The sequence below is a fragment of the Pinus tabuliformis genome, chromosome 7, assembly GCF_031772625.1.
Source record: "Pinus tabuliformis cultivar Carrire ecotype Pingquan chromosome 7, CPIR1, whole genome shotgun sequence".
Lineage (NCBI taxonomy): Eukaryota > Viridiplantae > Streptophyta > Pinopsida > Pinales > Pinaceae > Pinus > Pinus tabuliformis.
This window is the reverse complement of record NC_142293.1, coordinates 541,916,579-541,988,667: the sequence shown is the minus strand read 5'-3', so window position 1 is coordinate 541,988,667 and position 72,089 is coordinate 541,916,579. Positions and strand designations below refer to the sequence as shown.

The following is a 72,089-nucleotide window of genomic DNA, read 5'->3' as shown; positions in this document are numbered from 1 at the left end:
GTACCTACATAGAGTACAACACAACGAGTACACACGCCACAATACCAAGACTACATGATGCACATACGTAATACTCGATGCCCTTAACATAACATGTATGACATGCACACAATACCACACGTGCACGAGTACCATATGTACAACATGTACACAGTACCACTGGTACACTGTACCACCTGCACAATGTGTGCACAGAATCACATGTACACGGCGCCACCTGCACAACGTGTACACTACACCACTATACAATGTGTACACAATACCACATGTACACAGTACCACAGGCACGATGTGTACACGACACCATATGTACATATCATCACATGCACGACATGTACACAACACCGCATGCTCATAACACCCTATGTACAACATGTACATGGCGCCACATGCTCACAACACCACTGGTACAATCATGCACACAACACCATATGTACATAGCACCATATGTACAACATGCACGCAACACCACGTGTACATAGCACTGCATATCCAACATGCACATAACATCATCCGAAAATAGCATTGCATATCCGACATGCACAGAGCACCATATGCACACACACTGCATATACATCATGAAGACAATACAATATGTATACAACACCCCATATGCAATATTCGCACAACCCTATTTGTACCATCCTGTACATAACATTGCATAAATAACATGTACACATGCTATGTATACACAACACCACAAGTGCACACATCATAGATGCAACATGTACAACATATACAACGTATGCTCAACAATAGTACCACACATCCAAAACCACACTGTCCTTACCAAGAAACCTTGCTTCCGGTATCTCATCCATGCTTATCCTAGCATGTCGCAGACCACACTACTTTCACTTTGCTGATGTATCCTTCAACATTACCTGTCATAACATAAACATAGGCATAATACAAGTATACAATACCAAATCATATCCACATGATACTAACCTCGTATATTTGTTGTGACTACTCTTCCCAATTGATTCCTCGTAAGACCAGGAACCTCTTCATGTCGTTCTCCTACATAAGCAATCATTCCTCCACAAGAATGATCCCTGACAACCCTGTTAGATAGTAACATAGATACATGGATACATACATACATATATAAATGTTAGCATAAAACAATCATGATCCTGTCAGACAACGACATACATACATACATGTATACATATATAAACTTCAACATAATCATGATCATAAAATAATTACCAGATAACATAAGGTCTAGGTTAAGAGAACTTCCTTATTTATGCATAGGCATTGAGAGAAACAATTCCCAACATAGCCAAATCATGTGACATCTCTAATCCATTTACTTTGCCTTTTCTAGTTACATTTCTTGTGTTTGCACTGCTACTGTCCATTTACCACAATCGACCCAACCAATGCAACCAACTGTCATAATCTTACCTTTCGCTGCGCTTACTTATGCACAAAGGTTCATTTGGGTCTTATATCATCGGTTGGGTACCACACATCTCTCCCAGTTTCCATCAACTTTCCTCTTTTCCAACCCATTCCCAAGACTCAAAACATAAAAGGAAAGACAAGAAACAAACAAGAAGAAGACCTAAAAACCAATAACAACATGACTCTGCAAACAAAGTGGCATAGTTATGCACCAGACACAATCAAAATTCCAAATCAAGCGCAACAATCGCAAAAGACCAAAAGCATAAGGCTAACAACAAACACCATGACTCAATCCCCATGGTTCCTAGGGAAAGCTCAACCTCAGCCTTCTTTGAGATATCACGGCAATCTCTCTTGCCATGCAACTCCCTGCATTATATTGTCATTAACACATAACTATTAGTGCATAATTTAACATAACATTACACCATTTAGCTCATCTTTTTGTGCCAAGAACGTTGCTTGCAACTGAACACATCCACGCCATCCCTCAAGGGACTCCAATCCTTTAACAGATCCACCTGTAGCTAAAGACTAGCTAATATACCTATCAAGTAAATGTCATGAATATAGCACATATCCACATAATGTCAGACAAAATCAAGGTTACGAAGGATTTCTGTGTGCAAAGCACTCATTTGTTCGAAATTAGGGTTTCCAAACATAGTCAAAGGAATTTTTTTCCCAATTCCTTTCTTTTACCTTTTTACCTTGTTGGAATCGAGGCTTACTATGTGTTGGCACATCACTCAACTGTTAGTTATGTATAGGCACATCAACTATTACCTTGTCATGCTAATACCAAGCACGTTACCCTGCAACTACTCACACATGTCAACCACATGTTCCAAATATCAAGGCAATCATATCTATCAATTTGAAATCAACCTTTACCAAGACTAACCATCATGTCATAATCCATAGTCAACTCAGAGTCATCATTCATGATACTACAACTATCTCCTACTATACTCAAGTACATATCAACAATCTCAACACGTATATTTTAGTATAATCATCTTAAAACAAGATCATTTGAACACATACTCATATTATGCAATTCATCAAACATTCAACCAACTCGCAAACATACCATGTTAAATAAATCAATTAGACGAAATAATAGGCACCAAACACTCAAATACCAAATATACGACATAATCAACTATGAAACACCAAGTATAATACATAGGCAAACTCATACCTTAGTGTACCTCAGGGGAGGCTATCTTGTCTACACAATCAATCTAAGTTAACACGATACAAGTTCACAACATATCAATTTAAACATAAATCACGATATCCATATTAGTAACTAACTAACATGTTCACATCATAAGTTCATAAGCATTTGTCATTCATGCATAACAATCACATATGTACGATCAATCTAGATTAGTACGACACCATATCAAAAATATGTTGACCCATACCTGAATATCACAACCATAACCATCTGCATAGATCAAACCAAGTTAACACAATACATATAACATCAATATCTTCAATGCAATGAGCATAACCATCATGCATATGACCAATCCAAATTAAAACATCCAGATCTCAATGAAATAACCCTAATCATCAATTTAATAGCATATAACAACAATAAGCAATGCATATGGTCACATGTTACTATCATTCATGACTATCCGACACATGTGCATATAACTATACTAATCAACTATCATCTATCATGTATGTAACCATAACATCAAAAGACATGTACATAAACCTAATGTATATAACCCTAATGCATATAACAATCCATTAACTAATATACCTGGATGTCGAACATACAATACTTGTATGATGATCTGATCTTACCCAAAAGTCCAATGTTGCAACCTCATTATGATGATCTGCATCTCCTGCTCTATCTCAGCCAAAACATTAGCATCATAACAACCAATAGCATCATGATGACCTAAATTGCATACAATGACTTCACAAGGCATGTTTGACCTACTATACATGCATAATCATAACCAAGACCATACATGCATAACAACTACATATACACACATAAAAAATGAGTACCAAACCATATACACATCATTATAGCTAGAGTATAGTCATCAATGCATGACAATATCAACCACACAAGCCATGACCTCATGCATGACAACAACAACCACATCACGTGCACTTGATAACATGTGAACACTAACGTGCATAACAATGCATAATCAATCATACACACATGACAAAATACTCCACGACAACACCTTCAACCTTCACATGGCTACATCACTACAACCATGATCAAAACCATGCAAGGGAAACAAGCACATGGACTACAACACAAGAGACACACATGAAATTGACATGAATGCATGAGACGCAACCACACTCTGATACCACTCTGTAACGCCCTCCTCCCACATCTACCCAAGCAACCGGCCATCCAGGTAAACATGCGACAAGAGGCCACTATGATAAGATTCAACCTCCTTGGTGACTTTAAGGAAATGGAATCGACGGAACATCACATACAGTCATCCAACATCATCCAAATAACCTTCAGGAGACAAGCCAACCACTCATACTGCGTATCCCTGGGTCCCACTACTATTTGAGAGACTCAAGGGCAGGGAAACGTTCCCTAGACACTGCCCAGGTGAGTTAGTTTTAGGACTAACACTCCCCAAACACTACCCAGGTGCTTTATAACGCTTCCTAGACACTGCCCAGGCGAGTTAGTCTCAGCACTAATGCTAGCATTCTGGGATTTGAGCCACCTTTTTCGGCCCAAAGCCCGGGACACTGCCCAGAATGGAATGATCACTTAGAATTAGTAAGGATGCAAGGAAACAATGATGCAAAAGAAATAATATGAACAAGATCATCACCAGACCCCTACTAGCCATGACAGACATTTCATCAAACATATCATCAACATGTAACCTACAGGTGTAAATAACAAAATTAAGTGTAGGGATCTCATACTTATCTGAGAATCGCTATGAACCATTGTTCCCTCATGCCATTTGCTGTATTATCCTCCATTAACTCATAAACACATTATCCATTCATATACAAGTAAAAACATGTTGAGAGCCATACATAGCTGCTGTCATGAAATGTGCATATAACTAGCATAATAGGAACATAAATACAATAAACATATTAGCCATCAAATCCATAAATACATCAGTACCTTTACACATCAAAATCAAGGGAATAGATTTCTCATTAATGAATGCAATGAACCAACCGAAGATGGGACTACCACGTTCCACCCAACTGGAGAATGGCTGAGCCAAATCTCTCTTCAGCCATTCACCCCCTTGCCATATTCTAATCATGAATGTGGGATCTCATAGAACACATCAATCAAAACTCATCAAGGGCTTCCAAAGGCCATCCACCTCAACCCATCAAATAGTGATTCCACCTCACGGTTGGACATCACCAAAACCATCATCACATTGGTCTCCATCCAAGCCTTCTAGAGCTTCCATATCGTTTGTCCAACCAAGGATTCCAGAACTAGTAACTCAACCCACAGCTTATACAGGGCTTCCAGAGTGATTGTCCAACCAAGGCTTCTGAGACTAGTAACTCAACCCACCAAGGGCTTCCAGAGCGTTTGTCCAACCAGGGCTTCCAGGAGTAGTAACTTAACCCAAGCTGTTACAGGGCTTCCAGAGCGTTTGTTCAACCATGGCTTTCAGGACTAGTAACTCAACCCAAGCTATGGAAACATGAGAACCAACCAAAACAAAGCAATGAAAGTAAACCCACAATCACCATGGTTATCTAGGAAATGGCAAGGCTAGGCAATCCACTGTCAATCCCGGCCATCCTCCATGCCAATGACATATCATAACCAAGAAACCACATGCATGTGCCATGCATGCCAAAACTAGTGAATAAATCATACATGCAACTCGATACCTGCAAGAAAATATGATGTGGCTGCTGATGCCGATGCCTTCTTGCACTTTCCTGCTCTTCCTTTGCCTTCTTGCTCTAAGAATTTAAGTATGCCACACCCTCTAGGAGTGCTCCAACAAAACTCTAAGTATCCAATAGTATGAGAGAGAGAGATAATAATGAGAGAGCCCCAAAACTAAACTAATCAAGCCTTCACTAACCAAACTTGCCAACTGATCCTCAAAAGCCTTTTTATTAATGAGGCCTCTATTTTCTTCATTTTCCATTATTTTCCTTCAATTTCCTCCTCACATGCAACTTGTGACCTTTCACCTCGTTTTTCTCCTAATTTCCATTATTTTCATAAATAAATGTGCCAAAATGCATTTTAATGCCTTTGCCAATTTCCTTATCCATAAACAATCAAATGAACACCTCCTAGGATGTCTTGCCCAACATTCAGCTTGGAATACGTGTCCCATCATCTGTGATATTTATATATTTTTACATGGAATTTTCACCAAGGCTGTTATAGGAACATTCACCCATTCATACATGGCCCGTGACATGATGCAATGCTATAAAATATTAATATTTCCACCAATTTGTACAAGAAAGAAATAAATTTCATACTTGTATAATGAAAATCCCAACAACATTCATATGACAAAGTAAATAACAAGAATAAGCATGAAAAGAGCACTTACATGTGCAAAAGAGTATATCCAATCATCAAATTATCCCAATAATGAAGCTCCAAGACAAGAGAGAGAGGTCCAAACATCAAAATTCATCCATATCATCCAAACGCGTCTTCTAAAAGGGATAGAGAAAATCTCACAAGAGCTAATAACCCAATCCAAGTGATGATGATCAAAATGAATCATCTCACTTCTATTTGTATGATCACTAAGGAAATCCATTTGCCTATTTTGGTCTAATTGAGCCCTAAATAATAAAATAATGTGCAATAATAACATCCCTTGGTGACAAGCCCAACAAGATAGCTCAATAATACAATAATAAGCCTCTCAAGAGGGTCGAATGATTAATAAAGTGAGTTTTTGAGCCTTTGAAGAGGCCTAACTAGGTCCAAAGGGTGCCATGATGTGAAACTGGACTACCAACATAGTGGATATGGGGTTGGCCCCTTGTTTTCCAAGCAAGAACCTGTGGTGCTCCCAAGTGGGTGTGGGGGCACAGGGACATCCTGATGGGTCTCCAAGTGGATCGAAAAGTGCGTGTAGACCATCTATGAGGGCTAGGATGATGGTATAAGCCCTCCCTCTGCAGCGAGAGACATCCTTTGTATCCTGGAACATCTACCAAGTGTATGGTGCAAGTGTGGAGCCAACTGGGCATAATGAACCATATGCATCATCCTCATCCAAAAATATGGAACATGAGTAACCAATGGGTAGTGTTGGGGATCCATTTAGTAATCTCTGTTATGGTGGAGGCCCATGGCTCTCAACGCTCACCCTACAAGTTCCCATGTGGCCCTATGGAGGGCTAGGACCCCGTATAGGGAGACCAAGCCCCAAATAGAGAACCACCTGCAATCCTACATCAGAACCAATGTGTCTCCTTGCCCTTTAATACAACAAATCATTAGCATAATCAAGTAAAAGAGTTTACAAATCATGGAATCAATGGGGCATTTCATGGTTGATCCAGGAGGATCTTGTCAGTCCAGCATGAGCGGAGTCTTCAGTGGTTCAACATCAAAGTGATCGTCAAATGATCATTGGTCGATGAGGTCTTGAACTTTATCAGCTTCACCAGTGTTCATCGTCAGCATTCTGTGTCCGACGTCTTCAGCTTCGATAGTGATGTTTATGGTTCAGGTTGTCCGATGATGTCAATGGTTTTCATGGTGTTCAAAGGATAGGGTTTTGTAGATTAGTTGTTGACATGTGATTGTTGTTAGTTCCGTAGGGGTTTGGTTTTCAACTCATGTTTGTCGTCAGTTCCGCCGGGGTTTGCTTGTCAATTTTGGTCCATGGTTATCATCATGTGGGTTTGAATGTCACTTTGTGACAATTTGTTGTAAATGGGTTGTTAGAACAAAATGATGTAAATACTAAAACCTAAACCTAAGTTCTAGTCCTAAAAATCTAAGGAACAAACCTAATGTAAAACCTAATACACCTAAACCCTAACCTATTCCTAAAGCCATGCATTAAAATGCATTAACCCTAACATTAAACCCTCTCGGGCCATGTAAAACATTGCTAAACCACATAAAACATTACCATACAGTTAAACAGCAGGTCCCTAACTGTTGGTCATAACTGCAACAGGACTGTAGTGTGTGAACACCGAGCAGTCACAGTTGTGTAGACTGCGTGGAGATATCAACTATAACCGCGACTGTAACCGTTGTCATGTGAGCGGTGGAGATAGCCGCCACGATGTCGGAATTGCCAGGTTAAATGCAGCGCCGAAACAATCATCGAAACCTTAGCATGTGAACGCAGTGCAGCTGACCACGTAGTCAACAGAATCGACGGAGCCATAACCGTGGGTTATCAACCTGTTCATATGCCCTGTCAGTGCCTCCACCCGGTTAGCTAACCGTTAACGGATTCGGGCTAATCCAATGTGCAAAGTGGGTTTTATGTGTTATTTTGGGTATTCGAAATTACACCTAGGCCATGTGACATTAACTCATAACCAAAAACCCTAATTTAAACCCAAAAGTCAGCTTGTTCACTCCTAAACTTAGTATGAAGGAGTTTGAATGCATATAGGGGGTTATAAAGGTAGTTTTGCTCATTGAAGATTGGGAGAGAGTGGTTTTGAGTTTTATATGTAGATTTTGGAGGATATATGCTGTTTTGTTTTCAGTGTAACAGGAGCATCCAGAGTCAGAATTGGGAACCGTGATAGGCATTGGAAAGCTATTTCAGAGAGATTTCTTGTGACAGTGACTAGAAGTGCCTGCGTGCACATTCAGTTTGGTTAATTTTTTGTGTAATCGACCTCCTCAAATTCAATCCTAATAAAGCGATCGCCCATCTTGAAAGCGGACCCGGAGACGTAGTCCATCAAGGACGAACTCCATAATCAATATTATGGTCTGGTATCGTTGTGTTTTTGCTGATTTTCACTTCTATTTTACATATTTCTTATGTTTCTCATCTGTCGTAAAGTCTTTCTTCTCAAACAGTTCTCACAGTTAAAGCACTTAACATTCAGTTCACTGTTGGCATTAATAAATTCTACTTCAGTTTAACATATGATCATTTCATATCATATAATTTGGTATCAGAGCAGGTTGCATTTGTAGAATTTTGCCAGTGAATGTTAACCAGGTCAAAGTCACAACGTGGAGAAGGAATCCTCGAGGAGATTGATCCAGAGATTGGAAAGTGAAGAGTCGCTCATAAGTTGACCATGACAGGATCTGATGCAGGTGAAAATCCAGAAACTAAGATGAGTGAGGAACAGTTTCAGCAAGCATTCTTGAGTATGCAATAGATGTTGGGAGAAATTTACGAAGATAAGAAGGTGAGAGATGCAGCTTCTTCTTCAAAGGCATTGAAGAAGGACAAAGGTAAAGGAAAGGCTGATAAACCTCCTTCACCTCCATCATCTCCATCATCATCTTCTTCTTCTTCTTATTCTTCTAGTTCAGAACCTGAAACAGAAAAGAAACCTAAGAAAAAATCTCTTTTGAAACTTGATGTAAAATTTGAGTTACCTATTTATGATGGCGAAATGAATCCTGAAAAGCTAGATAACTGGATTAAGTAGTTAGAAGTGTATTGTCGTATTCAGAACATTTATGACGATAAAACGAAAATTTAGTTAGCTACACTTAGAATGGGGGGAACAACTTTAATCTGGTGGGAAAGTAAAACTCAGATAGATGTAAAGCGGAAAGGTAAAGTCATCTCTTCATGGTCTAAGTTTTTAAAAGCTCTTAGGAAACAATTCTATCCTTTAGGATACATACAACAAGTTGTTATTGATTGGCAGAATTTAAGGCAAGGTAAAGGGCGGAGTGTTCAAGAGTTTACTCAGGAGTTCATAAAGAAAGCATTGGCGCTTGGTATTTCATTGGATACACGTGAAACTTTATTAAAATACATCAACAGTTTACATTCATATTTGCAGCATACATTATTGATGTTTAATCCTGATGATTTTGATGAAGTGTGTGTTCAAGCCACACATATTGAATCAGGTGGCAGACCATTAAAGTTTTCATCGCAATCATCCAAAGAGTTGGAAATCAAGGATTTCAATGACAATAAAGGGAAGAACAATTCGAAGAGAAAGAAATTAGCGACAACTCAGAAGGAAATACCTACTTGTTCTCATTGCCAGAGAATCGATCATGATGAATCTAGGTGTTGGAAACTTCATCCCAAACTTAAGCCCAAAAAGTTCCTTAAAGAGAAGGATGAAAAGAAAGCAATTGCAACAATCCAACAAGATCTAGGTTCCGATTCAGGTGATGAAAGGAGGATAACTGCCATAGTTTCGACAGGTAAAACTTTTGACACTGGTTCAAGTTCGAATACTATTGCATCTTCATCAAACATAAATCCTTCAAATGAGGATAAAAGAGTTGAACTATTTAACATAAGGATAACTTCTAAGCACACAAAAATAGATACAATGTTTGACAGTGGATCATAGGCAAATTTAATATCTGAATATTTAGTTAAGAACTTGGGTTTGGAAACACGGAATCATCCAAGACCTTACCCATTAGGATGGCTAAATAAATCAACTCAGATAAAAGTCACAAAACAGTGTTGATTAAATTTTTCCATTACAGCTAATTACATTGATGAAGTGGAATTAGATGTGGTTCCAGTAGACATATGTGGAGTTGTCTTAGGAAGTCCTTATCTTTATGATCATGATGCAGTATTTTATAGAAGAGAGCATAAATATCACCTTAAGAAAGATGGGGTTGAATTTATTGTTAGGGCACATCAAAGTAAAAATCACTTGAATTTAGTTGTTGCTAATCAAATGAAGCAATTAATAAGTTCAAATAAGAGATTTGTACTCATGTGTGTAATGGAACAACATAAGAGTCGACATGATGTTTGTTCAAGTTATGAATCTCAGCTTAAAGATAGTTTGATTGAAGAGGTAGAAACTTTTCCAGTTCTATTTAAAGAAACCAAACATCTTACTCATAAGCAGGGAATACAACATGAGTTACAGTTGATGTCCAAATCTCCTCTTCCTAATGTCAGAATGAATCAATTCAGTCAAAGTTTGGAAGTTATCAGTGACAGGGATGCAGGTTAGTATTGGGGAAAGTCAATGTTAAATTTCTCTTGTATTGTGTCACCATTTCATGTTGCAAATAGTTTGGAAGCCTCTTTTCAAGTGGAGAGGAAGCCCATTTGTTTTCATATCAAAGCCTTTTCTAAAGCAGTGTCAAAGTATCCAATACATCTAAGGGCAACTTATGCATCAGGGGAAAGTGCTAATCAATGGAAACATCATTTAATGAATAACGAAACAATGATTCAAATAAATCATTCGATATTTCAATACTTTCAAAATCAAACTAAGTTGCAGCAGTTTTCACCTTACAGTTTGATGATTTTATTGCATCAAGTTCACTTAGTACTCAGGAATCAAGAAAGTATATCAAGTCAAGTAGCTGGTTTGATGTCAAAAATGTCTTTGATTGTCTTTGTCATTCCACAATATAGATTGTTAATACATGTCAATGGTATTGAACAATATCCTGTAGAGACTATTTTCAAAGATGTTTATGAACCACTAATTCATGATACTTCGTGGAAAGAAGTCAATTGCCATGTTCATAACAAGTTGTTTAGCCATCTTTGCAAGTTGTGCATACTTCAGATGGATGGAACAATTCACAGATTCAAAATGTGCCATGATTAGTATCATCAGGGTCATCACTTTCAGGTGGTTGATCGAATGTATTGGTACATCATCAGGGCAAGGTGGAAAGTGAGGGAGCTCTACCCTCATCTACTATTTGTCTAGTCAAACTTTTGTGGTCCAAAAGCTTTCAAGTGGAGAGGATTGATCCAGGAGGATCTTGTCAGTCCAACATGAGCGGAGTCTTCAGTGGTTCAACATCAAAGTGATTGTCAAATGATCATTGGTCGATGAGGTCTTGAACTGTATCAGCTTCGCCAGTATTCGTCGTCAGCATTCTGTGTCCAGTGTCTTCAGCTTCGACAAAGATGTTTATGGTTCAGGTTATCCGGTGATGTCAATGGTTTTCATGGTGTTCGAAGGATAGGGTTTTGTACACTGGTTATCGACATGTGATTGTCGTCAGTTCCGTCGGTGTTTGGTTGTCGACTCATGTTTGTCGTCAGTTCCGCCAGGGTTTGCTTGTCAATTTTGGTCCATGGTTATTGTCATGTGGGTTTAAATGTCACTTTGTGACAATTTGTTGTAAATGGGTTTTTAGAACAAAATGATGTAAATAATAAAACCTAAACCTAAGTTCTAGTCCTAAAAAGCTAAGGAACAAACCTAATACACCTAAACCCTAACCTATTCCTAAATCCATGCATTAAAATGCATTAACCCTAACACTAAACCCTCTCGGGCCATGTAAAACATTGCGAAACCACATAAAACATTACCATACAGTTAAACCGTGGGTCCCTAATCGCTGGTCATAACCGTAGCGGGACCGTAGTGTGTGAACACCGAGCAGTCACCGCCATGTGAATCGAGCAGAGATATCAACTGTAACCGCGACTGTAACCATTGTCATGTGAGCGGTGGAGATAGCCGCCACGTGTCGGAATCGTCGGGTTAAACACAATGCCGAAACAATCATCAGAACCTTGGCATGTGAACGTAGTGCAGCTGACAGCGCAGTCAGCGGAACCACCGGAGCCATAACCGTGGGTTATCAACCTGTTCACATGCGCTCTCAGCGCCTCCGCTCAGTTAGCTAACTGCTAATGGATTCAGGCTAATCCAAGGTGCAAAGTGGGTTTTTATGTGTTATTTTGGGTATTTGTAATTACACCTAGGCCATGTGACATTAACTCATAACCAAAAACCCTAATTTAACCCCAAAAGTCAGCTAGTTCACTCCTAAACTTAGTATGAAGGAGTTCGAATGCATCTAGGGGGTTATAAAGGCAGTTTTGCTCATTGAAGATTGGGAGAGAGTGGTTTTGAGTTTTGTGTGTGTAGATTTTGGAGGATATAGGCTGTTTTGCTTTAAGTATAACAGGAGCATCCGGAGTCAGAATTGGGAACCGTGACAGGCGTTGGAAAGCTATTTCAGAGAGATTTCTTATGACAGTGACCAAAGGTGCCTGCGTGCACATTCAGTTTGGTTAATTTGATGTGTAATCGACCTCCTCAAATTCAATCCTAATAAAGCAGACCCAGAGACATAGTCCTTCAGGGATGAACTCTGTAATCAATCTTGTTGTCTGGTATCGTTGTGTTTTTGTTGCTTTTCACTTCTATTTTACATCTTGCTTATGTTTCTCATCTGTCGTAAAGTCTTTCTTCTCAAACAGTTCTCACGGTTAAAGTACTTTAAGTTAACATTCAGTTCACTGTTGGCATTAATAAATTCTACTTTAGTTTAACATATGATCATTTCATATCAATGGTGGCATGCCCTTCCATAGTGAGAATTGACATGTAAAAGTGTCTCCATGCTCAATAAGGGGGTTAGCCATGGATCCTTTTAGGTGGTTTCATCTTTTAAAGGGAGTGACATGCCCATGGTACATCCTTCAAGCGGTAGGTCGCAAATGATAAAGTAATTGAACAAAGTGGGGATTAGGGGAATCATCCAGATCACATGTTATGGTACAAGGATAGCTATAATAAGGGAAGCCCACACCTAGGTATATGAGTGTAAGAGGGAGAAAATCATGGTACATGAGTTACCTCGACCTTTGTTTTTCCACCCTTATTGATATGCCTTTTGCCTTTGATTGATTTTTCTTCATAACTGCCCGAGGCTCTAGGGGATGAGAGCATGCTGTGTAACATATAGCGGTGGTTGCCCCCTTAAGGTGGGGCAGTTCATTGCCCACCAAGGGTTGGTACAATCATGGGTTCCTTAACGAAGGATGGGGCTCATCTAGGGCCCATAGGAACCAGGTTGATGGCCATGAAAAAGGGGTAGAGCTCATGTTTTGGACTTTGCCCATGTGCTAAATTTGTATGTCCCAACCATCTTTTGCATTTTGTGGTACATTTCTTATTGAAAGTGGCCAAACTATGCTTTTTCTTTTCTTTTTAGTTGCATCAACCTCCGGGCATTGTTCCAAGCTTGACCCAAGGTGTGGATAAGGGGAGAGGGAGGCTACCCTATGTGGACCCAATGGAAACATGTGGACTCGAATAGGAAAAATGATGAATGGGGTCAAAATGAAAGAAAGGGGGCGATGTATATGGTGTCGGGAAACGAGACCACGCAACCAATATCAAGATTTCCCATGTAATTCCAGCCCTAAAGCTAGTGGCCAGTAAAAGAGATCCCACAGGACTAGGATACAAGGCTAAACACTAAAATCTTGCATAAGAGACAAGAGCACATACCTAGCCCACTCTTTTTGCCAAACCCCCCCACAATCCATGCCCAAAAGTGTCCATGAAAATTAAAAAATTTTACTCAACTAAACCAATGAAAAGTCATACCTTTGGGGTTGGAAGGCCCACCTTCAAACATACTTTCATAACAGATGGGCGAGGGACCACATGGTTGGCTCAGGTGGCAGAGAAAATGGCACATCGAGCTATCTGGTCGCTGCAAGGGGTTGTTAGATTCCAATTGGGGACCATCTAGGAGAATTTTTTTCTCCTATATACACTACCCACAGGTGGTGGATAACATCTGGCTCCAACTGGGTCATGAGCTCTCGAAAGGGTATGCAAAGCCACTCGGATGGGAGGTCATGAGAACACCAACAATCTCTTGGTACCTTAAACTTGTTACCTGCACATATCAAAGATCAAGCACATGGGGCATCATGTTTTTGTGGTGTCTTATGATCACCCATGCTTAGTATTAGGCCATAAACAATTAACAAGAAAGAAAAATTATTTTTAGTGAAAGTTTAATCTAAATGCAACTAATCTATAATGATAATATCATATGATGTTACTTCTAATGAGAAAATAAACATGCAATGAATCCTACCCTAACATGCATATAGTACAATGTCAAGTGTCAAGGAAAGGGGTGATACGACTCAACTTGATTAGTTTCAACCAAAGTTTGTCATTGAGTTTGGAAATATAATAATAATCTTATCCAACCTTCCCATGAATCTTGACGGGTATTGGATTTTTATCTACCAAGACACATCCCCAATCTTGTATTCCTTTTTAGTCTTCCAATTTTTGCTTGCTTTGTGATTTGGTCACTTGAGAATACATACTTATTGTGAAGGGAGAATGGGATATGGGGTTGGTCCTGGCTTGACCACATGAGTAGGGTAGGAAGGTTCTCTATAAAGAATGAAGGGGGCTCCATCAGATTGCAGAATAGTGGCATATGACAAGTCCATTTGGAGATGACCTCCAACGGTGGCTCCCCACTTCCTAGATAAAAGCATTCCCCATATATCAGGGAAATGTATGACCACCACATCCATAGGTAGTGATACATAGGGGTTCATAGCCAAAAAAAGCTTTAGATGCTTAATGAGGCCTTCTACCTTCACAAGTTTTCCATTGAAACCACACACACTTTTGTACCTTTGAGTGATGCTAAGACCCAATTGGTCCATGAATTTTAGAGGCATGATGTTTGCAAAAGCCCCTCAGTATAACATGTAGTTATGTAATAGAAGGTCATTGATAATTAATGTGAGAAGAAACGGCTCATGCCCTGGGTTTTGGTCAGGAAGGTGAATATTTTGCAATGCTTTGGGCAATTCTTCTTCAACAAAACCCAGGGACTTTTTGACTTGCCATTCCTGTCGGGGAAGTTTCACAATCTCCTTTAATGGAACTTGTACGATCATCTTTCCTACAACAGTCTCGAGATCGATGTCAAGTTCAACCTCTTTACCCTTGTCTTTTGAGGATCCTTTTTGGGATTGGCTCTCTTCAGAGGACCCTTCTTGGGGGAATCTTTTGAGGGAGGCTCTTTGTGAGAGACCTGCTTAGGGATTGACTCATTCTTGTTGGTTTCCTTGGAGTTTGTGGGATTATCATTGTTGTTCTTTCGTGAATATTGGACCCCTTTGAATCTTCCACCATCATTGGAATTTAGGATAGGCTCGGTCTTTTCTTCCTTGAGGGCCACCTCACTAATGGGTATACGAATCCCCAAGGAAAATATTGAAGTGTCAGATTCTAAAAGATTAGCCTGCTTATTTACTTCTTCATCACCACTCTCATCTTCATCACTTTGTTCACCTTCGGAGGATGAATATTGCTCCATAACACTAGTTGGAGCCAAAGTGTTGGGGACTTGAGATGAGCTTGGTTTATCCTCCTCATTTTTTCTTCCTAGGGAAAGGCTTCCCTTTAGGGATATAACTTGTTTTTTGGGCCCTTTCCAAGGTAGTGAGTTTGTTCATGTAGAGCCTATCTCGTGAGTTCATTTCTTCGGAAAGCTTTTCCATTTTCTTAAGGATCACTAGAAGGGTTTCCTCGTGTTGGTCTTTCGATTTTCCCTTTTTGACTTCAACCTTAGCTTTAGGGTGTTCATCTACACCCATTTTTGAAATTCAGAGATTTTTCAACTTCCGTGAATATTTTTTTAGCCTTATCCAAGGTTTCAAGTTTCTTATCCCTCGATGTATAAGTAAAGTGACCACCCACAACCTTGATGAATTTTTCAAGTATGTTAGCATCAGGGGGCCTTAAATGCTCGAGAATATCCCTAACTACCCTATCAAATTTTTGGATGAACTCTTTGATGTCTTCCCTTCCCCTACTTATTTGGTAAAATTTATCAATGTTGAAGATTGCTTGTGCATCACATGACCATCTCCTCATGAACACATCCTCAAGTTGGTCAGAATCATCTATGCACCTTGGGGGAAGACTTAGGTACCATTCCCTAGCCTATCCTTTGAGGGATAATGCGAAGAGCATCATGATCCTATCTTCATCAAATATCATTCCAGGGGAAATGTTCCAATAGAATTATTCAACATGATCATAAGCACTTATGGTATCGTCACCCTTAAACTTGGGTAACCAGTTATTGTATTTCTCTGGTAATGGCTTGGGGTCATTACTCAAGTTTAAAGGGGCAAAGACACTAACCAAAAGCATTTCACTTCTTGTCATTTTAGGTTGGTCTTGGTTTTGGTTAGTGTCAGAGTTTGTTGCCATCTTGGGGGTAGGATCCCAGACCTTTTCAAATTTTGGGAGAAGAGTAGTTCTAATAGGTGATGGAGTTTGTTCTCCCCTTCTAGCAACAACCCTAGTTAAAGGAGGAATGTTGTCACCTTCAAGCAAACTAGGGGTTTGGACAATGAATGGAGTCGCTAAAGGAAATTTTAATTGTCGTTAATGAATTAGTTCCTCAATGATTCACTAGGGAGGTAGACTTACTTCATCCCTGAAAATGACGCCAAAATGTTACCGCTCAAACTAGCAAGGGTCCTAGGAAGGGATCCTAAAGGGAAACTACTAGGTCAAGGGAAATAATGGAGCGATAGCCCATTGTCACCTCAGCTAAGGCTCCCTACGCTTTATGGAATTTCACTTATGGGAGAAGACCTGGTATAAAGAGGAATCACTAGATGAATAAGAGGATGAGGAGTGATTCCCAGGGTCTATTCCCAAGAGAGGTTCGATTGTATGGCTTTCTTGCTTAGGAAGCAAGGTGATAGGATCTCTAGGAAGGTCTAGAAGGATTCTTAAGGCTAAGGTTTGGGAACATACCTTGAAAAGATGATTCCTAAGCCTAAAAACCCTTATGGAGGATTGGTCTTTGTGTGATGTTTGTGGAATTGGAGTTATAAAGTTGCGGGACTAACATGACCAAGTGGACCCAAAATTAAATCAAGGAAGTGGAATTGATCATTCAAAGAGGGGACTTGACCTAATTATGGAAGAGAAGAGGATCAATGGAAAAATCTTCTTAGAATAGAATGCAATGATCCAAATGAGGTCACTAGCCAAGGGAAACCTAGGGCAAGATACAATCCTTGGGCTAGGGCTTGCAATATCTCGAGATCCCACCATCGGAATTTCGTGAAATTTGGAGAGCCTCTAGAGAAAATCATAACACAATGGGGGACAATAGATCAAAGTCTTTTGATGGCTAGAACATGAGATAATTAATGCCCTATGTGACCTATGGAGGCTAGCCCTAGAAAGAGATGGGGAGGTGAGAGAAATAAGCTTTGAAAGTGACCACCTATGGAGTATTAGTGCATTGTCCTTTGGAAGAGATGGAGTTAAGGAGATTTTAATGTTCATAAACAAATCACCCTTTCAAGGGGCCATCAAGCAACTTCACATGGCATTATGGCATGAGAGAAACTACTTCAAGGACTTTATACTTTGATTTGCAATAATTGATGACTTATCGAGATGTAATTAACACAAATTATCTCTATGAACATTCACCCATTTATACATGGCCCATGATATGATGCAACACTATAAAAGATCAAAATTTCCACCAATTCGTACAAGAAAGCAATAAATTTCAGACTTGTATAGCAAAAATCCCAGCAACATTCATGTGACAAAGTAAATAACAAGAATAAGCATGAAAATAGCACTTACATGTACAAAAGAGTATATCCAATCATCAAATTATGCCAATAATGAAGCTCCAAGACAAGAGAGAGAGATCCAAACATCAAAATTCATCCATATCATCCAAACACGTCCTCCAAAAGGGATAGCGAAAATCTCACAAGAGTTAATAACCCAATCCAAGTGATGATGATCAAAATGAATCATCTCACTTCTATTTATACAATCACTAAGGAGTTTGATTTGCCTAATTTGGCCTAATTGAGCCCCAAATAATAAAATAATGTGCAATAATAACATCCCTTGGTGACAAGCCCACTAACATAGCTCAATAATACAATAATAAGCCTCTTAAGAGGGTCGAATGATCAATAAAGTGAGTCATTGAGCCTTTGAGGGGGCCTAATGAAGTCTAAAGGGTGTCATGATGTGAAACTCGATTCCTAACATAGTGGACAAGGGGGTGGTCCCTTGTTTTCCAAGCAAGAACATGTGGTGCTCCCAAGTGGGTGTGGGGGCACAAGGACATCATCATGGGTCTCCAAGTGGATCGAAAAATGCATGTAGACCGTCTATAAGGGCTAGGATGATGATATAAGCCTTCCCTCTACAGTGGGAGACATCATCTATATCCTGGAACATTTGCCAAGTGTATGGTGCAAGTGTGGAGCCGACTGGGCATAGTGAACCAGGTGCACCATCCTCATCCAAAGAGGTGGAACACGAGTAATCAAAGGGCAGTGTTGGGGATCCATTAAGTAATCTCTGCTATGGTGGAGGCCCATGGCTCTCAACGCTCACCCTACAAGTGCCCATGTGGCCCTATGGAGGGCTAGGACCCTGTATAGGGAGACCAAGCCCCAAATGGAGACCCACCTGCAATCCTGCATAAGATCCAATGTGTCCCCTTGCCCTTTAATACAACAAATAACATAATCAAGTAAAGAGTTTACAAATGATGGAATCAATGGGGCATTACATGGTGGCCTGCCCTTCCATAGTAGGCTTTGGCATGTACGAGTGTCTCCACGCTCAATAAGGGGGCTAACCAAGGATCCTTTTAGGTGGTTTCATCTTTGATAGGGGGTGACATGTCAATGGTACATCCTTCAAGTGGTACGTGGAAAATGATAAAGTAATGGAACAAAGTGGGGATTAGGGGAATCATCCAGATTACATGATATGGTACAAGGGTAACTATAATAAGGGAAACTCACACTTGGGTATATGAGAGTAGGAGGGAACAAATCGTGGTACATGTGTTACCCCGACCTTTGTTTTTCCACCCTTCTTCATATGCCTTTGATTATTTTTCGTCATAATTACCCGGGCCTCTAGGGGATGAGGGCATGTTGTGTAATATATAGCAGTGGATACCCCCTTAAGGTGGGGCAGTTCATTGCCCACTAGGGGTTGGGACAATCATGGGTTTCTTAATGATGGAGGGGGGATCATCTAAGGCCCATAGGAATCAGGGTGATGGTCATGGAAAAGGGGTAGAACGCATGTTTTGGCTTTTGCCCACGTGCTAAATTTGTATGTCTTGGTCATCTTTTGCATTTTGTGTTACATTTCTGGTTGAAAGTGGCCAAACTATGCTTTTTCTTTTCTTTTTAGCTGCATCAACCTCCAGACATCGTTCCAGGCCTGATCGAAGGTGTGGACAAGGGGAGGGGGAGGCTAACCCTATGTGGACCCAGATGGGGGAAATGATGAACGAGGTCAAAATGAGCGGAAGGGGATGATGTATATGGTGTCGGGAAATGGGACTACGCAACCAATATCGAGATTTCCCATGTAGTGCCAGCCCTAAAGCTAGTGGCTAGTAAAAGAGATCCCATGGGACTATGATACAAGGCTAAATACCAAAATTGGGTAGAGAAGACAAGAGCACAAACCTAACCCACTCTTTCTGCCAAACCCCCCCACCAATCCATGCCTAAAAGTGTCCATGAAAAGTAAACAAAATTACTCAACTAAACCAATGAAAAGTCATACCTTTGGGATTGGAAGGCCCACCTTCAAACATATATTCATAACAGATGGGCGAGGGACCACGTGGCTGGCACTGGTGGCAGAGAAAATGGCACATCAAGTTATCTGATGGTTGCAAGGAGGTGCTGGCTGTCGGCTCAGGACCATCTAGGAGAAAATTTTTCTCCTATATACATTACCCATAAGTGGTGGGTAATAGTTGCCAAGGTAGGCCGCATGACCAAGCCTAGGATGACATAGCTATCTTCCACTCCACCACCCGCCCTGAAATTCATGAGGAAATTTGTTAGCTTTAAGCTTTGACTACAAGTGACTAACAAACTTATTCTGATTCAGAAATCCAAGCAGAGGCAGTCAATTGGGTTCGTGTCCCTTGACACACTAGGGGAAGACGAGCCAATAGCTAAACTTCATCACTCTTCATTAGCAAATGAAGATTCTTCTGGGCATGGTTCTGAAGGAGAAACATGAAGACCACAATGATATAATATTTTCTCTGAATGAAATGAAGCAGGCACAACGTTATCAACACTTCTGTCTTGCTAGTTTGGAGGCTTGGCTTGCTTACCTTGAAAGCCATCTTCAGTGTGAACTTAAACCTCCTGCTCCAGCTGGAAAAAGTGCTCAAGACCTAGCCCGAGTCACTTCATCACACTCTTAATGTCATGCTTAGCCACTTGGTAGTTGTTTTTATTTTATATAGTTCAATTTATGGTAGATATTAGTAGCTTCTCAACCATAGTTGCTTTTAGTTTGAATTATCAAAATTCTGATCAATTGTCAACAAAGCTGGTTTCATAGATGTAAATTAAGACCAAACTTTACAGGAACAATGATATTTTTATTGGTGTATAATGGAATTTTAAGACAATATCACCTAAATTCACACAATTTTTTTTTCTCATTTATATAATTAATTCACTTTAAAAAAATTTATAAAAAATACCTATTAACTCAAAAATAATGAAATCTATGAACACCTTAAAATTTAAAAACACTTCCTTTTAATTTCACAAAGTCATATTTAATCTTTTTAATGGATATTATATTAACAACCGTTACCGTGAAGATGCATCTATATTAATTCAAATAACCACACAAAGACACAAAAAACCCAGTGAAGTATAAAATTGCCATGTCAACGCACTTGTTCGGGAGATGCGGGACGAGATGCCATCCCACAGGAACAAGAAAACAATGTTAACCACGGCGAGAAGCGAAGGATTTGTTCCTTGTTCTGAGATTACTTAGCAGTGCAGATATTCTCAAGAGTCGTACAATAAACAAGTAAATATCTACACATATAATTTGACGTGCCTGCATATGAGTTTCGGGTTGTATGAGGGGAGGCGGAATTTATTGAAGAAGCCAAGAAAACAGAGAGACAGGATGAGCAGAAGCCGAGGCAGAGGCCGTAACAGTGTTACGTTATCTCTTCTACTTTTGCATGTCGGTTCTCACTATTCTCAGCTGGACAGGAAGCCCCCGGTCACAGCGGGCTTAATTGCAGCCAACACTCTGGTCTATCTAAGGCCTGGGCCGCTGGATTCCATGCTTCCTTCTTTTTCCGAAGTCTCTCTCAGTCCATATATGGTAGTTCAGGTAAGCTGCAAAACCCCAATATTTTAAATTAGGGTTTATTTTAAGAGTTTTCTTAATTAATTTAAGGATTAGCGAGCATATAATATCTTGATTATTGCTTTCCTGTGGAAGAGTTTTAATATCTAAGCTAATTTCAATCCAACATCTCATAGATAATCTCACAAGTTAAAAAGACATCCCACAAGGCATGACACATAAATTTTGGGCAATGTTAAAACTTAATAGTATCCGAGTGAGGAATGATGCTGCTATATTGACTCACGAGTATTGCCACCGAAACTTTGGTAATGCTAGTATGCTGCTATATTGACTCACAAGTAATGCCGCCTAAACTTTGGTAATGCGTACTAGAGTTGGGGAGGGTGCTATCTTATCAACCCTCAAGGCATATCTCTTAAACTTTAGGCAATGCTAGTAACAGAGTGAGGGAGGACACTCTCATATCAATTGTAATGTCCCCATTTTCAGTTTCCTCTATAGTACACCGAGGATGGATTTTCATGGTACATGATGGCTAGGTCAGAGGAGCAGGATTATGTTGTTAGGAGTCCTAGATGGGTTTTGAGGGGTTTTTATAGGATCTAAAGGGCGTTCGCTTGGCATATTGATCATCATGAGTAGTTCTATACAACTTGTTTTTGGTTCCGTTGCTTTTTGATAATTCCCGTAAAACAGGGTTATGATTGAGCATAACTTGATTAATCACGTTTAAGGGGGCATTCCGGGAGGAATATTTAACGGAACACGTTAGTGTAATAGCTTGTTGGAAGTTTGGAACTAGAACGAGAAGATCTACAGGAGCAGATGCTGAGAAGTGATTTCCAATGGCCAAAGAGAGTATGGTGGGCGATTTACCATTTTCCCAAATTAAGGATGACTTTAATTAGTTACTTAATTAAAAAGGGAAAATAATAAAGATTAATTAAGGGGAAAGGCCAAATGTGACTTAAATAAATTAAAAAGTCACTTAAGATGAAGTCAAGGAAGAGCTTTTAGAATAATAATAGAATAATAAAATAAAATACTTCTAGAAGATTGGAGATCTATCTATCGGGCCTTTAAAAGGAGGAGGAGGAGATCATTTGGGGACATCTTGGATTGGAGCATTTGTCTTTGGTGTGGTTTGGATAACCTAGTTCTCTGCTTTTGTAGTCCCAAGACAAAAACCCTCGAGTGATTTAATGAGAGTGGGCGAGAGCCCATCTCTTCCTTTGGTGAATTCATTTATAATTCATAGGTTTTACTTATCAATTCTAGTTTATGGATTTGAGGAGCTATTGTCAGCGATTGCTTTTGTTGTAAGCAACTATTATATTAATATAATAAGGCTGAATCTAGTTGAGTTTGCGGTTATCTATCTTGTGTATTTTGTGATTGCAGTATTTTCGAGTTATTTTTGTGCTATTCTTGTTAAGAAAATTTTATAGCAAAGTTTTTCATGAAACTCCACCTAAAATAATCCGAGATATTACAAGTGGTATAAGAGCTGGTTTTCCTGCAGTGTGAGGGTTTCTTATATGCAGATCAATTTGGAGCTAAGTTCACGGGATTATTTTGGAAGTGACAAAGAGAGCTTAGTTTCGATGCTTCTCCATAATCACCCTAACTAGAATCTTGTCAATTTCGGTGGTTTTGTATAGCCACCCTAGTTGGCTTATAATTGTGAAGATTTTCCTCGGATAGAAGGAAGGATTATTCTTAGAGTTGTATTTAATTACAAAAGATCGATCTATTGTTTCTTTCGTATCCAAATTAATTTATCCCATCAATGGTTCGAATTGCTTATACAGGGATCAATTTATTGATCCAGTGATTGAGTCTACTGTGTATATTGGTGCCAAAACTCTCATGACCATGGACATTGTTAACAATGCAAAGAAGGTTGGTTTATCTCTTGGCCAGAAGGTCGATTTACCCTCTAGGGACAGTCTCATGCTCAAAATTTTTAGAAAGGCCAAAATACGTTTACTGTGAATTAATTTCATTGGTAGGTCGACTTTATATTTGTTAAATTTAGATAACAATGGTATGTTCTATGCTTAGCACAATTACTTCAATGTACTTTAAGCAACCCAATGACAACTTCCAAATTACTTTCCAATAACAATTACATCAACTATAATTCACATTGATAATACCTGTAGATAGTACATAAAATAAAATGCAGAAGACAAGCCAAGACAAGAGGACACCAGATTTTGGCAGATGCCAGGGAAAATCCCCAATGTGGGGAAAACCATTTGATCAATTCTTCTTATTATTATATCAAATGTTCAATAGAGAGAGAGTACAATAATACAAAGTCAAAGTCAAAATTGAGCTCCCAAATCACTGTCCAAAACAACCTTGAAAAATCTGCAATACTGCTCTCAGTCAACATCAGTGGAATTAGCCCTAACCAGGAAGTCAATGGTGGTCAATGTAACAACAAACAGTCCTCTTGGAGCTCGGTCAAACCCAATCAAATTCGGCCTTTCTTGCTGGTCAAATTCAACCCAAAACTGTCAACAAAACTACATTCAAACTTGGTCAACCTGAAGTCAACCTTGCAGTCAAACAAGCTTGTGGTCAACGCATGTCAAACAACCCAAAATTTCTCGATTTCTATGTCAATTAATGTGGCTTTGTCTAACAGAGCCAAACCCTCCAAAATTGCAGTCAAACTTGGTCAAACAACCCATGGTCAACGCTGGTCAAACCTCCGCAACAGTCCTGAAATTTGGTCCTGCAATCTGTTTAGAAAATTCATCCTCCTTGCCACGTGTGTGAGAGAAAGAGAATGCCCAATAGCTGTATGAACCAATGAGAGAAGGAGAGAGAAGAATGTGTGTGTGATGATGATGCCAAATGAGGTGAGAGGTCACTTGTATTTATACAAGTCGTTGAGGGTGAAGTGACACGTCCATTGGGTTTCATGAGCCTACATGATGATGTGGCCGACCTGAACAATTTGCACACGTGTGGGCATAAATTCAAAAACACACTTCCGCTTGTCCAAATTAGATGATCTTTATATCAATTTTGGTCCTCTCAAAAAGAGGAATTTAATGCAATCATCATCTCCATCAAATGAGCTGTCCCAAGGTGGAATTTGGCTCTAGTTGCCAATTTTAACACTCCCTCTCAACTAGGGAGAATTCCACCCGCCAATCCATCCATCATCATCGATCACCATGCCATTCCCTCGTCATGAACCATCTCTGTATCTCATCTCATCTTTGCTATGCTAAACACTGATATGAATAATGAAGAAGAATCGATTGAGAGTGAGTCACAAGACCTTACCACTCTCCACTGACAAAAGTCAGTCTAGAGGTAGAACCTCAATTAGACTTGATCCCAGATCAAGTTGTTGAACACCATGCATCCTAGACATAGGGAGTACGACAGTACACGATGCGTCCATCGGTAGTGCTATGGTCCCTATCCACTTTTCCCAACTCATTGGCTAGATGAGAGGTACTTCCCATGAGTCTTGGACTACATGGGTAGGATGTATGCTGGGGCATCAACAGGAGAAGGTGAACCACTCATCCTGCTCATATGCCATAGGAGAAGGTGAACCACTCATCCTATGCATATGTCAATCGTAGGGGAAGGTGAACCACTCACCCTACACACATGTCAACCATCATGGGGTATCACAGGGGAAGGTGAACCACTCACCTTGTACACAACGCACTAATAGGGGAAGGTGAACCACTCACCCTATGGTCGCTCATAGCTCCAAGAAGTACCCCAAGCCCCCAGGAGCTCCTAGAGCTCAATGTCCAACTCAAGCGGGACCCTCATGGGAGGGTCTTTCCACGACTCCAAGTCTCTCTCGGAAGGCTAAGAATTTGACCTTCCCTAAGGGCTTCATGAGGATGTCTGCGACCTGCTCATCAGTCTTGATGTGTTGGAGCCTTATTGCTCCCCATTGTACCATATCTCGGATAAAGTGGTACCTGATATCAATGTGCTTGGAGTGGTCGTGGAACACAGGATTCTCTGAAAGGCGAATCCCACTCTGGTTGTCGCAGAAGATCATAGTGGTATCTAGCACATGCTTAAATAGCTCACTGAAGAGCTTCTTCAACCAAACAACTTCACGACAAGCCATATTAGCTACAATGTATTCGACCTCGGCAGGGGAAGGTGAACCACTAACCCTACACACATGTCAACCATCATGGGGTATCACAGGGGAAGGTGAACCACTCACCCTGTACACAACACACCAATAGGGGAAGGTGAACCACTCACCCTATGGTTGCTCATAGCTCCAAGAAGTACCCCAAGCCCCCAGGAGCTCCTAGAGCTCAATGTCCAACTCAAGCGGGACCCTCATGGGAGGGTCTTTCCACGACTCCAAGTCTCTCTCGGAAGGCTAAGAATTTGACCTTCCCTAAGGGCTTCGTGAGGATGTCTACGACCTGCTCATCAGTCTTGATGTGTTGGAGCCTTATTTCTCCCCGTTGTACCATATCCTGGATAAAGTGGTATCTGATATCAATGTGCTTGGAGTGGTCGTGGAACATGGGATTCTCTAAAAGTTGAATCCCACTCTAGTTGTTGCAAAAGATCACAGTGGTATCCAACACGTGCTCAAATAGCTCACTGAAGAGCTTCTTCAACCAAACAGCTTCACAATAGGTCATATTAGCTGCAATATATTTGACCTCGGCAGTGCTCAAAGTAACCGATTTCTGCTTCCTGCTCATCCAAGAAATTGAAGCAAATCCTAATGAGAAGCAACATCCTGATGTGCTTTTTCTATCTACCACATTGCCAGGCCAGTTAGCATCAGCATATCCATGTAAGCTCAAATTCCCAACAGTATATCTCAGTTCATAGTTGATTGTGCCATGGATATATCTCCAGAGATTCTTAGCAGCAATCCAATGTATGTGATGAGGCTCGATCATAAATTGACTCAACGTATTAGAGCGAAGCATATGTTCGGACGAGAGTTTACCAAGAACATCAGGGCCCCCACAAGTTGTCGATACCCAGAAGGGTTTGCCAATTTGGGCCCAACAACACTACCACACAACTTCTTGAAGTTGAGTTCCATCAGAGTAGACACAAAATTACAATCCACCATCCCACATCTCTCGAGCAACTTCACAATGTATTTTCCTTGCGAAAGGAAAATCTCACCTGGCTTTTGCCAGACCTCCAGGCCGAGGAAGTAGTGCATCAGTCCTAGGTCCTTCATCTCGAACTCATAAGCCAACTCCCTCTTGCATTGATAAATGTGAGGGTTTGTACCTGTCGGAAAGAGATCATCTACATAAAGGACCAAAATGAGAGGCTTCTCCTTTTCAACCTTGAAGTATAGGTTAGGATCAACTTCGCTCCTTGTAAATCCCAGCTTCGCTCCTTGTAAATCCCAGCTTTGTAAGATAGCTATCAATCTTCTCATACCAAGCCCTAGGGGCTTGCTTCAACCCATAGAGGGCTTTCTTCAACCTGCATACGTGTCTTTTAATCTTGTACTTCGAACCCTTGAGGTTGTTCCAAGTAGACTTCCTCTTTAAGCGAGCCATGCAAGGAAGCAATCTTAACGTCTATTTGATGTAGGCTCCATCCTTTAGTGGCAACAAGAGCAATAATAGATCGGATAGTAGTATATCGGGCAATCGGTGAAAATATCTCGTCATAGTCCACTCCTTCTTTTTGAGAGAAGCCTCGAACAAGGAACCTGGCCTTGTATTTCTCAGCACTCCCATCTGCTCCATGTTTGATTTTGTATAGACATTTTGAAGTGACTATGGACTTGTCCTTTGGTCTAGGCACCACATCCGAGACATCATTTTTCATGATAGATTCATACTCTTCATTCATTGCATCCTTCCATACTTGGTGCTTTACAGCTTCTTCGAATGTACATGGTTCAATTTGAACAGTAGTACTCATAGAACCTAAGTACCCTTGATACCTGTTCAGCTTCTTACTTTCACGGAATGTCCCTCTTGGAGCAATATGTCTTTCAACATCTTCAAGAGTATCTTTGAGCCACAAAGGTCTTTTCCTTGAGGTAGAGGGATCACCAGGAGGTGGATCAATGGGATCCATTGGGCCTTCAACATCGGGCATAGGCTCATCTGTCGAAGGTTCATCCTGTTTTTCTACAGCATCATCATTGTCCTTCCTTGGAATGGGGAGATCTCTGGCTTTCCCAAGGGAAGTGTCTTCATCGAAGGTGACATCATGGCTTATTTCCACATCTCTTTGACCAGGCACATAAACTCTATATGCCTTTGAATTTTATTTGTAAGCCCACAAATATACCTTTCTTCTCAGATGCTTCCAACTTATTTCTTCTCTTTAGGCACATGAAAATACATGGGATAACCAAATATTCTAAAATGAGAAGCATTAGGTTTCTTACCAGTGAAAACTTCTTTGGGTGTCTTGAAATCCAGTGCTTGATGCAGGCTCCTATTTTGAATATACACGATAGTGTTGGCAACTTCGCCCCATAAGAACTTTGGTAGACCTTGATCATGGAGCATGGCATAGGTGGCTTCCATAATTGTTTGATTCTTCCTTTCAACAACTCCATTTTGCTCAGGAGTGTATGGAACAATTGTCTCCCTCTAAATGCCAACCTCTCTGCAAAAATAATTGAATTCATTTGATTCTTATTTGGTTCCATTGTCGGTCCTCAATATTTTGATCTTCTTCTCTGTTTGATTCTCCACCAAAGCTTTGAAAGAACGAAACCATTTGAGCACTTCATCCTTCTTCTTCAAGAAATAGATCCATGTTTTGCGAGAGAAGTCAGCATCAAAATTTGCATAGTATAAGTATCCTCCCAATGATGTTAAAGGCAACACACCAGATAGGTCAGAATGGACCAATTGAAGAATATCGGTAGTTTGACTTTCACTTGAAGGGAATGGTCCCCTTGTAAGTTTCCCAGCTGCACAACCCTGACAAACTCCTTCATGATTCATGTTGAAATCGGGCATACCTGTGACCATCTTCCTTACCCCAGGTAAGGCTTTGTAATGTAAGTGGGCGAACCTTCGGTGCCATAGCTCAGATTGAAGTGAAGCATCACAAGTCAAGGCTCCCAAAGGACTTCCTCCAACTTGATAGAGACCATCAACCCTAAATCCAAGTGTGAATGCATCTTTAGGGTTTCTTTGCCAAATACGTACCTTTCCATCAATGAATGCTACCTTGAAGCCTTTATCTTCCATCACAGAAATATACACCAGGTTCTTCTTCAAATCGGGCACATACAATACTTCTTGTAGATGAATGGTTTGACCTTGATTCAAGTGAAGAGTGACAATACCTATCCCTTTCACAGGGTAGGTGGCATTATCTCCAAGTATGATCTCCAAATTAGTCTTCTTTTCAATCAAATTTGAGAGGGCCTCTTTGTACCCAGTGAAGTGCCTTGAGGCTCCACTATCAATCAACCAATGATCCAAAGTATTCAGAGGAGAGGCAATAGATAGAGTGGAAATAAGATAAAATTCTTTTTGTTTTTCTACAACATTACTTTCCTCATACTTGGAGTTTCTCGATCTTTTGGGAGGTCGACCATTTCCATATCGAGTAGTGGGAGCATTCTTTTTTCCTTTATTGTTGAACTTGTTGTTCCTTTGATTTCCATTCCCTTTGTTGTTGTTATTATTGTCATCATCCCTTGGAGAATTCTTCTTATGAGGACACTCTGTACCATAGTGGACAAACCTGTTACAATTGAAGCACCTTTCTTTTCTTCCTTGCTTGAACCCTTAACCTTGTTTCCTTGGACCAATATTATTTTTCTTCTTTGCATGAGTAGAGAAAACAGTAGGTTCATTTCCATTTGCAGGCTTGTCTCTCTCCATCATCCTCGTCTCCTCTTGAGTGCATCTAGCTAATAATTCATCGAAACTAGGAATCCTGTCATTGTTGAGAATGGTGGTGTTAAACACATCCCATGCTCTTGAAAGATCCCCAAGTGCAATGAGAGTGAGCTCCCTGTTAGCAATAACTTCTCCAATAGATAGAAGGTGATTCTTAATTTGTGTGATCTTCATGAAGTAGGATTGGATAGATTCCCCTTTATCCATCTTGATGTTCTTTAGCTTGTTTTTGAGAAAGAGGATTTGATTTGCATTGTTCACTTTGAACATCCCAACCAGCTTATCATTTATCTCTTTAGAAGTTCCAAAATAAAAAAATATAGGCAACCAAATGCTTTTGAATAGAGGCAAGTGGCAACCAAAATTTTCTTTGCTTTGACCTCAACTTTTCTATACTTCATCTTAGCAACAACTGGGGCATTTGAAGGAGGGTCCACCAATTTTCCCTGCACATATTCCAATACTTAATGCTCCTTCAAAGTCAGGTCCAAAGTCATCTTCCATGCATGATAGTTAGATTTGTCATTGAGCTTGTCCTTAGTCTTGAAGTAAGATGAAGAAGCCATTGAAACTTGTTCAATAAATCTGTCTTGGTGATTGCTTTTCTCTTTCTTGCTTGGGCTTTGTCTTCACCTGGGCTCCGATACCATGTAAAATTTAGATAACAATGGTATGTTCTATGCTTAGCACAATTACTTCAATGCACTTTAAGTAGCCCAATGACAATTTTCAAATTAGTTTGCAATAGCAATCACATCAACCATAATTCACATTGACAGTAACTGTAGATAGAACATAAAATAAAATGCAGAAGACAAGCCAAAACAAGAGGACACCAGATTTGGTGGATTCCAGGGAAAAACCCCAATGTGGTGAAAACCCTTTGATCAATTATTCTTATTATTATATCAAATGTTCAACAAAGAGAGAGTACAATAATACAAAGTCAAAGTCAAAATTGACTTGCCAAATCACTGTTCAAAACAGCCATGAAAAATCAGCAGTACTGCTCTCAGTCAATAATAGTCAAATTAGCCCTAACTAGGAAGTCAACGATGGTCAACGCAGTAGCAAACAGTCCTCTCGGAGCTCAATCAAACCCAGTCAAATTCGGCCTAATTTGCTGGTCAAATTCAACCCAAAATAGTCAACAAAACTGTGGTCAAACTGAAGTCAACCCTGCGGTCAAACATGCTTGCAGTCAACACAGGTCAAACAACCTAGATTTTCTCAAATTTTGTGCCAATTAATGCAGCTTGGTCAAATAGAGTCAAACCCTCCAAAATCGTAGTCAAACTTGATCAAACAACTCCTGGTCAACGCTGGTCAAACCCATGCAACTGTCCTAAAATTCGGTCCTGCAATTTGTCCAAAAAATTCGTCCTTCTTGCGACACGTGTGAGAGAAGTAGAAAGCCCAATAGCTGTACGAACCAATGAGAGAAGGAAAGAGAAGAATGTGTGGGTGATGATGATGCCAAATGAGGTGAGAGGTCACTTGTATTTATACAAGTCGTTGAGGGTAAAGTGACACATCCATTGGGCTTCATGAGCCTACATGATGATGTGGCTGCCCTGAACTATTTGCACGTGTGGGCATAAATTCAAAAACACACTTCTGCTTGTCCAAATTAGATGATCTTTATATCAATTTTGGTTCTCTCAAAAAGAGGAATTTAATGTAATCATGATATTTATATCAATTTTGGTTCTCTCGAAAAGAGGAATTTAATGCAATCATCATCTCCGTCAAATGAGCTGTCCCAAGGTAGAATTTGGCCATAGTTGCCAATTTTAACAATATTCCTCTGAGAGCCATGCTTAACTCTTAGGAGGCTGAGTCCCTATGCAAGCAGTAGTTGTAATAGTCCGAATGTCAAATTCCCCTGATCCTTTTTCTTGAAGTTGAATTTGTGGATGTTGTTTATCACTGATCTTGTGGTTACATGAGTTCAATTGACAGCACGAGGGATGAAATATCAGTTTTCCTATCACCGATTAATTCTTCTCGAGCTGCCATGATTGAGTAAGTGTCGTGCTGTCACAAAGTTTGTTGAAAGGTCGTAGCATGGATTGATTTGGAATGTGAACAAATAAATTAAATTGTGAATTGGGCATGTTGTGTGCACCTCTCAAGTTTTTGGTCAAACATATTACTTGCCAAGGGTATTATTGGTCGAATTGGATCAAGTGAACAACAAATTCAAGGATCAATTGTCAAGTTTGCTGAATGCGGAGGATGGAGGCTAAGTATTGTTCTTGGATGTTGGAGGAGTAATATGGTAGTGAAGCGATTGGCAGCTGAAGTCAGATATTGTTGACCATGCTTTGCAATTGGAATTATGGAGCTGTCACACACAATTTGAGGCTAGGGAATACTGTGCATAATGCATGCTTTGAGTATAATGTGATAAGCTTGTATGTGTGTATTGGCTGCGCATTGGTTATATCAGAGACAGAGGAGACAGAGTATGTATAAAGGTTTGATAAATCACAAACTGGTTTTGGTACCGTTGCATGCATTTTAACGTGCTGTAGGGTGCTATTGGAAGAATACACCTATATAGAAGGAGTGTGAAGAGGATTGACTGATTAGGACCCGGTGCACCTGTTTGACGAGCTACCAACATAGTTTTGCAGTATGGATTTGGCATAGGCTGAAGGAGTTGTTGAGTGAGGTAAATCATAAATGTGGCTACCCAGATGCGATTAAGCCTGTGGTTGTGGTGCGTACATAGACATAAAATAGTATACCCCGTAGCTAACGCAAGTTGTGAATGTATATGTTGAGGGTGGCTTATTAGAAATCTGATAACAGTGTTGATATGGTGAGCAATTTGCAGTATAGGAGCTCAATCTATATACAGTACATGTGTATCAGCAGTGTGCCAACAAAAACTTTCACCGAGTTTTCCTTCATTCTCAGCTGAGCATGAATTCTATTGCTGGAGCGTGAACCATAGTTGAATTAAGGGCGTGAATTTCTGTAGCAGAGTCCACTGGTCACACATTTCCAAGCTGACAGAACGCTGATGTTACATCTTTGTTCCAGGTTCCACTACTGCCTTGTATTTCTTAGTATCAGATTGTGTGAGGACTGATCATTTCCAGTTTATGTTAAATGCATGAACTAGTTGTAAGTTGGATTTTTTGTGTCCTCATGCTTAAACAAATAAATAATAATATGTTGAGAAATGTAACTAGTATCGGTCTTCATAATTGTATTTGAGTCATGATGTAATATATTTGTTAGAAGAAAGAAAAAGAAAGAAAAAGAAAGAAAAAGAAAAATTATTTAAGCACGGGTTTCATGCTTTGTTTATTTTGTTTCTAGGTCAAAGCACCCATTGAGTGCTCTTAGGGTTTGTGTCATGAGTCATTGTCCATGTCACCACTTTGTTATAGACCCTTCTTGGGCTTTGTACATCAAGAAATAAGTTTATAATTGAGTCAAAATTGTTAGAATAGCCCCCTCCACCAAGTTGGCCTGTCCACTATTCATGTCGGCCTTGTTGAAGATGATTCGACCTTTAAAGAAGACTATATAAAAGAACATTCGACCTATTGTGAAGACATCCATCAATCAATTCGATTTGCAGTTTCTAAGGGAGATTAGAAGTGCGAAAAAGCTAGAGATGAAGGCCTTATATTTGCAAGAAGAAATGAATACAAGTAAAGTAGAAAGAGACCATAATTCTGTTCCTTTTTGTCACACGTGCAAGTAATTCTGAAGCAGAAAAGCGAAGGTGTAGGACAAGGGAAGAAAGGGCCGAGACCCTAATTAACTTACCTTGATGAAGCTGACTTGTGTTTGACTTGTGAAGAGATGGGCTAAAAGTTTACTTGTTTTCATGGGAGGCTGACTTGGTGGATGGAGGGAAGTCTTTGTCATGGTCAAAGGGTCTTGGTTGTCTCATTTGATTTGGTTCAACTATGGAAGAAGAGTGGACTGGGTTTTCCTCTTGAAAGGGGTTTTGCCTTGGTTGAGAGCCTACATTGTGTGTCCTTGATCTCCATGAATTAATGTTTTGATAGTTGCTTGATGAATAGAAGTTAAAGAAGAAATAAAGAAGTAAATAAGAATTCAAGAACATCACAAATAATTATCAAAGAAAAGAAAATCTTTCTACCTTTATGATTTTCCAACAGAATACACCTACAAGGAGCTATATACCCACTGCTTGTAAAAATTCCACAGAGGATAGAATTTATTTCCCAAGTTTTCTCAGGAGTTTTTGTGCAGCTAGTACATCCCACTGACATATTGCTATGCCAAAGGCCTGTAACTTCTCATGCTATGTAATGCTGTTGTTGAGAAATCTAGGGCAAAGAGATGAGGTGATTTCTGTTGCAATGATAACTGTTTGTGATGCAATTTTACTTAATCTTTATTAGCTTCTTTCTTCCATTTGATTATATTAATGTTTTCTATCATTAAACAACTACCAATAAATAATCATGAGACAAAGGACACAAAATGTAGGTGATCAGCCAGGGCCAAAACTTCTCCAACTTGAGAGGAAAACCCAAACAAATTCTTCTTCTTATAGAATCTTCAATTCATGGATTCCAAGATCAAGATCCTTGACCTAAAAACCTCTCCAAGACCAAGTCACAAGACCTTTTGAACAGTTCCTCTTCTTGTCCTAGTCAACGTTTGTCACACTGACTTCTTGCACTTCTATTTTCAGCTCCCCTGAAGTTCAGCCTCTTTCCACAATCCAGCAATTTTCGGCCTGCCTGAAACCACTGCAATTTTGCACGTGTGAGTTAGGATTTTCTTCCTCGCTTGACTTGGAGACTTCCCTTTGTGATCTCGGCGAGCAAGAATGCTTGTTTTGTGACCCCTTTCTTGGCTTCTTCAAGGACTGATGTGACCTCACTGCATAAACCCAAATTTCAGTCACACGTGTGAGGAAGATGACCCAAAAAATATGCCAAAACACTTCGATCTTCTTCTTTTTCCCTTTGCTAGATGAGGCACTTCTTTCTACCCTTTACTCACACTTCTTCTTCTATTTCAGATGCTTGATGGATGCTCTCCAAGTGAGGCAGAGTCCTCCTTTATATAGTGATCTGCCCATGAAAATAAGTCGACTTGTCCTTGTTGTCGCTCAAACTAGTAGGGGTCCTAAAAGGGGATCCTTGAAGGGCTACTACTAGGCTAAGGGCAACAATGGAGCAATAGCCCACTGTCACCTCGGCTAAGGCTCCCTGCTCTTTACAGACTTTCACCGATGGGAGGAGACCCGTTATGATGAGGATCACGAAATGGATAGACCAATGATAGGGTGAGGGGTGATCCTGGAAGCCTATTCACAAGAGAGGCTCAAATATGTGGCTTGCTTGCTTTGGAAGGCAAGGTTGAAAGCTCTCAAGGAAGGGCTTAAGGGGAATTTCAAGGTTTAGGTTTAGGGTATATATCTTATAATGGAGGTTCCTAGGCCTTAAAATTCTTGTGAAAGCTTGGATTCCAAGTGATCCTTGAAGAATTATCCTTAATAGTGTATGGGACCACACGGGACCAAGTGGACCCGGGGTTAGGTCAAGGGGGTAGGGTTTAGCAACCAATGATATGCTTAACCTATTCCAGAGGGAGAAAGGGACCAAAGAAAGAATTTTTGTGCAAGACAATGTGAGGGTCCTAATGAGGTCTCTAGCCTAAGGAAACCAAGGGAAAGATTCAATCTCGAGGCTAGGGCTTGAGATATCTCAAAATCCCACTGTCAGAATTTCTTCAAAATTGGAGGGCACCTAGGAGACACACCAGCGCAGTAGGGGCCAAGAGATCGAATTTTTTTGATGGGTGGTTTGCAAGATAAATGATGCCCTAGGAGACCTAATGGGCTAGGCCTAGAAAAGAAGAGGGAGTAGAATGAATAAGGTTTAAGGTGATCACCTTTGGGTGGACCAGTGCCTAATCCTTTGGGGAGATTGGAGTCAGGTAGAATTATGACTATGGACTTTTGGATTTTCTAGGTCAAGGAGGCCTTAAAGACAACTTTGCTTAGCATTAGGGTAGCAACAAAAGCAACTTCAAAGACTTTATACTTCATTTTGCAAGATATATGGCTTATCAAGATGAATTTCAGTAATGAAACATCCCTAGGAACATTCATTCATTATACATGGCCCATACATGAAGCATTCACTATCTAGAAACAAAATTTCCACAACTTCGCATAAAGAGATGCAACAAATAAGCCCTAGTATAGAGAAATCCCAGCAACAATGTATGTGACAAAAATAGAGAGAAAGAATAACATTAAATTGTACTTACATGTATAATAATATATCCAACCATCCAAAATCTTGCCATTCAAGAAGCTCCAAGACATGAGAAAATAACCCAAACATCAAAATTCATTCCATGCTCCAAAAATTCGTCCTCCAAGAAGGATAGTGAAAATCTCTATCCAATGAATTAACATCACTTGTATTTATGCACTTCTAATGAGTTCGATTTAGCTAATTAGGCCTACATTAACCCCTATAATAAAATAATGTGCAAATAACTAACTTTTTGTGACAAGCCCACCAAACTAGCTCATAAACAAAAGAAAAAGGCTCTCAAGAGGTCGAATGATCAATAGTACATATCGTTGGGCCTTCTAAGAGGTCTGTGTTGAAAGAAAACTAACTAAGCTAGTTCTTCATAAATGTAATTTTGATATTTGTACTTATTCAAGAAAAGAGAAATTATTTTTGTATTATTTGTCAATGAGTTTTTTGCTCGTTGAAAATAGGTCAAGCACATTTTGAAGTGCTTCTAGAGAGTCAAATTCAAAATGTAATTATGATAAGACCCTTTGAGGGCATGTAAGTCATCATACAAGGTCATGGGAACTCCTCCAAGCATGGTCAAATCCTCTCCTAGCACCAACTAAGTCTACAAGTAGCAAAGAGAAATCACTGAGATTTGTTAGACAAGGACAAGATTCAATGGCCTCCGCATCTTACTTCAAATCTGATGACAAACTCAATGATAAATCTGATTATCTTGCGTGGAAGATGTCTCTTGTCTTAACTTTGGAAGAGCAAGATGCTATGGACTATGTGCAGGGAAATATTGCTGAACCTCCTTCAAATGCACTGGCTGCCGCTAAGACAAAGTACAAGAAAGGTGAAGTCAAAGTTAAGAAGATCATCAAGGATTCTATTAATAAGCATTTGGTTGCATACATCTCCGATTTGAACACATCTAAGGAGATGTATGACAGGTTGGTTGGCATGTTCAAAGTTAGCAATGCAAACCAAGTCCCCTTTCTCAAAAACAGGTTGAAGGACATAAAGAAGGGAAGAGGTGAAGATATCAAAATCTACTTCATGAGGATTACCGAGATAAAAAATGATCTTCTTTCAATTGGAGGAGTTATTGTTGATAGGGAGCTCACTCTCATTGCCCTTGGAGGTCTACCTCGTGAATGGCATGTGTTCAACACTACTATCCTCAACAATGACAAGATTCTAAGTTTTGATGAATTGTTGACTAGATGTACTCAAGAAGAAACAAGAATGATGGAGAGAGACATGCCTTCAAATATGAATGATCCTACTGCATTCTCCGCTCATGCTAAAAAGAAGAACAATGTTGGTTCAAAGAAGCAATGTCAAGGAAGACCGAGATTTAAAGATGGAAGGAAGGGAAGATGCTTCATTTGTAACAGGTTTGGCCACTATGCGAGGGAGTGTCCTAATAGAAGGAATACACCTCGGATGATGACAACAACTACCACAACAATTTCTGGGGCAACAACAATCAAAGGAATGGCAGGTTCAACAACAAAGGAAAAAGGAATGCTCTCGCTACTCAACATGGAAATAGTCGACCTCCCAAAAGATCAAGAAACTCCAGGTATGATGAATCTAATGTTGTAGATAACAAGCAAAAATAATTTCATCTTATATCTGCTCTCTATTGCCTCCCCTCCAAATACCTTGGGAAATTGGTTGATTGATTGGGTGCCTCAAGGCACTTCACTGGGTATAAGGAAGCTCTTTCAAATCTGATAGAAAATGATACAAATTTGGAAATCATTCTTGGAGACAATGCCACCTATCCCGTGAAGGGAGTTGGGAATGTTACTCTTCAATTGAATCAACGTAACACCATTCATCTACAAGAAGTACTATATGTACCCGATCTAAAGAAGAACTTGGTATCTATCTCAGCAATGGAGGAAAAAGGATTCAAGGTAGCATTCATTGATGGAAAGGTACGTGTTAGGAAGAGAAATTTCAAAGAAGCATTTACTCTTGGATTCAGGGCTGATAGCCTATATCAAGTTGGAAGAAGTCCCTTGGGAGCTATGTCTTGCGACACATCTCTTCAATCCGAATTATGGCACCAGAGGTTTTCTCATCTACATTATAAAGCCCTACTCGATGCAAGGAAGATGGTGACAGGTATGCCCGAATTTAAAGTAGAACATGAAGGTGTTTGTCTGGGGTGTGCCGAAGGAAAACATACAAGGGGACCATTCCCCTCAAGTGATAGCAAGACTACCAATATTTTGCAATTGGTTCATTTTGATTTATCAGGTATGTTGCCTGTGACATCTTTGGGAGGATATTTATATTATGCTATCTTTGTGGATGACTTCTCTTGCAAAACTTGGATATATTTCTTAAAAAAGAAGGACGAAGTGTTCACATGGTTCCGCTCTTCAAAGCCTTGGTTGAAAATCAAATAGGGAAGAAGATCAAAATATTGAGGACCGATAATGGAATCGAATATGAATTAAATGAGTTCAATGACTATTGTAGAGAAGCTGGCATTAAGAGGGAGACTACTACCGCATATACTCCTGATCAAAATGGTGTTTCTAAAAAAAAGAATTGTTCCATTATAGAAGCCACCCATGCCATGCTTCATGATCAAAGCCTTCCGAAGTTCCTATGCGCAGAAGCTGCCAAAACTGTCGTGTATGTTCAAAATAGATGCCCTCATCAAGCCTTGGACTCACAAACTCTCGAATAAGTTTTCACTGATAAGAAACCTGATGATTCTCACTTTAGAATTTTTGGTAGCCTCGTGTATTTTCATGTGCCGAAAGAAAAGAGCAACAAATTGGATGCATCTGGGAAGAAAGGAACATTTGTGGGTTACAGTGAAACTTCTAAGGCATATAGAATCTATGTGCTTGGTCGAAGAGAAGTGGAAATAAGTCTTGATGTCACCTTTGATGAAGATGCCGCCCTTGGGAAGATTAAGAACCTTCCTATTCCAAGGAAGGACAAAGAAGCAAATACAGGAAAACATGGAGAACCGTAGGATGAGCCGATGCGTGATGTTGAAGAACCGATGGATCCCATTGATCCACCTGCTCAGGAGCCCTCCTCCACAAAAAGGAGGCCCTCATGGCTCAAGGACACTCTCGAAGATGCCGAGAGACATATTGCACGAAGGGGGACATTTCGTGAAAGTAAGAAGTGGAGTAGGTACCAAGGGTACTTAGTTGCCATGAGCACCATTGTTCAAATTGAGCCTTGCATATTTGAAGAAGCTGTGAAGCACCAAGTATGGAAGGATGCTATGAACAAAGAGTATGAGCCGATTATGAAGAATGATGTCTGGGATGTCCCTAGACCCAAGGACAAATGTGTTGTCACCTCTAAATGGCTCTACAATATCAAGCATGGAGCTGATGGAAGTGTTGAAAAGTTCAAGGCCAGGTTTGTTGCTCAAGGCTTCTCTCAAAAGGAAGGTGTGGACTATGATGAGATATTTACACCAGTTGCCCGATATATCACCATCCGTATGATTATAGCCCTTGCTGCCTCACAAGGATGGAATTTATATCAAATGGATGTCCAAACCGCCTTCTTGCATGGTTCACTTAAGGAGGAAGTCTATGTTGAACAACTTGAGGGGTTCGAAGTCCTAGACCAAAAGACACATGTATGCAGGTTGAAGAAAGCCCTCTATGGGTTGAAGCAAGCTCCCCGGGCTTGGTATGAAGGGATCGACAACTATCTAATGAAGCTAGGTTTTACAAGAAGTGAAGCTGATTTGAACCTTTACTTTAAGGTTGAAAATGATAGACCTCTCATCCTAGTACGTTATGTGGACGATCTCTTTCTGATAGGTGCAAACCCTCTTATTCATCAAAGCAAGAGGGAGTTGGCTTCCGAAGTCGTGATGAAGGACCTAGGACTGATGCATTATTTCTTAGGGTTGGAGGTCTGGCCAAAGCCAGGTGAGATTTTCCTTTCTCGTGAAGCTACTTGAAAGATTTGGGACGATTGATTATAAGTGGATGGTGGATGTTGCAGGAGTGATCTAAAGATCATCTCATTCTGACAAGTAGAAATGGAATTATGAATTTATTTTTTCTATGGACAAATTGTCAAGGTCGGCCAGAAGTCTAATGTAGGCTCATGAAGCCCAACAAAAGTGTCTCTTCATCCTCGACGTTGTGTATATATAGAGGAGTCATTTTCCTCATTTGGTCACTCACCACTCACACATCTTTCTCTCTCTTCATCTAATTGGGTTGTACGAATTTCAGCGCAGGCTGCTCCTCCCCACAGATGCGAAGGTTTGACTGGGTTTTCTAATTTCTGCGTTGCAGCCAGATTTGACCAGCGTTGACTGGGCAGTGTTTGACTTCGTTTGACTATGATTTTTGTGGGAATATCTCTGTTTGGGCAGGCCGCATATTTGGACACAGAAACTGATATTTTCTGGGCTGTTTGACCAGCATTGATTGCAGCAAGTTTGACCGCAGTGTTGACCTGCGTTGACCATCTTTGACCGAGAATTTCCAGACTGTTTTGGGTTGATTTGGACTGTCCCTGAAGGCCGAGTTGACTGGGTTTGACCGAGCTGATTTGGAGGAGGATTTCTGCTGGTTTGACTAGCGTTGACTTTCTGGTTAGGGCATCCTGTTGACTACTGTTTGGCTGGACTGTTTTGACAGTGTTTGGGCAAGTGAATTTTGTATGATGTGCTCTCTCTCTCTGCTGAACTTTTGAAGAATAATAAGAAGATTTGATCAAAGGGTTTTCCCCACATTGGGGTTTTTCCTTGGCATCTGCCAAATATTGTGTCCTCTTGTCTTGGCTTGTCTTCTGCTTATTATTTATGTTCTATCTGCATTTACTGTCATGTTAATGTGATTGCTAATCTGGAAATTGATATTAGGCTAACACGAAAAATTGAAGTAAATTGCTCTAAAGCATAGAACATACCATCGTTATCTAAAATTAACAACAATTCATGTTACGAAGACACCTTATTGACATCCTAATCACAAGAGTCAAACCAATCAACATATGAACATTTCTCTGAAAAAAGGCATTGTTTGATCTATAGTTTGAAGAAGACCAATTCCAGTACAATTTTGTCTCAAAAAGTAATCGTTCTTGGAATCACAATATGAAAAGTTATATCCAAGAATCTTATTAGCATCACAATTCCATAGAAGATCAAAATAGGATGCACTGACTTGTCAACAATATGATAATTATGTTCATTACTTAAAAGATATCTTACTTTGTTTCTTCGACTATGACAGCATCAAGAATATAGCATCAAGGGAAAACATTACAAGAAATCATGAAAACATAACCTTTTTAAGCTTTGAGGACATCCTTGAAGGGGGAGGCAATGTAATACACATAAAGTACACATAATAATAATAAAATAGTAATAAGATTCAAAGGATACATTTGTAAAAGGCATGTCTATTCATGTATGTTCAAACTTCAATGTATATCTAAACACACATCACATATGCTATTGTACATCATCTCATTCACTTATTATCAATTATAACTGTAAGTAATTTAATTTTTATCCTGTATGGATTTCAATTTATTGTCCTTGTGTTGGACATTTTTTCATATTTGAACTGCTGTTCATTACAACATGAATGGAGCTAGATAATGAAACTTGTTGAGCCAGCTGAATTTTTTTTTTAGAAAATGCAAAACTTACAATACTCTTTTAATCCATTCAATATACAAAAGAAGAGAAGAAGAACATATAAACAATATCCATCTGGTAAAACCTTCAAACAATTTGTACTGTTTTCAATATGGTGGAGAGAACTTTGAGTGGAAAACCTTGAAAATAATCTTGAGAGACATTATGAAACAAGTTTTAGTACTTTTGTCTCATTGATAAGAGTAATTCCATTTCCATGTCTAGTGTGTGTTGGGTCTTTGTAGATATTACCTTGTCATGCTTTAGACCTACAAATATTTTATGCCTGATAGAGTTGCACTTGCATGAACCTAGGTTTGGGTAATGGTAAGTGGAAATTTTTTGTTGTTTACTTCATCTGATAATCTGCTATCCATGGTCATTATTCAATTTGACTTTAATGAGAGAATATATACTTTTTATCGAAGGGAAACTATGTTACAATTATTTCGGGCACAGTACATTACCATTGTTATCTTGTACAGTATTTTTCTGTGTGTCTTCTTTAACCAGAGTTGATTATTTGGATGTCTGTTGCAGAACAGGGATTTGAAGCGGTTATTTTTATCAGCTTTCTACCATGAGGATGAGTCACACCTTGTATACAACATCTTTTCCTTTTTCTCGAAGGGAATACAATTGGAAACGATGATGGGAAGCACTGAATTTGCTTCCATGGTTGCTGTGTTGCTCGGTTTGTCACATGGGATTGCGGTGGTCCTAGCAAAGGTGCTGGCAACCTTCTTTGATAACCCATTTCCATGGACCTCAGAATGTATAACTGGATTTTCACCCGTGCTGTTTGCATCGAATGTGGTTCTTAATTCCAACTCCTCAGGTTCTACCAGTGAATATGGAGTGCTTCTTCCTAAACGATATGCTGCATGGGCAGAGTTGCTACTTATTCAGATGATTGTTCCTAAAGTTTCCTTACTTGGGAACCTTAGTGGCATATTTGCAGGATTCTTGTACCTCTGGTTAAGAAGAATTTTCTCTTGGAGTGATTCTCTGTCCCCAATTATCAGGAAATTAACTTGGATTATGGGCTGGCCTCGGAGATTCTTTCGAGATCATTTCACTATCTCCAGAAGCGACACTTTTGGTCATGGAATGGCAGGTGGTAGAGTTACTGGGAGATCTGGAAACGTTAATTTAGTATGGCACTGTCCACAGTGTTATTTTGACAACAACATACATATAGAAATATGTGAGGTATGTGGTACAAGGCGGGCTTCAGGTCCACCATTGTACCCAACAGCACCTGCTGGTGTCTCTCAGGAGATGCCTTTAGAGGAACTACGGCGTCTACGTCTTAGACATTTTGATAGACAATAACATGTGGTTGTTTTCAATTGTATTATGAATTTTCACCCGGTAACCTGTTGTATTTTTCTCCTCTTCAAAAATCATCAATTTCTTACGAGGTAGTTTTGCAAAAGGTATGGTTTGTATTTGTTTTTATTCACCAAGAACCTGAGTTGGAAGAGGCATCAAATGTGGTAATAAACCAAAATGTGGAAAAAGGCAGAGAGATGAAGCTTAATGTCAAAAAAACCAGAAAACTTAAAAATTACTATAAAGCTTTTATGTAAATAAGCATAGATCCATCTTAACCCTGGGAAATCCAAAGGCTAATGTCAAAAGAAACAAAGAAATGTAAATATTACTGTAAGTTTGCATATCCATCTTAACCCCTGGATCTTCTAGTGTCAAGAGGGTTGCACCTGAGTTTTTTTATCACTTTTGGTGCTTAATAGGTCCGGGGTTAAGATGGATCCATTCTAGTTTCTACTTTTCCTCAGATCACTCCTGCAATGAGGAATGCATTGGCTGAGTTAAGAGTTTAAGCTTGTCTTTGGATCATTCTTTCATTAACAAATTGAAATGCATCTATTTAGTAATTTCTATGCTATGTTGCAATCTATGTAGTGCGCTTTGCAGGGCATGCGATAATGTATTCATCTGAAAGAAAAGGGTTAAGGTGAAATGCAGGTCAATAGTTGGATCTAAGGGATTTGAATATATCCCAAATTGAGAAAACCCTGGAAGAAAAGGGTCAAGATAGCTGAAGTTAATTAAGCCCAAGAAAGCAAAAATTGGGCAAGCCCCTTTCAGAGAACTGAGTGGAGTAGATGGGTTGCAATCCCAAACTACTCTAGCCAAGCATGTGAAATGAATTAAAAGTTGGGCATATCAAGGTACAGTTATGACAAATAAGCCTAACAGCCAAGCATGTGAAATGGATTAGAAGTTGGGCATATCAAGGGACAGTTAGGGAAAATGAGCATACATCTTATTGGCTATAACTGCTGTGTAAGTTTAAGCTGAATTGTGTCGGAGACAGTTTGGATTGTTGGAGTTCACTACTTTTCTGAAGAGCAGATGAGACAGACAAGCCTTGGTCAAGCACATAATAGGCTTCTGCGCCCTTGGGCTAATTGTTAATTGTGCCTGGAGTAAATGAAGGATTACAACCCCTCTGTAAAGAACAGGGACGTTGAATGTACTTGCTGTGAATATTTTTAATATAGGGTGGAGTTTCTATGCCCCATGAGGATTTTCTCTAGTTAACCTGTATTTGGTTTTCTCTAGGATTTTGTTTTATTACTATAAATCTGTACATGAGATTAGTCTGTAAAGTTTCAATGGAAAACCATGTTAGTTAGTGCCATCAGGAGATTCTGACTTGCCCAGTAGATAAAACTGATCAATGGTATCAAAGCTTCAATACTCTTTGGATCAAATTGGTATTAGCATCAATATCATGAATAGTTAAGCAAAGGGTTCTTGAACTTCTTGAAGTCTATGCATCCTAGACAATTTGCAGTAGGAGAACATCTGCAAGCATCTTTGGGAACCCATAGGAGATCGAACTGCCAGAAAATGGGGCTGACAAACTGAAAATGCCCATGAGGCCAAGAAACAAGAATTTCAAACCAGTTTTTGATAACTTGTATAAAAGGTTCTCCCCGCTGCTCCTCCCCGCGTCCCAACTCCTGCTTCGACTCCCTGCTCCGACGCGGCCAAACCCCGCTGCTGCTCCTCCCCGCGTCCCGACTCCTGTTTCGACTTCCTGCTCCGACGCCGCCAAACCCCATTGCTGCTGCATCCCCGCGTCCCTGCGATTTCCACCAATCGCCGCCCCTGTCGCCCCTGTCTCTGTCTGATTGAACCCTGTCCGCACAACAAAACCACGATCCCTGAGTTAAGGGCTTGGTGTTTACAGAGTTAAGGGTTCGGTCTTGCCACAGTGATCAGGGCTCGAAGCAACGATAGAAAGAACAACCCTGTGCTATCACTTCGGTCAAATAACAGTCACAGTGAGACCACTGTTTGGGTATCACAAAGGTGAGGTCTCGGTAATCGAGGCAATATTTCAAAATGGGGGCCGGAAACATTGTTTCTGATGATGAAGAGCAGCAACACAACAAAGATCTCGGGGAAGCCGAAACGCCACTGTCCAAAGATTTCAACAACAGAGGTCCACTGAAGTACTTACAACTGTGTCACAATAAAGAGGAGAATGTATATAGCCCCACCAATATTGCATTAGAAACAGATTTTTCTTTCTGGACATCCCAAATTAGACAACTTATGAGGAAAATGGAACACCTAGAGGCGGAAAATCACGCGCCGCGGGCCGACATTGGCACCTTGTCAAACAAAATTCTATTGGTAGAGGGAGACAATGCATCTATCAGAAAACACTGCAGGAATACCGAGAACAAAGTGCGGGGCAGAATTCCGACGAGATTTTACAGGCGGAGATCAGAGATCTTAAAAACAAACAGGAGGAAACTAGATCCCAACAAATGTCCTTTAAACAGGAAACAGAGTCGCATATCAGCACATGGGCACAGGTGGTCAAAGGAAAAGACAAGGCCCCTCTGCTCATAGCAGTGGAGGAAGTAGTGCAAGGAAAGCTCGTGGAGGAAAGAACCCGACGAGCAAGAGAATTAAATCTTAAGGTAAGAGGACTCCCTACACCTCCCCCCTCAGCGAACCCAAAGGAATTGGGGAACAGGTTTCTAGGCGACACTCTCGACATAACAGACATAACCTTGGACAAAGCCTGGATAGGGCAGGACTCTACCCTCTTCCTCAGGTTCCGTGACTCCTCGGATAGACTTCGGGTACTCCGAGCCAAGCGGAAGCTATTCTCTCTTCCGAATAAAGTGTTTTTGGATGAAGACCTCACAAGAGCTCAAGTAGCTGAATTGAAACAGGCCAGGGAACAGGTTGCAGCAGCAAGACAGGAAGGGAAATGGGCAGTGATTAGAAACCTTCGGGCAGTTATTCGGGACACCTTTCCCCCAAGATGGACATTCCATTCAGATAGCTCCAAATGACGGGCCTGAGCGGAGAGGAGGCGAGGCACGGATCTCTCGGTTCACTGCTGGAATGGCAATGGCTCCATCTGGTCTTCACCAAGCCTACTTTATGAAGCCTTTAGCTCAACAGACATTCTCCTGGTTATCGAGACTCATACGAGCCCAGTCCGACCTCTCCCCGACATTACAGGATACCAGTGGACCGTAGTTTGCAGACAGGAGACACGGAGTTAAGGAGGTGTAAGGGGATCAGGGGGTGTTACTTGCCTCGTCTGTGATAGCCTTAGGAGCAGAGTATCGGTGGTCGTGACCGATAAGTATGCCAGATTCATGTGGATTCAGATCAGAGCCAGAACATCACCTCCGAGAGACATTTATGTTGCAGTCTGTTACTTCCCACCTATCTCGTCTTCCTATGCTATTCACAATAGCTCAGACGGAGACCCTTTTACAGACCTGTACTCTGACATCACCAGGTTTTCGGCAGTAGGGGACGTCATTCTCATGGGGGACTTCAATGCCCGGACCAAAGACCTCCAGACGCCTATGCACGACCGGACAGAGGATATATTTTGCACTCGGGGGATTGACTCGACCACGATCAGCATGCACCGGACCTCCGAGGATTACTTGGGACCCACCACAGCCTATGGGAGATATCTACTACAGTTGGGAGAATCTCATGAGTTGGTAATTCTGAATGGCCTACCATGCTTCCCATCCTCGCACTTCTTTACCTGCAGACCATTTGGAGGCGGAGCAAGTGTGGTTGACTACGCTATTGCAAACCCAGATCTCCTCCCTTACATAAAAAATTTCTCGATCACCCCCATCCCTCTCGCAGATCATGCACTTCTCTCTCTTTCTGCAGTTTAACCTCCCGAATCCATCTCCTACTCTTCCTCGTAGCCCTCCCAGGACCACCTTCCGATTTGAGGAGGGTGACCCTGATCTCTTCTCCTCTATCCTCAGACAGATACTCCCATCGGAGTCCCAGTTCGCCTCTCTCAGCTCCGCCAAGGACAAATACCAGTGCCTCTCATATGCAATCCGGGAAGCTACGCTCCAATCCTTCCCCCATTCTACCCATACCACCACCACCTCTCGCAAACCGGGAAATTGCCCTATGAATAAATGGTATGACCAGGAATGCAAGTCTATGCACCAGGACCTCCGACACACATTCCGGAACTCCTTACCAACATACCTAGACCTCTGTTCAGCCTACCATTGCCTCCTTCGCCGCAAGAAACGCCTTTTCATTGCCCATAGGAGACAGGTTCTTTCTACTCTCCTCCTTCGCTCCCCTAAAGATTTCTGGGGGACCATCCTTTCTTGGCGCTCACCTACCCCAGTCGACCTTGATCTTGCCTCAATGTTCTCTCACTCCCAGCCGTATGACATTCGTGGGCAACCTCTAATTCAGGTTACTTCCCCCCACACCTCCTGCCACCTTTTCTCCGACAAAGATATCAGAGAGGCAATATGGACAATGAATAACAGCAGGGCAGCAGACGAAGAAGGCTTCCAGGCAAAATTCTTCAAGCATGGACTTCGCCCCCTAGTAGGATATCTGGTGGACCTTTTCAACCAGGTGGTTCGAGATGGATTTCCGGATGGTTGGTCACACCACATTATCTACCCGATCCACAAGTCAGGGCCTACTTCCGACCCCAACAACTACAGGACAATCATGGTTGGGCACACATTCTCCAAGCTATATGCTACAACACTCCACAGGACACTCTCCCATTTCCTTGAGCAGAGACAACTCAGGGCCAAGGGCCAAGCAGGATTCCACCCAGACCACCAGACGATCGACCACATCCTTACTCTTCGTGCGGTGATCGAGGAGGCTAGGCATCGATCCTCTAAAGTGTACTGTTGCTTTGTAGACTTCCGGAAGGCCTTTGACTCAGTCCCGAGGGAAGATCTTTTCCAGAGGCTAAGAGAGGTTGGCATTTCCTCGACTCTCCTGACAGCTATCATGTGCCTCTATGAGGCCATCCTTGGCCGTCTCCGCATAGTCGGAGGAATGTTGGATTTCATCCGAAGCACCATTGGAGTCAAGCAAGGATGCCCCCTTTCTCCTACTTTATTCAGGATTTATATCGATGAGCTTGAGTCCTTCCTCCGGGAACATATCCAGGATACAGATGGATGTCTTCTTTACCAGGTCCTGATTTCCATCCTCCTCTTTGCAGACGATATTGCCCTTATTGCGTCCTCCCAAGAAGGCCTTCAGAGACAGCTGGATGCTCTTGCAACTTTTTGTGACGGAGGCATCTAACTGTGAACTTGGGTAAAACCAAAGTGATTGTCTTCAATGGAGTCAAGAAAACCTTGGACTTCCACTTCCTATTTAAAGGAGAAGAGATCGAGATTGTCAGCACCTACACATATTTGGGAGTTCAGTTCTCAGGGCCTCGCTTCAGCCCGCGGCCAGCCCTTCAGCCTTGGATCAACAAAGGGTATGGCTCCCTAGCCCTTTTGGAGAGGCAGTGTTTTCGACACATTTCCAGGACATCTCGTCCAAAATGAGCATCATGGACACTTTGATTCGCCCCACAGTCAGCTCAGAGATTTGGGGTCCCTCTCTCCTAGAGTCAGATTGGGCCTTAGCAGAGCGGGTCTAGACCCTCCTTTTGCGCCGTTTCATTAGGTGTAAGCAGACAGTTCCTCAGCACATCATTCTAGCAGAGTTCAGGGCTCAACCTTTTCGCCTAGAGGTGATATTTAGGTTAGTGTCGCTCCTGCACAAGCTCCAAGGCTTGGCAGACACGGGGAAGAGTTGTGACAGATACCCATATTTAGCATATTGCTCCTCGGAGAACATCGCCCGTATGCAGACATGCCGATCCAAATGTTGGTACATTGGTGTGACAGAGCTTCTGGAGGCTTCAGGAATCCAGATTGACCATCTCTCTCCTTTTTCAGTACTCTCTGAATGCTCCAGGCCACCTCCTCCCCAATCAACAAGAGTTGAATAAAATCATTAAGGAGGATATTTATAGATGATACATTCAGATTACATGGACCAATCCTCCCAATGGGTTGCGTCCAAAAATGGCCTTCTACGCGGAGCATTGCCTGGAAATTAGGGATGGGCTCATCATCAGACCCCAATACACGTTCCAACATTAGATGCATGCCCTTAGAATCCCCCTCGGTCAGTTTAGAGTTGGATCTCACAGACTCCAGGTGGAGACAGATCACTACATCGATAGGGTAGATAGGATTTGCCAGCTCTGTCACTTACAAGAGATAGAGACAGAGACACACTTCATCTTTCGATGCCCTGCTTACTTCGAGATTCGAGGTCGTTTCCATTGTCTCTTCAGGTCTTCTCAGACTTTGACTAGCTTCCTCAGATATGTTGATCTGAGATGCCTTGCACTTTATCTCCAGGAGGCCTTCAGATTTCAGGCCCGTTTTCTTCAGCCCCCCACCAGATCGGACACCACGCAGAAGATCACAGACTTCTTTAGGGTGCTACCATCAGCGCGGGGCACCAAAAGAACCATTGACCGATCCACAGACACTGAGACTAGATCAGTTCGGTCTCGGGGGGGGGGCGACCCAGCAGACTGCACAAGCGCTCCAGGATTGGATCCACCCCTGGGAGGCGCCTTAGAACCTCAAGGCGACAACCCAGTATGCCCACAGGACAGCAGACTTTGACATGCTTCTCTCAGTGTTCTTCTCTCGACCTCGGATGTTAGGAGGAGGATCTGGACAGGAGACCCCTGCCTTTTCTTCTCCTTCTCTGCTTCATCGTAGTGCTTTGTTTCGAGGCCAAGAGCTTCTAGCTTCTACATTTACATTTACTTAGATTATAGATGTATTTTCTGCTTTTTAAAAGAAATGTTAAAGGGGACCGTTTGGTCCATCGACTTGGCATGATGTAATCATTGTAATTGACAGTCTCGTTGACCTCTTATGGTCATTTGTTGGACATTAATAAATTATCTTATCTTATCTTATCTTATCTAGGATGGAGCTAAACTGCCAAAAAGTGGGGCTGACAGAAATTGAAAATGCCCATGAGGCCAAGAAACAAGAGTTTCAAACCAGGTTCTCTAGGATGGAGCTAAACATGACGGACTTGCTAGCCTTGCTTTAAAATCCTTTGACTTTCATGTTGAAGTCAAATTCTCTGGTAAACAACCAATGGATGAGGAGGCTGAACCTTCAAGTCCCCATCACCTTGAGATGCATGAGAATACAGATGGGTTTAGTCCTAAGGCAGAATAAAAGGTATCCTAGCATGTAAGGGCTCCATCAATTGAGTATTGCTTGGAACTCATAGAGGAGAATCATTTGAAAAATGGTTATTAACCATCTCTAAATTATCCAAGAAGAGAATGGTTTACACTTGCCCCTAATGTAGTACAACTCTAACAAGTAACCTAAAGCATATGTTGTCGAAACATATAAATACATGGCTAGAGGGTAGCTTTGATGGATGGATTAATGTAGGGAAATTTGTGGGGATAAAGGGTTATTCACTGAGACAGAGACTAAGCTATTAGTATATAGGGTGTTCATGATGGCCACATATGTTGATCCAAAACCCAAACAAGTTAGTGCCTTTGTGATGAAGGACCAACCTACCAGATCATAATCTGTCAAAATAAAAAGGCATCATTAACTAGTCTCTCGGGCCCACCCTAAAGCTTCCGAAGCTAGAATCACGAGTGTCAAGAATGAACAACCCTGGCACAAAAGTTGTATGCTCCCATGAAACCATCTGATGTGCCACTGAATGAATCCTTAGGTTTGATACCTCGACCTAATTTTGTAGGCAACATTGAGCAAAGCGATAGGCTTGTAGTCCCCAATGATGTTGATTTTCTTAGTGTAGTTAGGGTTAGCACAATATTTTTGAAATTCTGATAATTACTTTTGATGTAGATCTTCTTTTAGCTTATTCCAATATATCATTTAGCGATTATACTTTAGAAATTCAACCATAAAGAACAATAGCACAGTAGAGATCACAACACATAAGATTTACCTTGGGAAAACCCACTATGGGGAAAAACCCAACAACCTTTTCAATAGAGAAATTCTTGTTCAGTGAGGGATACACCTAGACGTATGGTCAAACCTGGTCTTCTCCTCCAAGTCAAGTCACCCAATCTAATCTTGCGTTTCCAGAATTTGCCCTCTTGCAATAGCCAGTTGCCTCAGAATTTCGGTTCCACAACAATTTCCCCAGAAAAATACGAACCAAAGAGAGAGATATTACTCCACATGTGCAAGTTGCTAGATGGAGAGAGAAGAGAGAAAACTCAGCCTTCTTTTTCGTCCTATCGCGTTCTTCTTGTCCTTCACTGACTTGCCCAAAAACTGTCTTGTGTGAGGGAATGCAAATGTGCCAATGGAGAAGGTTGAGCTGCCGTTATATAGTAGTCTGTCTTGGGTGAATGGATGTGTCTCTTGGCTCGGGCCAACTTGACTTGGAGGGAAGCTGACTTGTCACTTTTGGAGCCAAAATTTACATTTAAAAAAAAACCAAATTTTCATCTTTTAAAAGTTGCAATGGGACTTTGACTCAAAATAATTTTTCTTTTGACTCAAGCATTTATAAATATGTTTTACAATGATAAATACAGTTACATCAATTGACCAAATGTACATTATGAAGACCGACCATAGTTACAAATTCAACACTCCCTCTTAACTAGTGAAGTATTCATAATCACTGTCATAAATGTTCTCAAATTGAACAAATTTATCTAAAAAAAGGTTATCCATTATTACCAACATCATCATCTATCATCATCATCTGCTAGTGGCCATATTTGGGGCAGTACTAAATCCATTGCAATTTCACAACATATCAGGACTCTTCTAGAGTGATTGGTCCTCGAATACCTTGGCCTCTACCTAGGCCAGAAAAATGCTGAGACCCTCAACTAGCAAGCACTCACTCACCCTTCCTGGTGAGCTCTTTGGGCTAAGACCTCACTCAACCCCTTCCTGGTTGGTGATCGGGTGAAAGGACCTCACTCGACCCTTCTCGGTGTGTAAGCATGGTCTAGGACCTCACTCCACCCTTTCGGCGTGTAATCAGGGTCCAGATGTTGAAGAACCTCACTCCACCATGTCTGGTATGTGATCAGGGTCTAGGACCTCACTCCACCGTTCCAGGTGTGTGATCAGGGTCCACCTCCAAGAGATGCTCACTCAACATTCCCTGTTGAGCCTTCTAGGTCTCTTGGATCCATTCTCCCTTCCGGGAGAATGTCCATCTGTGTTGTAGACATATCAACACTCCCTCTGAACGAGCCCCTGCTTGTCTCTGAAGTACATAAACTTGTCTCTTGGAAACGTCTTCGTGACAACATCAACTTTCTGCTCATCGATGGAGATGTACCGGTGGAGATGTACTTGAGCCTTATTACTCTCCTCTGCACCATGTCACAGATGTAGTGGTACTTGATCTCAATATGCTTCAACCTGTCATGGAACACGAGATTTTCTAAAAGCTTCACACAACTTTGATTGTCGCAATGTATCACTATCGGTTCCAACGCTTGGCCGAACAATCTTGCAAACAATTTCCAGAGCCATACTGCTTTAGTACAAGCCTCATTGGCTTCAATGTACTTTACTTCAACAATGTTGAGTGTGATCGACCTTTGTTTCCTGCTCATCCATGATATCATAGCGGATCCCAAACTGAAGCATACTCTCGAGGTACCCTTTTTATCCTTAGCACTTTTGCCCAATCAACGTCTGTATATCCCTGAAGTTGTACATCCTTGTTTGCAACATACCTCAAGCCATAGTTCATTGTACCATGCAAATATCTCAAGATGTGCTTTGCTGCAATCCAATGCTCGTGTCTCAGTTCTACCTAGAACTGGCTCAAGGTGTTCACAACAAAGTAGATGTCCGACCTGGTGTTAACCAAATACATCAACACACCAATTAGCCGCCGGTACATAGATGGATCTACCAATATGGAGTTGGAGCCTCTTAACTTCTTTAAGTTAGTCTCCATGGATTTGCAATCCAACATACCGAATCTCTGAAGGATCTCTAATACATATTTTCCTTGATCAAGGAAGACTTTGCCAGGTTTCTGCCATACTTATAATCCCAAGTAATAATGCATCAACCCAATATCCTTCATGTCGAACTCAGAAGCCAACTTCTTCTTGCACTAAATGATAAGAGGCTCGACACATGTTAGAAACAAGTCATCAACATATAATAATAAGATCACATGTGTATTCTTCACAACCTTAAAGTAAAGGTTTGGATGAACTTCACTCTTGGTAAATCCTAGTGTCGTTAGATAGTTGTCAATATGAGCGTACCAAGCTCTTGGAGCTTTCTTGAGTCCATACAATGCCTTTCTTAACGTGCAAACATGAGACTCCTTTCCATATACCTCAAATCCTTCAGGTTTCTCTATGTACACCTCTTCTTCAATCACTCCATTGAGGAAAGCAGTCTTTACATCCATTTGGTGCAATTCCCATCCCATAGAAGCAACAAGTGAGATGATGGATCTAATGGAGGTGTACCTGGAAACTGGAGCAAAAGTCTCATCATAGTCTTCCCCCTTTCTCGGAGAATCCTCTAGCCACGAACCGTGCATTGTATTTGTCAATACTCCCATCTGTAGTGTGCTTAATCTTGTATATCCACTTGGAAGTCACCACTGACTTCCCTTCAAGACTTGGCATGATTTCCCAAACATCATTCTTCATGATTGATTGGTACTACAAGACCTCTTACCTCTCACAGAGATAAATGACACAGCAAGCTTGCGGAAATATGAACTGGTGGAATTTTATTATATGGATGCAGATTTTACATAAAGATGTTTTCTTTATAGAGATCGACTGTCATTGCATTTACCGGACTTCCTACCGTCCGCAAGGAACAAGTATTACCGGAGGCTACCTGACAATAAACAGACTCTGCCTTAGAAATTTCACAAACTCACAAATTTACAGACTTTTCCTATTGGTTGAACCACTTTAGGTTCTCACCAGAGCCGAGCACACTGATGCGCAGGCTTCCAAACCAAACCTATAAGACCTGAGTGAATATTTTGTGATTCAAGCAGATCAGACACTATGGTCCGCAGATGCAGAGAAGGAAAAATCACTCGACACAAAACTCAAGACTCAAGAACTCTCTCCAAACACGAATGAATCTTACTTCGCAGTTATCTCTTATTTATAAGGCTGGAAGGGAACAAGCATCCGTGAATGGACTGTGTCCAGACTGATGACTCAGAAATAAAGTACCGGACAGATCTGGGCAGATCGCCGAAAGCAAGATTCGGGCATAGGACAATATTGTCCTATGTTATCTCGTCCCTACTCTTTTTCAGAGAGCCTGAGGCATGTGGGGACCGAATCTTGGTACATACAGTAATTTACACAGAGGATATTCATAAAAGAGAACCCTCGGAAGACTGAAATGACTAAAAAGACGAGATATGCAAATCTCAAGACATACAAAGTGGAGATTCCAGGACGAGGGAATCCACGAAAGCTCATCCAACACCATAGTCGGCTAAAAAGACGTCAACCAAAGGTGTAATAATCAATTTGTGGGTAAGTGTAGTACTGGTAATTCCATCTTTCAATCAAGTAATTGGAATAATATTGTACCCACACTTCTTTTTCAGTTTCCCAAGTTGAATTATCATGAGGATCTGGTAAATCTAATTCATTAAGGTTCATGAATGGGTTTAATTCTGGATCAGCTTGTTGATGGAATTCTTCGTAGCTGGTACTCGGAATTATTTTCCTGCACTTGTAGTGATTCATTACGAACCATCTCACATGGCCGCACCTTCTGACACCATTCAGAAAATCTGTACTGTTAATATTTACCAAATCTCCTATTGTTTTATCCAAAACCAAAATCATCATCGTGCTGTTAGGACTGAAATTTGGTATTCTCAACATGCCCATGGAGTATGGTTTCATGATAAGTGGGGATAAGCCATATTTCTCCCACCAATCCATGAACCATCCTGGAACAGGGTCATCTTCTTCCATGTCTTCTACTGGAGTATCTTCAAACAAAAAAGAAAACTGCAAGGAATAAAACATATTAGTGGAAAAATTCTGCAGATTCATCGCTGTGTAGAAAGCCTCTTGCTGCCGATCCAAATCATAATTTTCCCTGTGAAGATGATTGTCAAACCTTCTGAATGTTATGTGACAACTGGTGATCCTGTTATCATCTTCATGATCTCTCTCAATTACATAGGCAATGCTCCCAATTTGCCTTAGATAATCTAGGGCTTCAAGAGCTTCATTATTTGCTTCATCTTGATGAGGATCTGTCCAAAGGAAATCAATGCCTGTCCTGTACCTGACTTCTTTTATTGGTCGCCAATCTTCATCATGGTCTAGAAGACTTGTTTCCAAATCATATGAAATCCATCCAGATGAAGTCTCAATTTCTACAGTATCTTCATGTCTTCTGATGAAATTGCATTGCAGACTCATTATTGAATGTTCAGATAAAAACTCTCTGCTCAACATATCTGCAAAACTGTTCTTATCTCCTTTGACAAATTCAATATCAAAGTTATATTGACTGAGTTGCATAATCCATCTTACCATAGCAGCGTCTTCAAAATCACATTTGTGAATGGCATATTTTAATGCTTGGCAGTCTGTTTTGATGGTGAATTTGGTGTAGATGACAAAATCTCTGAATTTTTCTATTCCCAAACAAACTGCTCTAAGCTCTTTCTTCAGACTTGACCAATTCAATTGATTTTTGGCCCATAATCCAGATGCATATTGACATATCTCAATCTCATTTTTGCTGCTGGGGTTCTTTTGGCACAAGACTGCTCCCCAACCTTCATAACTAGCATCTGTCATAATGATTTTCTCCCATTCTTCTCTGATAGGGGAGAGAGGCTGAATATTTCTGACTTTCTCTTTTATTGCTCTGACTGCCTGTGTGCAGTCACCATTCCATGGAATTGGATCCTTCTGAAGCCTTTTATTCAACAATTTTCTTTCTTGTGCACAATGCTTCAGAAACTTAGAAATGTAATTCAGACTTCCCAAAAATCTTTGCAACTGTGTTTTATCCTTAATTTCATCAGGGAAGTGATCAACAAAATTCAAACTCCTTTGGATTACAGTATAGGATCCATACTGTATATTGTAACCCAAGAAGTCTATCATTGGCCGAAATAACTTCATCTTGGATTCTGATAATACTATACCCATTTCTTTGACCCTGCGGAGAAAGATTTTCAAATGTTTAACATGGTTAGCAATATGATCATAATGAATCAGTAAATCATCAATATACTTTTTCAGGAATCCCTCCATTCCTTCAAAAGTTTCATCCATTATTCTCTGGAAGGCTGAAGGAGCGTTAATTAGGCCGAATGGCATGATATTCCATTCATAATGCCCTTCAGGTACAGAGAATGCTGTCTTCCATTTGTCTTCCTCTTTGATTCCTACTTGCCAAAAACCAGATTTGAGATCAAATTTGGAGAATATTTTTGACTTTGATATCTGGGCAAGTATGGAGGATGGCTTTGGCAAAGGGTATGCATCATAATCCAAAATACTATTCAGAGGTTTGTAATTCACAACTAACCTTGGCTTTCCTCTGGCAATTTCAGCATGCTTATTAACATAAAATGCAAAACATGCTATGGGGCTCTTACTTTTCCTGATAAGCCCTTTCTTTAAGAGATCCTTTATTTCTTCTCTGCAAAGCTTCATCTGTTCTTCATTCATTGCCACTGCTTTGGATCTCCTTAATTTTCCGCTGAAGTCTTTTTTGAGAGGAAGCTCTACTTCCTGTTTCTTAATATGCCAAAAAGCATTTGGATCGTCTGAAAAACACTCTTTGAATTTAGCAGTGAGATTTGCTATTTCAGAGGCATATTTTCCATTTTCCAAATGTTCTTCTATTTTTAATACTTCTCTTTTTACTTCCATTTTTGCCAGAAGATTTTCCATTCTCTCCAGTCTTTTAATCCTAATTGGAGAATTAAAATTAATAAATGGAAAAAAGACTTCCTTATTCTCAAGGTTGATAAAATATCCATACCTCTGGGTTTTTGTATCAAATTTTGCTCCATGCATGCTAAAATTATGAAAAAATGGGGTCCCAAGGTACATTGCACAATCTAGTCCTGGAACAACGGGACAAACCAAATGAACTCCGATCTTTTCTGTAAGCAGAACATCTATTTCTGCTTCATACTTGGTGGGGATATCACCACTTGTAGTAATCACTCTTGGACATGTTGTTGGCCTTCGATGATGCATACCAACTACAGTGTCACTTACAATATTTAATCTGGAACCAGTGTCCATAAGAACTTTCCAGAACTCATACTGGTTTCCAATCTTTACCTTCATTTTGACACAATACATGACATCTCTATTCATGCTATTGCATCCAAAATCTGTTCTTGCCTTTTCCTCTTCTTCTCCTTCTTCCCGGCTGTACTGCTGCTGAACTTGTCCTAGATGATAAGTCCAATTTTCTGTTTTTCCTGAAACAGGGCCTTGTGATGAAGAGGCAAGAGATACCTGTGCATTCAATATCCTTAGACTTAGTTCATTGTGTTTTTCAACACACAGTCTCCTGTTCTCCTTGATTGTTTTTCTCAATTCCTTAATTGCCTGATGAACTGCAGGCAAAGTCTGTGGCAGATCTTCTCCAAAATCTTCATTTCTAAACTGTTTGGTTAAGGCCTCTACTGAGAAAAGAGTAGCAGGAGGTACATACCCTTTATTTGGAGAATTCTTCAGATTAGAAGGTGTTTTCTTCAAATGTTCTGTTAGCAAAGATCTGTACATATCTTTCATCTGTGGATCAGTAGCAGCCATCATCTGTGCAAAAATATTTTTGCTGGTCTCATCATAATCAGTGTTCATCATTCTGACTGTATTACATGTACAAACATCAGGATCATCACAGTCACAATATTTACATTCTGTATAGTGTGGGTCATTACAAAATTTTTCATCAGATGACTCTTCTGAGTCAACAAAGTTAAAATCATTTTCAGACCCAGAATCAGAAGATACAAGCTCATCACAGCTGCTAGGAAGATCAAAAGAATTTATCTTTCCTTTCTTATTTCTATACTGAACTTTCTTCTTAGATGAATCCTTCTTTTTGTTTGGACAGTTTGGAGCTGTGTGGCCTTTTTTGTTACAATTGTAACAAATTATTTCTCTGTCTTTGGAAAACATTTTGGTATGTTTATAAGGTTTTGCTTTGTGATGTTTTCCTTTTGGTTTTTCTTGGGAAATCTGGTAATTCTTTTTGAAATGTCTTTTCTTTCTTCTCTTATGCCCCTCAGAATTGCCAGCTTTACCAAGGTGCCATTGCTTACAGAGTTGCTGGTAACCATGAGGCTTTTTAGGATTAGTAGCTACTCTAACAATCTTCATTTGTGAACATAATTCAACAATGATAGCCTTTACAGCCTGTCTGATTATACCAAATTTATAATCACCAACCTTCCCTGGTAATTTATTGACAATAGCAGAAGAAACCCATTGGGGAAGGGATGCAACAAAAATTTCTTTCCATTTTGGCTCAAGAATGAGATCTGGAGTCAATGTGTGCAATCTGTGAAGGAATTCATTAAAGTATTCATCAAAGTGCTGCATATTATGCAATTTCATGGCCAGCAGAGTAATGGTCGTAATATCATTGGTTATCTGAGGGAAACCAATGAAATTGACAGTAATGGCATAGAGGAGTTTTCCTATCATATTTCTGACAGGCATATGAGTAACAGGGTCTATGTGAGTAGTGCCATCCTCATTTAAGGCAACAACTTGTTCCCAATCTGCAAGGAGGCTTGGCTCTTTCAATGTCTCAGCTTTTAGCCAAGAATCTAATGTTCCCTCAAATCCTCCAGTTATTCTTCTTGTAGCATTAGTAGGACCTATGTCATCTGCAAGATAAGTCCTATAACAAACAAGCATGAAATGTAAAACAGACATGATTTGAGCCTCAGTGCAATTGTCAATATTCCATGAGTAAGTAGAATTTGCAGACCAATCCTTATGATATTAAGATTTCATAAGGTCTCTGCGATCACGAGCAGGTTTCCAAGTAGTCTCCCATCTTGATCTGGAAGATGTAGCATTGACCTGATCTTTATCATCATCAGATTGTTCTTGGTCTGTCACAGAGAAGTTATTGATACAGTTTTCAAGATATTCAATTTGTGGTTCTGCTTCTATCTTGTGAAGGCTCATGTCAAATAATGATGCTTCTATCTTATGAATACTTGTATCAAAACTTTCTTCTTCATCTTTAGTGGATGAATCTTCAAACATGAAATTAGAGGATTCAGGCTTGCTTGGTTCTTCAGTTTCTTTGGATTGTTTTATGGCAGGATGTGGGCTAAAGAAACTGGGATTTGCAAAAAAAGAGTATGGATGAGAGGAAGTAGGAGGTGGAAAGGTTATAGAACTGGGTGTCCTGATGAGGCTTTCCACAGAAGGAGTAATAGAATATGGAATAGAAGTCTTGGGTTCTAAAAATATAGTTGCAGATTTATAAGCTTCGACCCTAGGCTTCTTTTTCAAGGATTCTATCCCTTGAGATACTTCCCAAACTTGTTTTTTGACAATATCTAGGGAATTACTGATCTTCACTATTTCTTTTCCATGAGCAGAGGTAGCTTCATGGGTCTTTTTTTCTATCTGTCCTGTCTGTAAAGATAATCTGTCAAGACTCTTAGCAAGAGCCTTATCATTTTCTGCTAGAGTAGTTACACTGCTATTCAGACAAACTGTGTTATAATCCTGTTTTCTCAGAATACTTTCAAGCATGGTCTTCATTTCAGAATTAGCAGTTTCAATACTCTCAAATTTAGAACTGACAAATTTCTCAAGACTAGACAGAGCTAAATTAGTCCAATTAGTAGCAGCAACAACATCTCTTGCTACTAGGTTAGGATCATCAGCATGAGATGGAAGCAATTTGTACAATTTTCCATCTTGACTTCTTATCACAAAATTTTTCCAAGGGGGAAACTCTGTGTCTGTTTCCAAAAGGCTTCCATCAAGGAGTTCCCACTTGTGTTTATTTGGAGTTCCAGTCCGTATCATGTTTACTTGGAGCTGGGAACAAATCTTTCTTAGTAATTTTTCTCCTTCAATTTGAACAGTAATCAGAGATCTAGGAATATTTGGCTTGTTTAACATGCTCTGAATCTTTGGCTGAAAAACATGGGCTTTCAAAGGAGGAGGAATTACTACAGGATTTTCTTTCAGCTTTTCTTCTACAAATTTCTCTGGATCCTTGATTCTCTTTTGCTTTGCTTGGTTTCTGAATTGTTTCATCAAGGATTGTTCTATTATATTTGCAGAAGGGTAATACCATTCATAGAATGATATCCACTGATTTTCTGCCTTCATCCATTCTTTCCATTTCTCAACATTCTGTCTGTTGAAGGCAGGGCGATCATCTCTTGGAAGAAGCATTACTTCTTCGAAGTACAAATGTTCTTTTTCATGTGTAAACATATCCCAATTGAACATTTTCTTTTTCCATTGATCTTCTGGATCATATGGACTGATACCTTTAAAAATCTTTAAAAAGGCAACTATCTCTGAATCAGAAGGGATTTCTACATGCTTTGGAATCCTATCAATAGGATTTCTTCCGTATTCAGGAATAGGTGAAGAATCAACATAACCCAAATCATAAGTTGAAGAACTAGAAACTGTATGTACAAGTAGTTCTTCTTGTGGGTTAAAGAATACCACTTTTTTGCCAATTCTCCTCAGAGCCGCCTACACTACATGGTGAATCATTAGACCGTCACAGAATCAATATGATCAGATTCACTCCTCCGTCTGATTCCTCCGAGGAAAGCTACTCTTCTTTCATTGCCTCCTTCCAAACCTGCTAATTAACTAATTCTTCATATGTGGAAGGTTCTTGATCAATGAGTTTTGTCATGAGCGCTGCATAGCTGGAGAACCTTTGAGGTTTCTTCACCTCTATAGATGGCCATAAGGAATTGCATGCCATTCTGCCTCTTCCAATGTGGATATAAGCCATGCTGGTCTCTTCTTGATCTCTGGAACTATGATTGGTTTTGCTGGATCTTAAGGCCCTTTTGGTCTTCCAGTACATTCTGTAGAAATTGAATGCTCCTCCCTTGAGGCCTCCTGCTTTACTTCATCCAAGGAATCTACAAAGACTTCCTTAGACCTCCAATATGCCACTTTCTCATTGAAGGTGACATCTCGGCTGACCTCAATCCATCGTTACTCTAGAATGTATATTTTTTAGGCCTTTGAAGATTCACTATATCCAACAAATATGTCTTTCTTTTCTGAAGGTTCAAGCTTGTTCCTCTTATCCTTAGGAACATGAATATATATAGGACAACCAAAGATTCTCATGTGCTCAACCTCTGTCTTCCTTTTAGAGAAGGCTTCTTCAGGAGTCATACCTTCCAGAACTCTATGAGGACTTCAATTTTGAATGTACATAGCTGTCTGTGATGCGTCACCCCATAAGAACAACGACAAGTCCAAGTCATGCATCATGGCCTTGATAGATTCTTCAATGAACCTATTCTTCCATTTTTCTACACCATCCTATTATGGATTATATGGGACAATCAACTCCCTCTTAATCCCAACTTGCTTGTAGAAAGCAACAAGCTCCTTTGAGGTGTATTATCCTCCATTGTCAAATCTCAATATCTTGATCTTTTTCCTGTCAAGTTTTCCACTTCAACTTTGAATTCCTGGAACTTGTCAAAAACTTCGTCCTTAGTTTTCAAGAGAGGTCTCCATGTCTTATGAGAGAAGTCATCAATAAATGTCACTTAGTACAACAAACCACCAAGCGATTTTATGGGCATTGGACCACATACATAAGAACGAATCAAGCCCAAAGCTTCCTTAGATATGTTGTCACTATTTTCCAAATGGTTTCTTGATGTTCTTCCCAAGAGCACAACCTTTGCATACACCATCATTCTTTTTTATAGTTCAGGAACCCCTGACACTATTTGACTAAATTCAGGTAATGCTCTAAAATGAAGATGTCCATACCTTCGATGTCATAACTCACTTAGATTTATTTCGTCATGTATGAGTGCTTGATTTGGTTGTCTTAAAAGTCTATACAATCTTCCATCACGAATCCCAATAACCCTAGCATCATCTATACTAGATCGCTTGGACCAAATGAGTACTTTTCCATCCACAAAAGCAACTCTATCTCCTTTATCTTCTAAACAAGAAACAAAGACAAGATTCTTTTTCAAACCTAGTACATAGAGAACATCGTTGAGATGTACATTGTTAGCAGATTCCAACTCTATGGATGCCTTTCCAACTCCTTTTACTGCATCACTGTTATTATTTCCCCCTTCAACCCTTTGAGACAATTTCTTTTCTGTCATGCTTGAGAGATTCTCATGCTATCCTGTCATGTGCCTTGATGCTCCATTATCTACCAGTGACATGTCATCATCATCTGCAAAGGAACATGTCAAAGAAGAATAGTAGAAGACATCCTTTTCACCTTTGGTCTTCTTTGGTTTTTCATCTTTCTCAACTTCTGTTGCGGATGCATGTTGTTTCCCTTTCTTTTCTAGTTATTCATATTAGGACAATTTCTCGTGAAATGTCCATATTCTTGACAACCATACCATTGTATCTTTGATAAGTCTTTGTTCTTCTTAGAAACTTCTTTTTTCCTTTGTTCTTGAAACGAGCTGCAAGGGCTTGAACTTCCTCATCTTGACGATCTCTAGTCATCAATCTTGCTTCTTCTTCAGCACACGATGTCCATAGTTTTTCAAATGTTGGCGCTTCCTTCCAATTGCTTATACCTGTTGCAAAAGCATCCCATGATCTAGGAAGACCATTGAGTGATGTAATTACTAGTTCTTGATTAGGGATGGATTCTCCAATTGCTTGAATCTGATCTCTTATTTGGGAAATCCTTACGAAGTAAGAAGCCACAATATTGTCATTAGTCATCCTTGCATTTCAAAGTTCATTCTTCAAGCTCATTGATTGACCACCATTGTTGACTGTGTGGAGATTCATTAGGGCATTGTACATCTTATTTGAGGTATCAAGTTTTCCAATGTAGGGAACCAAATGATCCCTAATGGAGTCCAATATGATGCTCATAGCATTGATGCCATTCTCCTTGAACTTTTCTTTTCCTGCATCATCCTCTGGTTCTAACTTTCCAAGCTTTGAAATTAGATGCTCCCTCTAGCTTGTTTTCAGATTTCATAGAGGAAGCCATAGAAACCAATCTACAATAACTTGAATAAAATGCTCTCTAGGGTTTTGTTTGTTGAAATATGACTAGGTTGAATGTTCATAATGACATGTAATCATGATTTTATGTATTTGATGTAAAGAGAAAAATAAATTTATTACTATTATTCTTGACGCATGTGTTTCATATAGGTTAGGCACCCATTGAGTGCTTCTAGGGCTTTTTATTGAGTCTACAAGTCAATTTAGTCATTGTCATGCATGGAAGACCCTTTAGGCATGTTACATATTGTAAAAAAAATATTATTTGAGTCGAAAATAGAGTCAAAGACCCTCCAAGACCTTGTCATAGTGCTACTAACAAGTCAACCTTCAAAAGGAGGAAGTCGGCCTATCTATAAGGACATGTCACCGTATTAGGGAACCCAAGGAAGCCTATATAAAGGAGTGCTCGACCTCATTCAAGGATCATCCATTCAACTCTCAAGAAGATCGATCTAGGAGAAGAAGAAAGCGAAGGTTTTGGGATAGTTTTTGGGCTAGTATCCTTTAGAGGTGGCATCACTTGCAGCAGGAAATTGCAACTACCTTAGGAGACCGAAATTAAGTGTGAAAAGACTAAGATTGATGGCCAAGTACTCAAGAAGGAGAAGGCTATTCAATCAAATAAGGAAAGAAAGCAAGTTCATCTCACAAGTGCAACCTGTTGGAAATAATACTGAGAGGGTTGCCATCAAGTACAACACATGCATCATAATGCCAACAATCTCCCCCTTTGGACTTGATGGCAACAACACCAAATCACTCTCCCCCTTTGACATCAAGGGCAAAGGGTGGACCAAGATATTCTCTTCCTTTGCTGAATCATTCCACTGTCCATACTCCCCCTGAGTACCTGCTGAAATCTCTGAATAATCTCCCCCTTTGTATATGCCAAGGTGTACCAATCTGTCAATACTCCCCCTGAGTACATGCCAAGTCTCTGTACTGCTGAAGTGTGCTGTTCATGCTCTTCCTGACTGTAGGCAAGATCTGCAAAAGATGTTCTTCAAGAAGAACATGACTCTATACATCATAAAAGACCTTCCTATCACCAAAGACTCATACATACATCCATCTCTCAACTAAGTGAGGATATACAAAAATTGACTCATCCACCCAACCAAGTGGGGATACATCAAAAGTTTACATATGACAACCAATCATATTGCATCAATCATCCCAGGCATAGTGGGGAAACCAAAATAGGCCGTTACATGACCTTGACACCATGAAAGAGATACCACAAAAGAGATATATGACATAGAGACGAAATAACTAGACCAAGACTTATGAAAGTCACTGATAATCACCATTCAGATCAACAACCAAGAGATCCTTCTGTTCTCCTTTCGCCTTTGTTCCTCCTGAAATCAACACCAAATGTGAACTAGAACCAAAAGCTTTAAGATAATGCCAACAATGCATCATTGGAAGATTATCTGCTCCCCCTGAACCTGTGCCAGATGATCTCTGTCAGACCTATATCAGACTTTCTGCAACCAAAATCTGTCCCTGCTGATTTCCTTCAAATCTCCATATACGCGTCTGTATACACATAAACAGGCGTATATACGCAGATATCCCTTACGCAACACGCGTACACCATATACGCGACTATCCCCTTGTAAAACGGCGTATGCACGCGGATATCCTTTAAACAACACGCGTACACAAATTTCCATATCAGCAACCTGTAAATGTCCTGTAGAGAATAGGTCATCAACCTATAACAAGGTATGTCTGCATCAATTCATCCCTTTGAACAGAATTCAGAGTCATTCACATTGTATCATGTGTGAAACCACCATAGCCATTTCATCAAGCTCTACATGATCCAAGTATCATTACTTGGGAACATCTGCATCAATTAACATATGTAAGTATAAACCTATCATCATATAGATAAGAACTCATCACCATGTCTCCAATAAAGCAACTTTGAGTAGTCATCCATGTATCAACACTATGTATCTTGAGCTCAAATTCTTTTGACAAAGATTCTTGATATCATCATCAGCAACAATCCTTATCCGCATGAGTGCCTGCATCATAACTGTATGATATTTATGCATATGACAACAGCAGTATATAAGTGACTCATCATCAAGTGAGGAAGATGTGTATTCAAGCTTTGTACTTCTCCTTGTTCTTATGAAGATCACCATGTAAGCACCATATATGCATCATCAAAGAATCAACCATAAATCTGATTTGAACATCTTCTATGTAACTCCAAGAATCATATGAGAGTTTATCATAGACAACTCACAATAGCAAGATATATCATTTAGCCATATAAGAATCATCACCAAGGATTATTAACCATAATGCCAACATTGAATTGCTAAAGGCATATGCTCCCCCTCAACCTGTGCCATCTGTTAGATCTGATCATGCATATATCAGCAATAAGCATCAAAACATCATCATCCTCAAGTTAGGATCAAAAACACTTCTAGACATCATACAAGTAACAAAACATTTCCACACATCCTCAGCAGACTGTAACCAATAGAGCAAATAACAGACTGAATCATATCATATCCTTTTTCTGATCCTGTCCCCACTGCTTTTCCTCAGACTGACATATACGCGACTTTGCAGTGTCTAACTCGCGTATATACGCGACTTCCCTTTAAGGAACTTGCGTATGAGATTCAGAACACTGAAGGTTTACACTTTCAGCTCCCCCTGAGTCTGATATGTCTGTGCTGTGCTGTGTCTCAGTACATTGTGCTGACTGTACTTCCTTCTTCCTCCATATCTTCAAGTGTGATGAGGTTTTCTCCTTTTGGTGTGATGTCCATCCTTTGTTCCTGCATTCCTTTGCTATATGTCCAAGCTTGTTACATGCATAACATCTAACATGTTTCATGTTCCTTCTGTAGCAATCAGCAGCTTTGTGACCATACATATTGCAAGTAAAGCAATATCCATTAAAGTACCTTGATTGAGATGACCTGTCCGCATAATAGTCTTGAACTCTTCTTCTTCTACATCTAGCTGCAACATGTCCAAGATTATGACATACATAACATTCAACATTATTCATAGGAGGAGTAAAAGATTTTCTTTGAAGACTTTCTTTCCTTGGTTGACCTTTCATCTCCTTGTTGATCATTTTGGATTTCTCTTTAGAGTTCCTTGCCTCACCTTGTGAACTAGATTCACCTTCAACAGATTCATGAAAACCAAGCCCAGTCTTGATAGCAGGAGACCTTTGACTACTAAGAATATCATCCAAGGCTTTAGTACTATCTTGAAATCTCAAAAGTTTATCCTTTTCTTCTAATTTACCTTTCAAGATATTTACCTCAACTTGAAGTTGTTCCTCCTTTTCTAGACATTGTTTCTTCATGTCTTCTCCATCTTTCCTTCCTTCTTCCAACTGATGCCTTAGTTTGAGAATCTCCTTTTCTTGTTCTTCATTCAGATCCAGCTGCATTTGACGAACTCGGAAGGCACATTCTAGTTGAGATTTTAAGCTGGTGACTTCGTTTTCTTGTTTTGCAATAGCTTGGAGTAGATCTGTATTCTGCTTCTTTGATTCTTCAAGATCTCCTTTTAGTGAGAGGATTGTAGCTTCAAGATTTTCATAGTAGCTGGATCTATCTTTGAGTTTCTTGATGGTTGTGTTTTTGTCATTGACTTCATTTCTTAGAGAAGTTGCTTCACCCTGCAACTTTTGATATTTCTCCTTGAATAACTCTCGTTGAGCCTTAGCAGTATCATCCTTTATGTTCAGAAGATCTTCTTGAGTTCTAATTTTGCTTCTTAGTCTTCTAAATTCTGCTTCTATCTCATTTCCTTCTTGTTCACCCATAAGAGCAAGTTCAGTAGTTTCACTATCACTTCCATCTGTCTCACAAGGAAATATGGCTGGAACATCAGAGGATAACACATTCATACCTGATAATGATTCTGAATCTGATTCTGAATATGAAGAGCTTCTTATACCTAATCCCCAATCGACTCTCCCACTGTCATAGATCTTCTGAGATGTCTTCTTCTTCTTATGAGCTTTCTTCTTAAGCTTCTTTCCCATTGTTCCACGGATCTCCTTCAAGCGATCAAGCTTCTACCAAAGGACCTGCTCTGATACCAATTGTTGGAAATAATACTGAGAGGGTTGCCATCAAGTACAACACATGCATCATAATGCCAACACAACCTAAGGTTTTTGTAGAAGAATTTGTTGGGGGTCGAAATTGCAGAAGAATCTGTTGGGGATCGAAATTGTAGAAGCATAACCAACAGCTAGGGGTCGAAGTTACAAACGTAGCTGGGGTCAAGTTGTTGGAAAAAATCTCATGAAGGAGAGGCATTGAATTGGTCTTGGATGGGTCTTGGTCAACGGTAATAGGTCTTTAAATTCGTCAATTGAAGTTCTATAAGAAGAGAAGAATTCTTATGGGTTTTCCTCTCAAGAGGGGAGGTTTTGGCTCTCGTTGATCGCCTATATCTTGTGTCCTCTTGTCTTATTGTTCCTTATGGTTTGGTAGCTATTTGATGATAAGAACATTAAATATAATCAATTGAAAGAAGAAGCAAGTTAAGCAAAATACATCACAAGCAGTTAACAAAGTAAGAGAAATCGTCTAATTAAGTTTCACCTAGATTTCTCAACATGGTATCAGAGCATAGGTGACAGGACAAGGAAAGGTAGCTTGTAGAAGGACCATCAAAATAAATATCAAGAAAGGTCAAGGCATCAAAGAGGACATCGAACCATCAAGAAGGAATACATAAGGGCCGAGCAATCTAAGGAACATCGAGGAGGACCATTCATCACATCTCAAGGATCATCACAACTCAAAGAGAAGAAGACCTCAAAACCCTAGCTCATTTAAAGAAGGGTTATACACTTGAAGCATTCCTGGGAAGCTCACAGTTATCATCACAAAGAATAGAAGACCTCAAGGACCCTACCTCCACTCACAGAAGATCTACATTGAAGCATGTTGAAGTCTCTACAGCCAAGGGAAGCAGGAAGAAATATTGCCATCATCATCATCTAGGTGACCCCCCTCTCTTTAAGGAAAGGATCACATTTCAAGCATATTTGAAAGGCATCTCTAAGAAGAAGAAGTGTTGTCATCTGTAAATTTCATCATCATCAAGAAAGGCATCAAGTTGAAGATTCCATCATCTAGGAGTATCTTCACTTGAAAAGTAAGTATCTTTATCTATGTCTAAATCTATAAAAATGACTTCATTTTGCAAGGAGAGTAATAAATCGGTTGGGTCATCAAAATTTCTTGCATGGAAGAAGAGGACAAATTTGATCGTCATAGAAAATGAAGTCATTGGGCATGTTAGGGGTTCAATCACCAAACCTCCAAACGAAGAAGCTCAAGCTCTAGCAAAGTATATGAAAGGGGAAATAAGGGCTCAAAGGATCCTTATAGAATCCATCAAGGATCCCCTTATCCCTTATGTAGCAAAGTTGGAAACATAAAAAAGAAATCTATGAGAAGTTAGTAGAATTATTCTCTGTAAGCATTGCAGGAGAAGTAATATCTTTGAGAATCGAGCTATATAAGATGAAGGTATAAAAAGAAGAAGGAATAACCTCATATCTTATGAGGGTGTTAGAAATACGAGATTAAATACAAGAGTTGGGCGAAGTAATGCCCGATAAAGAAATTACCACAGTTGTGCTCAATGCATTACCGGAGGAATGGGGAAACTTTATATCAAGCATCTATGGAAAGAAGGAATCTACCCCATTCAGTGAACTTTGGTCATTGTGTAAGACTGAAGAAACCAGGTTAAAAGAAAAGAGTGATGTTGGACTAAGCGAACAAGTTCAAGCATTTGCTGCCATGGCTAGGAGAAAAGGAAAGTTTGGGAAGTTTGGTCCACAAAATAAGAAGAAGATCGATATGTCAAAGATCCAATGCTATGGATGTCAGGATATGGGCATTTCAAGAGAGATTGTCTGAAATTCAAGAAGGACAACAAGAAAATGAAAGAAATAATTGAAGCCCATATCACCGAAGAGAAGAACTTGATGAGAAGAAATCCAAGAAAGAAGGGATATATTTTCAGTGTTAAGGTTTCCCAGATATATAGCAAGGAGAAGTAGGAGGTGAAAAGACCTCTACCATGGTTGAAGGATTAGTGTTAGATAAAAAACATTGTAAGTATGATAGGATGCATCATATTAGGAGATGACATCATATTAGAAGAATACAATGAACCAAGAGCTCATGACATCATTATAGAAGCTTGAAAGGATAGTTGAAGTAAAAGTTTACATGGATGTAGCAATCATCATAGAAAGGAAGTAGCTCTTGGAAACCACATTGAAAGCATAAATAGTATATATGGTTGAAACAATGTCATTTAACATGATAGAAGCTAAAAATAATTCATCATACATCATCATCAGTAGAGAGGAGCATTTGCAAGATGAGGTTAATCAATATCCTCCGTTGGAATCTTCATTAGAAGGTTCACCTTTACTTGGAAGAAGCGTCTCGTTGATTATTCCACCGTGTGTGGGATCTATTGTTTAGAAGGATTATGGTATGATGACATAGGAGTGCAACATCACTGAAGTACTTTAAAGAAAGGAAAGGAAGCTGCCGATGGAAGTCTAGATGACCAAAAGGAGAAAAGAGGTATGTTTGCATGTATTTGATAAATTAAGTCATGTCATAGTTGCATAAAACATGGTTGAATGCTCTATCTTATAGCATGATGGAAAAATAAGAATCTCTTCTTGATTCATGAAGGTATACACCTTGAACTAGTTCACATATTGATAAGTTGAAATCAACATAATATGTCCTCATAGGAATATGAGGTGGTTAACAGGATGAAGGAACTATATATATAAGTTCCCAGGGTACAATATGTGAGGAAAGAAAGAAGGATTCATGAAAAAGTTGTAAATATGGTCACATAAGATAAGGAATCAACATCCGATGACTAGAAGGACCTGGTATGATATCTCCATGGGAAAGGTATGAAAACCTTGATAAAGTCTGAAAAAGAAGAAGACCCTTGACATTGGAAATCTTGGAGATATGTTTATGAATGTGCAGGGTGTTGATGTTGTATGAAGTAGATGTCATGATGAAAGGTCATCCTAAAAGGTAACTTTGATTTGATTTTTGATTTTTGAATAACATTTGGTTAGGTTAAAACAGGGCTATTGTAAGAGAGTCGTAGATGGCACCTACAACTACTACTCATGGGAATGGATGGAAGATCCTTAAAGAAACATGATGTGGAAAAGGTGGTTATGTGAAGAAAATATAGATGTGGACTAAAAGATCACTTTTTGATGAAAAGAAGGATGACATGACTAATGGTTCAACCCTGTGGTTCGTTGAAGGAAAGTGATGGATAGATGATGCCCTACGAAGAAAACCTTGAAGATGGAGGCTCCATAATGATAAAGATGAAATTCATGACATTGAAAGGAGGAGCTCTACAAGAAGTTGAAGGTAGCATGATCTCCACCAAAGAGCAAAGAGATACTGTTAGAAACAAGTCCCATGTTGAGATGGAGCTTGGGTACTGCTGCTGTTGCTTCCATAGCTTTCACTATCTGTGGAGCATCTTGTGAAGTCCTATCTATACTGACTGGATCATTGAGTCTGGACGCATTGTAGCAGTGCCTCCAAGGATCCTCCTCTAGCCAATGAAATGACCTGCCGATACACAAAAAGTAAACTCTCGTACAGTGGTCCTTGAAAACACTGTGGGGATCATACAGATTAAAGTCCTTAGTTCCGAATTTAAATCTCACTATCTCCTTAGCCTCGACATCTATGATTTTCAAGTTCTTTAACTTGTGTAATCCAATATGCAAAGGAAGAGTGGGCCATAGTTCTTTATTCTTCCTGTGTAGTGCTACTGAAAAACCTGTAGTGAGATGGTATGATACTTCTTGCATGATTAGTTCGTCAGTGGCATACCTTGGTAAGACATGTGAAGGCTTCTTTCTGCCAAACACTCTAATGAAGGTTCCACCTGGTGAGGCATACCAATCTGCAATGTCTACTATCGCCTCCATTGCTTCTCGTGACATGCAAGGTGGATCTTGTTCAAAGATAAGCTTGTACAATGAGATGATAAAGTGGTCAGTTAGTCATTCCATTACTCCTCGATAGCTGCATTCTGAAAGCAACTTTCAATAGATGTTCACGATGGTCTCTCGTGAGGTCCATGTCCAACTCATGCCAGAGAACCGCTACTGTGCACAGATTGCATCCAATAAGTATGGAGACATATAGAACCTTGTTTGGTCACCATTGAGAGAATTTACATGGGCCTTTAATTGTTGAGCCAACAAATATAACCAGTTGAATGACCTCCCATCGTTCACTAACTAGTGCAATAAGGCTGCCCACCCTTCAAGAAAGGTGTCAGTACTCTCTTGACCATAGATTCTGCAAGAAAAAATAACCAAGATTTGGTAAGCCTTCACGAGGGACTTTGTCTTGTACACATGGGTGGGTGTCTATTGAAACTTCGATTTCTCTTTCACCCAATGTTTGATAATGTCTCCTGTGTTCACATAGATGTGGGTGGCATAAAGGAGTGAGTCCATGTGCTCTAATGGCTTGGGAAAGTGATACATTTGTTGAAAATCTTCTGCTCGGAAGGTGGCAAGCTTCTGACCACTGACACTGCTCAATGTCATAGTATTCTCATCCATGTGAGAGACAATCTAGCTGATGATATATGCACACGGGAAGGCGGGATACCTGCATGCATCCTTGTATAGCCCTGACTGCCAGATGCTGAGATAAATCTTCTGTCCTCTTAAGTCTACCTCAAATTATTTTGCAAAATAATATTTAATCTGTTGCCATGTCAATGATGATCCCTTCTCTATAAACAACTAAGTATCTGCATACACCGAAAATCAAATGATGTTTGCTCAACTACTTCCCCATTAATTCTCTCAGTGGTTTCCTTTGATGCAACTCTCTTAGATTCCATGGTAACAGTGATTGCTGGAGAGGTTCTCAACAACTATTGTACCTATGGGATAGAAAGGACACTCATGGCAAGAAAATGTCAGTTTTAAGAAAAACAACTTACAAGGCAAGTTCAAGCAGCAAACCGGGCACTAGATGGGA

The 72,089-nt window shown here is 40.1% G+C and overlaps 1 protein-coding gene across 1 annotated transcript; it reads left to right on the top strand.

Annotated features, from left to right (window-relative positions):
* The first annotated feature begins 21,072 nt into the window (after positions 1 to 21,072).
* LOC149248472 (rhomboid-like protein 14, mitochondrial) lies at positions 21,073 to 42,774 on the top strand. The gene is made up of 2 exons (XM_089458454.1): positions 21,073 to 21,573; positions 41,895 to 42,774. The coding sequence occupies exons 1-2, from the start codon at positions 21,295 to 21,297 to the stop codon at positions 42,687 to 42,689; spliced, it is 1,074 nt and encodes a 357-aa protein (XP_089314580.1). The 5' UTR covers positions 21,073 to 21,294; the 3' UTR covers positions 42,690 to 42,774.
* Positions 42,775 to 72,089: the final 29,315 nt, after the last annotated feature.

Bases quoted from the DNA above. Each gene is read 5' to 3' on its own strand.
- LOC149248472 (XM_089458454.1), top strand. From the start codon at position 21,295: ATGAGTTTCGGGTTGTATGAGGGGAGGCGGAATTTATTGAAGAAGCCA. The intron at 21,574-41,894 runs GTAAGCTGCAAA...TGTCTGTTGCAG, and splicing joins GTCCATATATGGTAGTTCAG to AACAGGGATTTGAAGCGGTT.